Here is a 72089-nt window from a genome sequence, read left to right as displayed (position 1 = left end):
CTTACTGCTAATAGATTAATTCCATTCTATCGGATAGTATAGCTTACTGCTAATAGATTAATTCCATTCTATTGGATAGTATAGCTTACTGCTAATAGATTAATTACATTCTATCGGATAGTATAGCTTACTGCTAATAGATTGATTCCATTCTATCGGATAGTATAGCTTACTGCTAATAGATTAATTCCATTCTATCGGATAGTATAGCTTATTGCTAATAGATTAATTCCATTCTATCGGATAGTATAGCTTACTGCTAATAGATTAATTCCATTCTATCGGATAGTATAGCTTACTGCTAATAGATTAATTCCATTCTATCGGATAGTATAGCTTACTGCTAATAGATTGATTCCATTCTATCGGATAGTATATCTTACTGCTAATAGATTAATTCCATTCTATCGGATAGTATAGCTTATTGCTAATAGATTAATTCCATTCTATCGGATAGTATAGCTTACTGCTAATAGATTAATTCCATTCTATCGGATAGTATAGCTTACTGATAATAGATTAATTCCATTCTATCGGATAGTATAGCCTACTGCTAATAGATTAATTCCATTCTATCGGATAGTATAGCTTACTGCTAATAGATTAATTCCATTCTATAGGATAGCATAGCTCACTGCTAATAGATTAATTCCATTCTATCGGATAGTATAGCTTACTGCTAATAGATTAATTCCATTCTATCGGATAATATAGCTTACTGCTAATAGATTAATTCCATTCTATCGGATAGTATAGCTTACTGCTAATAGATTGATTCCATTCTATCGGATAGTATAGCTTACTGCTAATAGATTAATTCCATTCTATCGGATAGTATAGCTTATTGCTAATAGATTAATTCCATTCTATCGGATAGTATAGCTTACTGCTAATAGATTAATTCCATTCTATCGGATAGTATAGCTTACTGCTAATAGATTAATTCCATTCTATCGGATAGTATAGCCTACTGCTAATAGATTAATTCCATTCTATCGGATAGTATAGCTTACTGCTAATAGATTAATTCCATTCTATCGGATAGTATAGCTTACTGCTAATAGATTAATTCCATTCTATAGGATAGCATAGCTCACTGCTAATAGATTAATTCCATTCTATTGGATAGTATAGCTTACTGCTAATAGAGTAATTCCATTCTATCAGATAGTATAGCTTACTGCTAATAGATTAGTTTCCATTCTATCGGATAGTATAGCTTACTGCTAATAGATTAATTCCATTCTATTAGATAGTATAATTTACTGCTAATAGATTAATTCCATTCTATTGGATAGTATAGCTTACTGCTAATAGAGTAATTCCATTCTATCAGATAGTATAGCTTACTGCTAATAGATTAGTTTCCATTCTATCGGATAGTATAGCTTACTGCTAATAGATTAATTCCATTCTATTAGATAGTATAACTTACTACTAATAGATTAATTCCATTCTATTAGACAGTATAGCTTACTGCTAATAGATTAGTTCCCATTCTATCGGATGGTATAGCTTACTGCTAATAGATTAATGCCATTCTGTCGCATACGACTTGTTTACTACTTCCGTGTGACTGAGAATGTTCTAGAACCGTACTGTGTCTGGGTGGAATTTTTAGAAGTTGGTTGAATAGGTAATAGGACACTGTAGAAGGAAATAGAAGGTAATGGAACATTCTAGAAATTTGTAGTAAGTTCCAGACTCATTATGTATGCTGATGTAATGGTCTATTTATAGACAGTGTGGGTATATATAGGGGAGTTGTTCAGCACTGAGATCAGATCGGAGATCTCGTTGAATTGTATTGGAGTTTAAGTATCTAGTTATTGGAGTAGTGGAGTTTTACCGCGTTATTGTACTTGATGTTTGCAAAGTGTGATAATACCAGTACCAGTTGAAACCTCATCTGTTGGCTTCGTGTTCGTATTTTATCATCGCCGCCAGGGAAGTCTTTTTGTTACTGTTGTCATTTTGGTATTTGAACCATCACACCTGTACTATACCAATTACGGTAATATTATGTTGCGTGTGACATCTGGGGGCTCGTCCGGGAACAGTGAAGACATATAGAAGACAGCATGGCCAGCGAGATAAAAGATATGTCGAAACAAGAGTTGATGGAGTGGGCGGATGAACTGGGAATGACTGGAGAAGACAAAAGGAAATTTATTTTGGAGCAACTGAGTTCTCAGCGAGCTGAGAGACAAGCGGCGAGGGAAGAGAGAAAGGCAAAAATGGAAGCAGAACAGCGAGAAAAGGAAAGAGAATTTGAGTTGAGGAAATTAGAGCTGCAAGCAGCAATGCCGGGGCTCCAACAGGCTGATTTTGGCGGTCAACGAAATGTGGTCAGTGATGCACAGTCACCAAAGTTGCCTGCATTTGTTGATGGTAAGGACGAACTTGATAGTTATTTATTGCGGTTTGAGAGGTTTGCAACGAATGCGAGTTGGCATAGAAATGGGTGGGCCACAAAATTGAGTGCGCTGTTGACTGGTAGAGCACTGGAAGTATATTCCAGGATGTCCGACACTGATGCAGTTGACTATGATCGTGTGAAGGTGGCGCTGTTGACAAGATACGATTTCACAGAGGATGGGTACAGGAAGCGATTCCGTGAAATTAAACCTGAAAGTTCCGAGAGTCCTGACCAGTTAATTGTGCGGCTTAAGAATTATTTTGTTAAATGGGTTGAGTTGTCAGGCACTGCAGCAACATATGATGGTGTTACCGACTTGATGGTGAAGGAGCAGTTTATTGGTGCCTGTACAAAAGATCTTGCAGTTTATCTTAAGGAAAGAGCACCCAAAGATTTAGATGAGTTGGCAGTAATAGCAAAGCAGTACCTAGTGGCACATGGTCGACAGTTATCCACAATGGACCAGGTGAGGCGTAACGATAATAAGACGGCCATTAGAAATACTGATGTGGGACAGGGTAGTAGTATCCGGTGTTATGTATGTCAGGGTGTTGGTCATCGAGCAGTACAATGTCCGTCCCACGTTACTGATGTCAACCATGACAAAGGTGGACAGTGCCTTCAGTGTGGTGCTGTAGGACATGTGGCTAAGTTCTGCCGTAGTGGACAACACAGGGGTCAAGAAAGAAAGAGTGTCAAACCCAGCACTACTACTGGTGCAGCTGCAGTTGTTAAAGAGGAGTCTAATATCAGTGCTACTGTGCTGTTCAAATTACCAGTGATGTGCCTAAAATGATTGAGAAGGACCATTTGTTGTTAGCATCGGGGGAGCAGTTAAAGGTTGTGAATGGTGCATGTATGGAACGGAGTGGCGTTGTGGAGGACAGGACTTTGCCTGTGGGTCAAGGGAAGGTTGGTGACACAGTTGTGACCATGTTGAGAGACACTGGGTGTAATGGCATTATAGTCAAGAAGAGCTTGGTACCAGATGACCAGTATACAAAAAAGATGGGTCATATATTGATGGTTGATCGTACTGTAAGAAGGGTTCCAGTCGCCGTGGTGGAAATTGATACGCCATATTTGAGAGGCACGGTTGAAGCATTATGTGTGCAGGACCCAATCTTTGAGTTAATTGTTGGGAATGTGCCCGGAGCAAGACCACCAGATGACCCGGATCCAGTGTGGAATGTGAGTGGAGCAGTAACAACCAGAGCGCAAGTGAAGAAATCTGGTAAGGTGAAGCCGCTCAAAGTGTGTGATGTAAAGACTGGAGCACATGTAACAAAGGACAAATTAATCGAGATGCAGCAAGCAGACACATCGTTGAAGAAATATTATAATAAGAGAGAACCAGAAGTGAGAGGGCACCATACAACCGAGTTCCAGGTATATGGAGGCTTGCTGTATCGTGTGTATCGGGATCGTTCAGTTCCAGAAGGCAAGGCGGTACGTCAAGTGGTTGTGCCGAAACTGTTGAGGACTCGTGTTATGGAGATTGCCCATGATTCAATATTTGGTGGACACATGGAGATAAAGAAGACAGAAGACCGGATTGTGACTAGCTTTTACTGGCCTGGGCTACATCAAGATGTTACCATTTTTTGTAGATCGTGTGCCAGAAGACTGTTTCAAAGGGATCAGTTGTGAAGGCCCCATTAGGTAAGATGCCTTTAATTGATATGCCATTCAAGTGTGTGGCTATAGATTTGGTTGGACCAATTACACCAGCCAGTGACGGGGGTCATCGATACATCTTGACTATGGTGGACTATGCTACACGGTATCCAGAGGCCGTTCCACTTAAAAATATAGATACGGAGACTGTAACCGAGGCGTTGATTGACTTTTATAGCCGATTGGGGGTTCCAGAAGAAGTACTAAGTGACATGGGGACTCAGTTTGTGTCAGAATGCATGCAAGAAGTATCAAGATTGCTCAGCATTAAGAGACTGACGTCTACGCCATATCACCCCATCTGTAATGGACTGGTGGAAAAGTTTAATGGTACGTTGAAGAAGATGTTAAAGCGGTTGTGCCATGAACAACCAAGGCAATGGCATCGGTATATTAGTGCTTTACTCTTCGCATATAGAGAGGTACCACAGGAGTCAACTGGTTTTTCCCCCATTTGAACTGTTATATGGTCGAACAGTTAGAGGCCCAATGAAGATCCTTAAAGAGTTATGGACCGAAGTGAGCGATACTCCTGAGATAGTTAATAGTTACCAGTATGTGTTTGAGTTGAGGGATCGGTTAGAGCAGACTTTAGAGATTGCTCGAGAGGAATTACAAAAGGCACAGAACCGATACAAGTGTTACTATGATCGTAAAACGAAGAAACGAGTGCTTAAGGAAGGAGATAGGGTGTTAATTTTGCTGCCAACTGACAACAACAAGCTATTGATGCAGTGGAAGGGTCCTTATGTGGTGGAGCAGGTAATAGGCGAAAACGATTATCGAGTGAGGGTAGGTGACAAAGTGAAGACGTATCATGTAAATATGTTAAAGTTGTATGTTGAGCGGGAGATGTCACCTCAAGCAGATGGAAGTGAGACAAGTTACTCACCAAATACGGCCATAGGCTTGATGAATGCTGTGCGCGCAGCTACGGCAGGGTGCAACGAGTCAGATGAAGAGAATACTGTAGACGAAGATGATCTTCTAGAGTTAGGAACTTGTAAACCTAAGGAGTCAGGTAAAGATGTTCAAATTGGTACAGACCTGACAGAACACCAGAGGAAAGAACTGGTGGGTTTAGTCAATACCTATGATAAGGTGTTTACTGACTTGCCAGGAAAGACCAAGATAATCAGTCATAAGATTGACCTGACAAATGATACACCAATACGATCTAAGCCATACTCACTACCATATGCAATAAGGGAGAACCTTAGACAAAATATTGAAGATATGTTAAAAATGGGAGTAATCAGGAAGTCCACATCACCCTATGCGTCACCAGTGGTGATTGTAAAGAAGGAGGATGGATCAAATTGCATATGTGTAGATTATAGGAAATTAAATAAGGTCACTGTAACCGACCCTGAGCCAATGGTAACAACAGGGGACATATTTCAGAGGCTACATAATAGTAAGTTCCTGTCAAAAATTGATTTAAGGGAACGTGAGCTGGGATTAGACCGTTGTGAGACAGGTTAGTTTTACCCTACTGATGAGTAGCTGGGATTAGACCGTTGTGAGACAGGTTAGTTTTACCCTACTGATGAGTAGCTGGGATTAGACCGTCGTGAGACAGGTTAGTTTTACCCTACTGATGAGTAGCTGGGATTAGACCGTCGTGAGACAGGTTAGTTTTACCCTACTGATGAGTAGCTGGGATTAGACCGTCGTGAGACAGGTTAGTTTTACCCTACTGATGAGTAGCTGGGATTAGACCGTCGTGAGACAGGTTAGTTTTACCCTACTGATGAGTAGCTGGGATTAGACCGTCGTGAGACAGGTTAGTTTTACCCTACTGATGAGTAGCTGGGATTAGACCGTCGTGAGACAGGTTAGTTTTACCCTACTGATGAGTAGCTGGGATTAGACCGTCGTGAGACAGGTTAGTTTTACCCTACTGATGAGTAGCTGGGATTAGACCGTCGTGAGACAGGTTAGTTTTACCCTACTGATGAGTAGCTGGGATTAGACCGTCGTGAGACAGGTTAGTTTTACCCTACTGATGAGTAGCTGGGATTAGACCGTCGTGAGACAGGTTAGTTTTACCCTACTGATGAGTAGCTGGGATTAGACCGTCGTGAGACAGGTTAGTTTTACCCTACTGATGAGTAGCTGGGATTAGACCGTCGTGAGACAGGTTAGTTTTACCCTACTGATTCTATTAGATAGTATAACTTACTGCTAATAGATTAATTCCATTCTATTAGATAGTATAACTTACTGCTAATAGTTTAATTCCATTCTATTAGATAGTATAACTTACTGCTAATAGTTTAATTCCATTCTATTAGATAGTATAACTTACTGCTAATAGTTTAATTCCATTCTATTAGATAGTATAACTTACTGCTAATAGTTTAATTCCATTCTATTAGATAGTATAGCTTACTGCTAATAGTTTAATTCCATTCTATTAGATAGTATAACTTACTGCTAATAGTTTAATTCCATTCTATTAGATAGTATAACTTACTGCTAATAGTTTAATTCCATTCTATTAGATAGTATAGCTTACTGCTAATAGTTTAATTCCATTCTATTAGATAGTATAACTTACTGCTAATAGTTTAATTCCATTCTATTAGATAGTATAACTTACTGCTAATAGATTAATTCCATTCTATTAGATAGTATAGCTTACTGCTAATAGTTTAATTCCATTCTATTAGATAGTATAACTTACTGCTAATAGTTTAATTCCATTCTATTAGATAGTATAACTTACTGCTAATAGATTAATTCCATTCTATTAGATAGTATAACTTACTGCTAATAGTTTAATTCCATTCTATTAGATAGTATAGCTTACTGCTAATAGATTAATTCCATTCTATTCTATTAGATAGTATAATTTACTACTAATAGATTAATTCCATTCTATTAGACAGTATAGCTTACTGCTAATAGATTAGTTCGCATTCTATCGGATGGTATAGCTTACTGCTAATAGATTAATGCCATTCTGTCGCATACGACTTGTTTACTACTTCCGTGTGACTGAGAATGTTCTAGAACCGTACTGTGTCTGGGTGGAATTTTTAGAAGTTGGTTGAATAGGTAATAGGACACTGTAGAAGGAAATAAAAGGTAATGGAACATTCTAGAAATTTGTAGTAAGTTCCAGACTCATTATGTATGCTGATGTAATGGTCTATTTATAGACAGTGTGGGTATATATAGGGGAGTTGTTCAGCACTGAGATCAGATCGGAGATCTCGTTGAATTGTATTGGAGTTTAAGTATCTAGTTATTGGAGTAGTGGAGTTTTACCGCGTTATTGTACTTGATGTTTGCAAAGTATGATAATACCAGTACCAGTTGAAACCTCATCTGTTGGCTCCGTGTTCGTATTTTATCATCGCCGCCAGGGAAGTCTTTTTGTTACTGTTGCCATTTTGGTATTTGAACCATAACACCTGTACTATACCAATTACGGTAATATTACGTTGCGTGTGACACATTCTATTGAATAGTATAGCTTACTGCTAATAGATTAGTTCCCATTCTATCGGATGGTATAGCTTATTGCTAATAGATTAGTTTCCATTCTATTGGATAGTAGAGCTTACTGCTAATAGATTAATTCCATTCTATTAGATAGTATAACTTACTGCTAATAGATTAATTCCATTCTATTAGATAGTATAGCTTACTGCTAATAGATTAATGCCATTCTATTGGATAGTATAGCTTATTGCTAATAGATTAACTCCATTCTATCAGATAGTATAGCTTACTGCTAATAGAGTAATTCCATTCTATCAGATAGTATAGCTTACTGCTAATAGATTAATTCCATTCTATTAGATAGTATAACTTACTGCTAATAGATTAATTCCATTATATTAGATAGTATAGCTTCCTGCTAATAGATTAATGCCATTCTATTGGATAGTATAGCTTATTGCTAATAGATTAGTTTCCATTCTATCGGATAGTATAGCTTACTGCTAATAGATTTCATTCTATTGGATAGCATAGCTTACTGCTAATAGATTAATTCCATTCTATCGGATAGTATAGCTTACTGCTAATAGATTAATTTCATTCTATCAGACAGTATAGCTTACTGCTAATAGATTAATTCCATTCTATCAGATAGTATAGCTTATTGCTAATAGATTAATTCCATTCTATCAGATAGTATAGCTTACTACTAATAGATTAATTCCATTCTATTAGATAGTATAGCTTACTGCTAATAGATTAGTTCCCATTCTATCGGATGGTATAGCTTACTGCTAATAGATTTCATTCTATTGGATAGCATAGCTTACTGCTAATAGATTAATTCCATTCTATCGGATAGTATAGCTTACTGCTAATAGATTAATTTCATTCTATCAGACAGTATAGCTTACTGCTAATAGATTAATTCCATTCTATCAGATAGTATAGCTTACTACTAATAGATTAATTCCATTCTATTAGATAGTATAGCTTACTGCTAATAAATTAATTCCATTCTATTGGATAGTATAGCTTATTGCTAATAGATTAGTTTCCATTCTATCGGATAGTATAGCTTACTGCTAATAGATTTCATTCTATTGGATAGTATAGCTTACTGCTAATAGATTAATGCCATTCTATCGGATGGTATAGCTTACTGCTAATAGATTAATTCCATTCTATCAGATAGTATAGCTTACTGCTAATAGATTAATGCCATTCTATCGGATGGTATAGCTTACTGATAATAGATTTCATTCTATTGGATAGTATAGCTTACTGCTAATAGATTAATTCCATTCTATCGGACAGTATAGCTTACTGCTAATAGATTAATTCCATTCTATCAGATAGTATAGCTTACTGCTAATAGATTAGTTTCCATTCTATCGGATAGTATAGCTTACTGATAATAGATTTCATTCTATTGGATAGTATAGCTTACTGCTAATAGATTAATTCCATTCTATCGGACAGTATAGCTTACTGCTAATAGATTACTTCCATTCTATCAGATAGTATAGCTTACTGCTAATAGATTAATGCCATTCTATCGGATGGTATAGCTTACTGCTAATAGATTAGTTTCCATTCTATCGGATAGTATAGCTTACTGATAATAGATTTCATTCTATTGGATAGTATAGCTTACTGCTAATAGATTAATTCCATTCTATCGGACAGTATAGCTTACTGCTAATAGATTAATTCCATTCTATCAGATAGTATAGCTTACTGCTAATAGATTAGTTTCCATTCTATCGGATAGTATAGCTTACTGATAATAGATTTCATTCTATTGGATAGTATAGCTTACTGCTAATAGATTAATTCCATTCTATCGGACAGTATAGCTTACTGCTAATAGATTACTTCCATTCTATCAGATAGTATAGCTTACTGCTAATAGATTAATGTCATTCTATCGGATGGTATAGCTTACTGCTAATAGATTAATTCCATTCTATCAGATAGTATAGCTTACTGCTAATAGATTAGTTTCCATTATATCGGATAGTATAGCTTACTGCTAATAGACTTCATTCTATTGGATAGTACAGCTTACTGCTAATAGATTAATTCCATTCTATCGGATGGTATAGCTTACTGCTAATAGATTAATGCCATTCTATCGGATGGTATAGCTTACTGCCAATAGATTAGTTTCCATTCTATCGGATAGTATAGCTTACTGCTAATAGACTTCATTCTATTGGATAGTATACTAGTAGCTTACTGCTAATAGATTAATTCCATTCTATCGGATGGTATAGCTTACTGCTAATAGATTAATTCCATTCTATCGGATAGTATAGCTTACTGCTAATAGATTAATTCCATTCCATCGGATAGTATAGCTTACTGTTAATAGATTAATTCCATTCTATTAGATAGTATAGCTTACTGCTAATAGATTAATTCCATTCTATCGGATAATATAGCTAACTGCTAATAGATTAGCTTTCATTCTATCGGTTAGTATAGCTTACTGCTAATAAAATATTCGTATAATATAGGATATCATAGTCAACAACTAATTAGATTATATCCATTTCATCGGATGTAGTCCTGTGTGACCAGTCGAACTAAACAACTGCAAAGGCGGTGAAATAAAAAAAATTAAAGCCATTGAGTTGGAAACATAAATATGCAAATACAATCATCTGATTAATTATGTAAATTAGTATAAGCCACTGGGTGGGTCACTGGGCCACGTGCATACAGAAGCAATGATTATGAATCCAAGTCATTGACACGGAAGTGTTTTTAGAAAAGGCGTTTCAGGTTAAATAAATGACGAAGTCAAAATTGAGGAAGCGGCAGTGTGAGCCTCCGAATCCTGGACTATGTTCATAATCACTCGTCGCGATGTCACTCGTCACCCGAATTCAACAAAGCTATGCGATCACATGGTCGGCGTTGATAAGGTTATTGGAATTTGAGATTAAGGTTGAGGTGTGGAAACTTGACACGATACTTTAGTCAATAAAGTTTCTGTTTCTCGGAAATTAAATAAAATCGAAACAATTGTGACTCTTGCAAACAAGCAAAACAAGTTCTTCGAACTCGTTTTCATTGAAATGTACTCTAATAGCATTAAAGACCAACATGGAAGTCATCTAAAATGTTATCATTCAAAATATATTTGAGTTGCGTGTATACAGGTCAAAGTGACAACATGCAAATGAAAATATGACAACTTGTGAAATGATGGGGGATTTTTTTCAACCTTCAAATCACCACAATGCAAAATTCGCCCTCGAGAGATGCACGGTAGCAACAACTGTGACATGTTGTCAACGATTGTGTCCATTCACAGATTGGTGGGTAACTAGTATTAAATCTAGTCGAGGGGTTCTCTGAAAGGTGTATCCGAATCAACTTTTCATCATGATTGATCACTATTGGCAATTTGCTAATAGATTAATTCCATTCTATCGGATAGTATAGCTTACTGCTAATAGATTAATTCCATTCTATCGGATAATATAGCTTACTGCTAATAGATTATTTCCATTCTATCGGATAGTATAGCTTACTGCTAATAGATTAATTCCATTCTATCGGATAGTATAGCTTACTTCTAATAGATTAATTCCATTCTATCGGATAGTATAGCTTACTGCTAATAGATTAATTCCATTCTATTAGATAGTATAGCTTACTGCTAATAGATTAATCCCATTCTATTAGATAGTATAGCTTACTGCTAATAGATTAATCCCATTCTATTAGATAGTATAGCTTACTGCTAATAGATTAATCCCATTCTATTAGATAGTATAGCTTACTGCTAATAGATTAATTCCATTCTATCGGATAGTATAGCTTACTGCTAATAGATTAATTCCATTCCATCGGATAGTATAGCTTACAGCTAATAGATTAATTCCATTCTATTAGATAGTATAGCTTACTGCTAATAGATTAATTCCATTCTATTAGATAGTATAGCTTACTGCTAATAGATTAATTCCATTCTATCGGATAGTATAGCTTACTGCTAATAGATTAATTCCATTCTATCGGATAATATAGCTTACTGCTAATAGATTAGTTTTCATTCTATCGGATAGTATAGCTTACTGCTAATAAAATATTCGTATAATATAGGATATCATAGTCAACAACTAATTAGATTATATCCATTTCATCGGATGTAGTCCTGTGTGACCAGTCGAACTAAACAACTGCAAAGACGGTGAAGTGAAAAAAATAATTAAAGCCATTGAATTGGAAACGTAGATATGCAAATACAATCATCTGATTAATTATGTAAATTAGTATAAGCCACTGGGTGGGTCACTGGGCCACGTGCATACAGAAGCAATGATTATGAATCCAAGTCATTGACACGGAAGTGTTTTTAGAAAAGGCGTTTCAGGTTAAATAAATGACGAAGTCAAAATTGAGGAAGCGGCAGTGTGAGGCTCCGAATCCTGGACTATGTTCATAATCACTCGTCGCGATGTCACTCGTCACCCGATTTCAACAAAGCTATGCGATCACATGGTCGGCGTTGATAAGGTTATTGGAATTTGAGATTAAGGTTGAGGTGTGGAAACTTGACACGATACTTTAGTCAATAAAGTTTCTGTTTCTCGGAAATTAAATAAAATCGAAACAATTGTGACTCTTGTGTTAAGTAGATTTGCAAACAAGCAAAACAAGTTCTTCGAACTCGTTTTCATTGAAATGTACTCTAATAGCGTTAAAGACCAACATGGAAGTCATCTAAAATGTTATCATTCAAAATATATTTGAGTTGCGTGTATACAGGTCAAAGTGACAACATGCAAATGAAAATATGACAACTTGTGAAATGATGGGGGATTTTTTTCAACCTTCAAATCACCACAATGCAAAATTCGCCCTCGAGAGATGCACGGTAGCAACAACTGTGACATGTTGTCAACGATTGTGTCCATTCACAGATTGGTGGGTAACTAGTATTAAATCTAGTCGAGGGGTTCTCTGAAAGGTGTATCCGAATCAACTTTTCATCATGATTGATCACTATTGGCAATTTGAGTGAATTATGCAGTATGATGGAGCGGCCAATTAGTGATGGACAGAGAAAGAGACCGGCACACTTAATTAATAGTCTTTATTTAATTCACCTGTTGAATCTAGTGCGCAGGTCATGTAACAAACAAGGAGACGACTGTGCAATTCCTCAATGATATCAGGGACTATCACTTACAAGTGTCGTCGATATATGTCAAGAATAGCCAGACATCGATCAATCCGAATAGACTCTGATAGCTTGTAGGTCCCGTCCAGTGCAAATAAAGCTTCAAGAAGCCACGTCCGGTGTGAAGTGGGCTTTCAATCCTGCTCGGGGCAAAAAAAAAAACGGCTGCTCAGTAGAAGAGTAGTCTTCGGCAACACGTAGCGGGTAATTGAGGCAATATGGAAACAGTTGTTGTAACTCGCCGACGTGCATTCAGTGCTGAGAACGAAGAGCAATGCGGTCTTTAAAACGGCAGAATGAAACACGGGTTTCAGTAAACGAGACAGCGGTCTTTCTGCCGTCAGCATCAAAAACCGAAGCCAACCAAACTGACTGGTTGATTTATAACGTGCCTTGTATTACGGTAGCTTCCCATCCAAATCGCAACACTCGACTTCCACTCAGCTGCCATGTACGTCAGTATCACTCATCTCCAGTCTTAATGCATGAACTTAAAAAAAAACAGCCGTATAATGGTGTTGTGGAGTCAGCTTTATTTTCGATCAGGAAAACAATAGCGCATAGTTTCGCCGTAAACGATTACCGTGGTTTCCGGGCAATGTATATTGCAAAGAGAGACAGTGTCCGTTTACTACCAGTCTTACGTATGTACAAACACATTTTCCAGGGGCGAGGATGTGAATGGCTCTGATTTAGGAATAAATAATCACATACTCTTGACACGCATTATTTATTTGTAGCATTAACATAATATACATATGATATATATTTCAATTGATGTGAGCGGTTTAGCAAGTCACGTCTAGGAGGCGGGGGACTGCCGGCGATCCGTGTAATGTGCCAGCGCGATCAGCCAATCAAAACCGAGGTATCGCGAGAGAAAGTAAGACTCCTATCCAATATGGTAGGGTGTTATACGAGTTGTTGTAAGCCGTGGTTTTTGTTAGTGCATGGGCATTGTTACGAGCATCCACTCAAAATACATGATACTCCACGTTCCTACACTGATTCGAACATCGATATGCTGTTCTCCCTCCCGTGTTGGATACTGCTTCATTTGTTTTTAGTATCTGAATGGATACTCGTAGGCCGTGCCAATATTTTGTAAGTATTTAATATGTATTGGGTTTCGTTGGCGCTTTCAAGGCGCTAGTGAATGGTATTTGTTGAACGATCGATGGAAACCCTAGGTCGCCCGTACGTACCTTGAAAACGAGAGAAACTCACAACGATCCATGTACTCAAGCAGACACGCTTATTATTTTTATCCCCTCATCAGAAAAGGTTCGCTGCGTCGCTTGTTAGTCGCCGATGCCGATGCTTCATCTCATGTTGTTTTTCTTTTCCCTTTGCAGTGCGCTGTCTTCGGTGGTAGCGTTAGGTGCCAACATCATCTGCAACAAGATCCCCGGCTTGTCGCCACGCCAGAGATCTATATGTCAGACACGTCCCGATGCCATCATAGCTATTGGCGAGGGTGCTCAGAAGGGGCAGGAGGAATGTCGCTGGCAATTCAGGAATTCACGATGGAATTGCACGATGCCCGACAACACAAACACGGGAATGTTTGGTCACACGTTACCCGAAGGTAAGTCATTAGCGTTTCGATCGAAGTGCCGGTAAACTCTCAGACTAGATACGCAACGGTAGACACATTTGTAGGCTTAACCTGCACGTGTATCATACACGCTGGCATGGAGAGTTACATTCAAGATGAAAATATACGAAGCGTTAGATGGTATTTATTAAGGTCAGCCAGTTTATGGCTGGCTTTAGCTTACAATAGTGTCAACACACCACCATTGTTACAGGTATTATACGTTTAATTTTACATCTCCATAGTACGTATACCCACTTTCAACATCTTAAAAAATAATACCAATCCAAACAGTTCGGGCGCTGACTATTTGGTTATCCTCTTTTCTGATTGGCCGTTTTGGTTGACGGCCCACGCATTACAGGTAGAGTGGAATATCCGTTCCTTCAAAGATTATCGTTTACAACTGGGTACTATTTTAATTTGGACAAGTTTATTAAGAACATTTCTGTGCCATAATTAGTTCTGTTGGCGCCCCTTCAGGAGTGCCGTTGCAGATTAAGTTGTCAAACTAACTACTAATAGGCCTGGGAATTCAGAACATTGTACTTGCCCTGCTTAGGTTTTTCCGGACACAAACACGCGTTTAGTCTCTCAACATAGTATCCCATAATTCCACCAGATATATAAGAGACTTAAGTAATGCGAAACGCGGCTCGTCACAACACAGAGAGCTAGATGCAGAGGGTGGGGACAGGACCAGGAGGGGGATGTCTTTCATTTACAATTATGCTCCACGACGACGTAGCTGTTCACTTAGTCCAGCCTTCAATCACTCGTCACTCGGAATAGAAAAGGCGACTGAAAATAACTGACAAAGTGTGTAATAACAGATTCGATGCCGAGTTTTGTTGAAAGTTGGCTGCCTTTTGAGGTGAAGGCAAGTGCCATTAAGAATTGGGGTAGTTTACAAAGTAAACGTCTGTTTTTTGTCGCTCTGTTTTGTAGGTACCTATACCGGACCTAAAGGGACTATCCTCCTAACAATAGAGCGAATTTTACACACACAGTGTTTGTCCTACGGCCAACTAACTACACATTAACTGATAGAAAGTGGCTACTGGCGTGTTTCACTGTAGACACAGTCATATCAATCTGTTGGCGTGTACTATGTCCCTTTTTTACTTCTAGACACACACTCTTACAATGGGCTAAACATTTTGTACCACGGAGTGCCTCCGGCGCTGCTTAAATTAAGATATGCGTATGAATATATACGTATCTCGATCATAAACATTTACGGTATGCGAATGTATTACTCGTGTGCTTTTTTTCTCAGTCCCACTGTAAAATTTACGATTATTCAAACTTAGTCTCAATTACAGTCCGGCATTACGAAAGTAATCCCCACATGTTCTGCTCGGTATGTGTGCTTCGCTTTCAGTGAACATCGTATCCCTTATCTACATGGATACGTGCTAAAATCAGCCGAGAGTTGGTAATCATTGTTGTTTTTGTCAGTTTATTTTAGAAATTCCACCGATCCCACTACCTCTGTGGATTCATTCACACATCACAAAGATCCTATTTCATTTGCCAAAAAATAGAGACAGACGATCAAAAGCCCCGAAAAGTTGATGCGAAAACATCGTCTTTGGTGTTGTGGATGGGGGGCAAGGTGCTAACGTGTTCTTTCTTTCGTTGTTTGTCTGCAGGCAACAAGGAAGCCTCTTTCGTCTATGCTATAAACTCGGCTGGAGTAGCGCATGCAATTACACAGGCATGCAGCCAGGGCAATCTAACGAACTGCAGTTGCGATAAAACGAAAGAAAATGGATACACCGAAGACGGTTGGAAGTGGGGCGGGTGCAGCGCTGATGTGGACTACGGTATTCGGTTCTCACGCGTCTTCGTTGATGCCCAAGAGACGGAGAAAAATGCCCGTGTTCTGACAAATCTACACAACAATGAAGTCGGCCGTCTGGTAAGTATTGTTTTCCCACGGGTTATAGCATTGGGCGTGTTACCAAACGCCCACCTCTAGATCTAATTAGCAATATGTTAGTTTCTCCTACATTTTGACACTTCCAAATCCGATTAAGGAATCAAACAAAAACGAAACCTGACGTAAAATAGTAACATTAACATACTATTCAAATACGGGCTATACGCGCCTCATCGATGAGCTCATCAACCCGACCCATCAACAGGTGGTTCCGACACGGTCCCGACATCTCCCTACCCTCCGTTCATTATATAACTCTACCTAGCAAAAAGTCTATTGGAATACTTAACCTATCGTTCAGTCAAGTGTCGTCAAATGCGTCCCATTATATGGGTGGCGGAATGGTGTTAGCGTTGTCACATGCCAATGCAAAACGACGTGACTGGGACCAGGACAAGGGAAACCGGACTGTGAATGGAAATGAGAGAATCTCTCTCACTCTGCGAAAAGTCACACACACCTCGCTATGGGAAATCAATTCAATTATCCATTGATGACATCGAACAAATGTTGCTAACATGACTTGTTTGGACTTTTCGACTCAAATTAAAGCATTTATTTATGCGGGGTTATTCTAGCACATACAAGCAAACGCTTCCCCCTTTCAATCGGTGATTTACAATAGTCGTGTTATTAAATCGATCTTGTAATTGTGTAATTTTCTCAAAAGGTGCCGCTCTGTTGTTAGACAATCACAAGTGTTATCAGGAAGACCGAGGGACAGTTTATACGATGTATTGTCACCTTAATGCAATCAACATACTAATGACCAGCGGCGTCGTTTCCCCGCGACATTATTCCATCCCTCCCCAAAAACGTTCTTTTTTGAAAATCGACTTAGGGATTACTAATGTTTCGTATTTCCGAAAGTGTACACTGTCACCAGTTACACGTTTCTGAAGGAACGGTCGAGTTAGTAGCCGTTTAGGAATATCGACCGGGAAGAAGAGTTACACCTCATATAAATAAACCTGTGTTTGATGTTCTATTCAAACTCTGGCGACAAATTGTCGACAAAGTATGCTTTCCGCTCCTTGCACATTATAGCGCTCGTTACAAGTCGTACACGCTGTCCATTTTCTAATTTACGATGGCCACTACTTTTACTTAATTTCATTCCGCGCAAAATAAATCACCAACTGCTATTTAAAATCGCACGTAAAAAACGAATCGGAGTTAATTTGCGTTAATTATATGATTTTTTTTTGCAGCTTCTGTCAGAATGTATGGATCTGGAATGCAAATGCCATGGCGTGTCCGGTTCGTGTACAATGAAAACGTGCTGGACCACACTACCGGCGTTCAGAACAGTCGGCACCACACTTCTAGAAAAATACAACAAAGTCAGACAAGTCGAACCAGTCCGCGCCAGGCGCACGAGGAGACCGGCGTTTTTAAAATTGAAAAATTCGAAAGATTTTCGCAAACCGCCAAGAAAAAGCTTAGTTTACCTACACAAGTCGCCCAATTATTGCGAATACGACCCGAAAGGTGGATCATCCGGTACGGTTGGTAGAAGGTGCAATCGGACGTCGACGGAAATTGACGGGTGCGACTTAATGTGCTGCGGACGTGGCTACAACACACACCAGTACACAAAAACTTGGCAATGTAACTGTAAATTCCACTGGTGCTGCTTTGTGAACTGTATCCAGTGCAGCGAACGAACAGAGGAGTACACATGTAAATAATAGGTACATACTATGAATAATATAATACTACAATTCGACATAGTCCCGTGCTGGGCCGTGCAAACTACACTACAATGAAACCATTTACGATTACACTGCCACTTGTTTTTTTTAGCATTAACAATTATTCACTAAACATTAACATTTGTTATAGAGTGTAGTGTCTTGGTGCTCATTGCTAGCATATTATATTTAAAAAAAAAACTTCTCTATCGTAAAGAATTTCTGGGGGAAATGTTATATTTTGACGTGTTGCTGCAAATCTAATTAAAGTGTGACGCCACTCGACTGACTATCATGAATCGAATTCATGATTAAATGCGGCATAATATAGCAAGTTGCATTAATAAAAGATAAGGTGTTATTTGTGGCATGTACGTTTCGTTGTATGTCATGCCCGGTCCTGGCTTGTAGTTGTATAAATATGATGCTTATTCGAAAGAGATACTCGTAGTGAAGTTTGTTAGTTGGAATCGTTGGACTAAATGCAATTGTTAAAAATAAACGATGTGAAATCCGTGGCGCAACCGATGTATATACCAATCACCAGAGCAGAATTAAAATATGCATTGATACTTGAGATTATATTCACACCCTTGTCGTAAATCTTCGCCACTTTGCGGCAACTTCGTATGTTTATTGCGAGAATGGAATAAAAACGACTAGCCCGTGAAAAGATGGTTAAAACCAGAGGTGAAGCATTGTTGTTATTAATGGCTGTAAATAGTCTGTGTTCACACTTACATCGCATCAATTAACATGTAGTTCGTCTATACAAGGCTAAAGTTCTACAGTCGCCGCCATACGAGTCTCATTTGATGTAACCAACGCGTGTATAAAATGTGTACATTATTCGTTTACACAAAATTCTACAGCGCCCTGCTTGACGACTGTGTTGAGACGACCAACCTTTCACAATAGACTATGATAAGAATGCTTTCCATCGTACAGGTTTTATTTTTAAGGGTCGACAAATTGGGGTTGAAGGCGAGGTGTTTCAGTTCCCGCAATTTCATATCCAGATACATTTCTTTACCGTCCCGGTAAAAAATTGCTCTACCTCAAAAGAAGATTGTGACAGACTTGGTGGCGTACTTGGATATCAACACAAGTTGTTTATTATAAAACACATTGTACTATTCTATCATGAAGCATTCCTTTCCCTTCATTTTGTAATGTACACTTTTTGCTAACTGTATTTACATTTTCTTTTTTGCTATTTATGATAAAATCTTCAAATATATATTAAAAATGAGTCTTGACACATCTTTATTACACAAACCCTTTGTGATCGGTGCATATACAATTTGTAATACTCGAGACGTCCGTCCCCAGCTGGCGCCCGTTGTCAATACTGTTACACAAAGTAAAACATGTTAGGTTAATTAATTTTAGTCTGAACATGTAATATGACCTGAATATTCACATTTCAATGATTTCTATCAGACTGTCCCATCTTTTTCATATATTTGACCATTAAACATATCACATGATATTCTCGAACCGTCATTAAACCTAAACGTAACCTGCCAAGGAGCAACCTTAAAGGCATAACTAATTGGTATGCAAACAAGGTAATTACTATGCAACATTTTTGTCCAAAATATGATTCTTGATGATTATCTCGGTTCTGAATACCTGTGTATGCCTAATTAATATGCACATAATTTAATTAACATGCCCGGACACTTTTCTGTAAAATTAGGCTGGTAATACCAGTTCAACAAATATATTTAATTAATACGAAAACAAGGTTATCAATATGCTCAGAATCATCCCTGCATTTTGCAAATACATGTATATGATTAGTAATGTTTGTCTGGGTTCTCAAGATATCAACGCAGCAAATATGCTAAAATGATATGCAGATAAGTTACATAATATGCACAAAAAATACATACCTTTCATTTGTCCAAAGCACGATAATTGGTTCTGGAGATATCACATGTATGCCTAATTAATATGAAAAATATGTTAATTCATATAAAGTGATTTGTAGGGCAGGTCAGTTCCAGCCAAAAACAGTATTTATCATCATTCATTCAGCAAATCAAATCAGTCAACTCCCAACCCGAAATTGCTATTCAAAATTCATGCAAAAAGGACACTTGTAGATTCTGTGTCATTAAAGTGGGAACAACCCAGATATGCCAGGCATTAGGTTGAATGCGGGAGGAGTACAATAACGGTTCTTCGTGATAAGTAACCACCCACCAATTCATTAATTCATAGCAGGACTCTATTGTGTTTGGACATTCGACAGATTTGCTAGGGGCTAGCTAACATCTCAGAAGGTACTCAGACTATATAGGTCAAGGTGCCGTTTTACGGCTCTGCTCCAGTTGTAGGTCAAGGTGTCGTTTTACGGCTCTGCTCCAGTTGCTTCACTATCGTGCGTATTATCGACCTTCTGAGTGGGTGTAGGCGTGGGTGTGGGTGTGGGTGTCGGGGCGGGGCGGGGTTGTATCTATCTGTACTTTTCAATCGTTAGACATGTGCCGTGCAGATATTTTATTATACCTATATTATCTTCGTATTAAACTTGTTGATTTATTTTACTCATCTTAGTAATATGCGAGAATATTTTCTTGTTCATCCACACCGATGAAACACACACACACAAATGTGTAGATGTATAATCTGTGTGCGGCAACAATCATATAATTGTGAACAATTATCATACCATTTACTGTTTATAAAATAGATGTATATCCATCGTCGACTCTTGACACTTTACCCATCACGGACAAGATAAGAACTCTAATCTTATCTATTACATGGGCCTTCCTTTTGTTTAAAGTTGATTTGGGTAGATAGAAAAGGCAACAACAGTACCTATCAGGTAAATCAGTTGTTCATTTGTTGACCACGTATGTTATTTCACATGTATGCCCTTATCTTGTGAACATTACTAAAAGAAAGTTAAATTCAAATCTTTTTAAAAAGCTAATCATGGAGCCTTCAACATTTCAAAATAACTTCTTTATTGTGTTCATCTGTTAGATAGTTAAGTATTCCTCACTGTGGTGGAGTTGGTAAGAACAGGAAGTGGAAATAATATCCATTAAAGTAACATACTAGATTGTGTATTTCGTCGCAGTATTAGACTGTGTCAGTTTCAAAGCACACACACATTTTGTTGAATGATTCATGGTTAGACTGATTGGTTCAGCCTGCACCCATTCATATCAACACTCGTTCTCTTTGGTCACGCTTATGAGACCGAACATTGACAGAGCAGACAGTGCAGCAACACGTATGTCACCAGCACTTCCATCTCTGTCACTTTGATCGTACGATAGTCGTCAACACATTCAGAAAGCAGAATCATTCAATCCGCAATGGCTAATGAATCACCGAGATGTTGTGCAATTTGGGGTGGACAGGTGTGAAGGATAGCTGTATACATCACAATAATATAGAGAAACACTAAGAAGACAAGAATCACCCACCAATGCAAACCAATTTATCTGCAGTTATATCAATTAATGACAAGCTATTGAGAATATCACAGTCCCTCAATTGTTGTACTTAAATGACAAATGAACAGTCGGCACACATACATGTATGCTCATTTTAAGTACAATGGCATGTATTAGTTCTACACTCTGAACTAAATGTTTTGGATTCCAAAAAAAAAAACTTATCATGTATGAGTGTATAATGTTCATATTGGCAGTATGTTAATCAAAATGACTGCCAGATGACTATATTTGATCGAATCATGACATAGATCACGTCAACTTATGGTGATATGCTGGAACACAATTGTGTAATTAAGTTTGGACCTAAATAAACAGTGTAAATACGAGTGGAGAGGAATATTGTCAGTTTAATCAAGCAAATATCGCCACAATAATGAATATGCCTCATTAGTATCGATAACACCCCCTAAACATATAAATGTAGATTTTTATCCGATTTTCGTGCAATATATGAATATGGCCATGTGATATGTTTAATATATAAATATAGCCATGTAATATGTGCAATATATAAATATGGCCATGTGATATGTTTAATATATAAATATAGCCATGTAATATGTGTAATATATAAATATGGCCATGTAATATGCGTAATATATAAATATGGCCATGTAATGTGTAATATATAAATATGGCCATGTAATATAAATATGGCCATGTGATATATGTAATATATAAATATGGCCATGTAAGATGTATAATATATAAATATTGCCAAGTGATATGTGTAATATATAAATATGGCCTTGTAATATGTGTAATATATAAATATGGCCATGTGATATGTGTAATATATAAATATGGCCATGTAATATGTGTAATGTATAAATATGGCCATGTGATATGTGTAATATATAAATATGGCCATGTGATATGTGTAATATATAAATATGGCCATGTAATATGTGTAATAGATAAATATGGCCATGTGATATGTGTAATATATAAATATGGCCATGTAATATGTGTAATATATAAATATGGCCATGTAAAATATTTAACATATAAATATGGCCATGTGATATGTGTAATATATAAATATGGCCATGTAAAATATTTAATATAAAAATATGGCCATGTAATATGTGTAATATATAAATATGGCCATGTGATATGTGTAATATATAAATATGGCCTTGCAATATGTGTAATATATAAATATGGCCATGTAATATATGTAATATATAAATATGGCCATGTGAAATGTGTAATATATAAATATGGTCATGTGATATGTGTAATATATAAATATGGCCATGTGATATGTGTAATATATAAATATGACCATGTAATATGTGTAATATATAAATATGGTCACGTGATATGTGTAATATATAAATATGGCCATGTGATATGTGTAATATATAAATATGGCAATGTAATATGTGTAATATATAAATATGGCCATGTAATATGTGTAATATATAAATATGGCCATGTGATATGTGTAATATATAAATATGGCCATGTAATATATAAATATGGCCATGTAATATGTGTAATATATAAATATAGCCATGTGATATGTGTAATATATAAATATGGCCATGTAATATATGTAATATATAAATATGGCCATGTAATATGTGTAATATATAAATATGGCCATGTAATATGTGTAATATATAAATATCCATAGTTGGTGGCGATCAGTAAGATGGGATAGGAAACAATACTGTTACACTTCATGTTAACACCCTCCACTGATCAGATCAACACAGTCACTCCATAGTTGGTGGCAATCAGAAAGGTGGGATAGGACACAATACTGTTACACTTCATGTCAACACCCAACACTGATCAGATCAAAACGAACACTACATAGTTGGTGGCGACCAGTAAGGTAGGATAGGACACAATACTGTTACACTTCATGTCAACAACCTCCACTGATCAGATCAACACAGTCACCCCATAGTTTGTGGCAATCAGTAAGGTGGGATAGGACACAATACTGTTACACTTCATGTCAACAACCTCCACTGATCAGATCAACACAGTCACCCCATAGTTAGTGGAGATCAGTAAGGTGGGATAGGACACAATACTGTTACACTTCATGTCAACACCCAACACTGATCAGATCAACACGAACACTACATAGTTGGTGGCGATCAGTAAGGTAGGACAGGACACAATACTGTTACACTTCATGTCAAAACCCTCCACTGATCAGATCAACACAGTCACCCCATAATTGGTGGCAATCAGTAAGGTGGGATAGGACACAATACTGTTACACTTCATGTCAACACAACCCACTGATCTAATCAACACAGTCACCCCATAGTTGGTGACGATCAGTAAAGCCCCTTTCACAATTGGTGCCAAACAGACTACGGCTTGCGACTCGAAATTTTTCCCATTGTACAACTCGTTGTAGCCATTGTACCACTTATTGTACGATCCAGATGCGACAAAATGGTCGCATCTCGGTCCGGAAAAAAAAACGTGCTGCTCCGATATTTTGAGCGACTGACACGATGAAAAATAATTGCACGACAGGCAATACGAGTGTTGTGCGACTTTGCATGCACTCGTAAGACCCCGAACGAGTGTTGCATGAGTATTTTCATGTCGTACGATGATGCGTCCTGTCGTACGAGTCCGTTGTACCACCCTAAGACTATTGGAAGACCTGTCTTGCCCCCTTTGCAACGTTGTACGATTTTGTTTCACCCACAATATAAGCTCGAGAACTCCTGAGCTTTCATCCCAAATGTCTGGACCATCCATACTGTAAACATGGCTGCTGCTCGACCAATAGCTCCTGGGAGGCTCTTGCATTTGCTAAGTCTGAGAAGGCAAATCCAAAACGTTCAAGACAGACATGTCATATTGATGGCCTTACTCATCCGTAGACGTCAAAGACATGCAAGGCAAAGAAGAAGGTGGTGGGTCAAACCCTGGATTGAGAGACGTGTGCTGTTTGGACAGTATGATAATCTGATGACGGAGTTGCAGAGAGAATGTCAGGGTGACTTCCTGAACTACATGAGGATGCCACCAGAAACGTTCCGTGAACTGTTGCAGCGCATCACTCCGAGGATAGAGAAGTCCTATCGTTACCGGCAGCCACTGGATCCTGGGCTCAAACTGGCCATCACCTTGAGATATCTTGCGACTGGCAACAGCTACAAAACCCTGCAGTATGCCTTCCGTGTTGCCCATAATACCATCTCTCTGTTTATACCAGAGGTGTGCCAGGCCATCATCAGTGAATACCAAGATGAAGTATTTTCCTGTCCAATTACCCCAGATGAATGGAGAGAAGTGGCCCGGACTTACGCTGACAGATGGAACTTTCATCATGTCTGCGGAGCCTTGGACGGGAAACACGTGGCCATCAGAAATCCACCAGGCTCTGGTATGATCTACTACAACTACAAGGGTTTCTACAGCCTCATCCTCTTGGCCCTAGTTGATGGCAATTACAAGTTCCTCTGGGCTGACGTTGGTAATCCCGGTTCATCATCGGATGCCCAGGTCTTCAACCACAGCCCGCTGAGACGTGGACTGGAGAATGGTACTCTTGGCCTGCCAGATCCAGAGCCCCTGCCAGATCATGACCGAGACACCCCTTACTTCTTAATTGGGGACGACGCCTTCCCTCTCAGGACATGGATGCAGAAGCCGTACTCCAACCGTGAGCAGACCGACGAGGAGAGAATCTTCAACTACCGTCTCTCAAGGGCTCGCCGTGTGGCGGAGAACAGCTTTGGCATCCTTGCCCATCGCTGGAGATGCTTGTTGAGTACCCTACAGCTTGATCCAGAAAAAGCCAGGACAGTCATTATGGCCTGCATGTGCCTCCACAACCTAATGAGAGATCGTTTTCCTGGGCTTCAGAACATTGACGTTGACCATGAAGATGAGTTGGGCAACCACATCCCTGGGACATGGAGAAACGCAGCAGTTCTGCAGGATGTTGAACGAGTTGGCGGAGGCTACCAGGCAAACAAAGAGGGCAAGAAGCTGAGAACTTACCTGAAGCACTACTACAACAGTCCAGTTGGAAGCCTGCCCTGGCAACAACACATGATATAGACTGCTACTTGGCCACTACTTGGGATACAGCACAGACTCTGCCATAAAAATGGCATGTAAACTTCGATCATGATTTTGTGGAATGAATCATTTCAAAGAATAAATGAATGATCATGTCAACATTTATTTTAAACAAAAAATTCTTTGACAATGAAATGTTTGAAATAATAAAAGTTGATTCTCCTTTAATAGCATGTATTTGAAATAAAAAAAAGAACATTTTTGAAAAAACGTGATTTATGAGAATAAAAAAGATGTACAGATATAACAAATTTTATATTGTCATTAATCATGTTGTTTTAAAAATTATATATTTTTTCCAAGACTATTCACCGAGTAAATGTTTAAAAAAGTTTGAAATAAATGTTCCGAAATAGTCAAATTATAATTATAAGCTGATGCTTGTATTTTGGTTGTGTCTTGTTCACTGTAGCAGTGTCTCGTCAGGCATCAGCGGTTGTAATGAAGAAAGTCGCATCGCGTGTCGTATTTATAGGCCAACACCTCACGCGACAGGTGGTACGGTGTGTCGCACAATGGGTCGTAGCCTTGTACGATCGGTTGTAGTAGTCGTACGACGGGTCGCTGGGTCGCTAGGTCGCGCGACATATGGCACTACAAAACGCATATGTTGTGCGACTTGGTCGCATCATCGTTCAACCGTTGCAGCCGTTGTACGACTGTTGCACCCGGAAACATGAAAATAATCGCACGATTACGTCTCACGACTGTTGTATCCTGGTGCAGTGGTCGTTCACCTCTCGTACGATTTTATATATTGCTTGCGACTCAAAGACAACACTTCTACAACAGGACGGAAAAAATATTTTCGAAAAAAAAATTATCACACGAGTGAGGCGCCAATTGTGAAAGGGGCTTAAGGTGGGATAGAACACAATACTATTACACTTCATGTCAACACCCTTCACCGATCAGATCAACACAGTCACCCCATAGTTGGTGGCAATCAGTAAGGTGGGATAGGACACAATACTGTTACACTTCATGTCAACACCCTCTACTGATCAGATCAACACAGTCACCCCATAGTTCGTGGTGATCAGTAAGGTGGGATAGGACACGATACTGTTACACTTCATGTCAACAACCTCCACTGATCAGATCAACACAGTCACCCCATAGTTGGTGGAGATCAGTAAGGTGGGATACGACACAATACTGTTACACTTCATGTCAACTCCCTCCACTGATCAGATCAACACAGTCACCCCATAGTTCGTGGTGATCAGTAAGGTGGGATAGGACACGATACTGTTACACTTCATGTCAACAACCTCCACTGATCAGATCTACACAGTCACCCCATAGTTCGTGGTGATCAGTAAGGTGGGATAGGACACAATACTGCTACACTTCATGTCAACACACTCCACTGATCAGATCAACACAGTCACCCCATAGTTAGTGGAGATCAGTAAGGTGGGATAGGACACAATACTGTTACACTTCATGTCAACACCCTCCACTGATCAGATAAACACAGTCACCCCATAGTTAGTGCGATCAGTAAGATGGGATAGAACACAATACTGTTACACTTCATGTCAACACCCAACACTGATCAGATCAACACAGTCACCCCATAGTTGGTGGCGATCAGTATGGTGGGATAGGACACAATACAGCTACTTTTCATGTCAACACCCTCCACTGATCAGATATACACAATCACCCCATAGTTGGTGGCGTTCAGAAAGGTGGGATAGGACACAATACAGTTACACTTCATGTCAACACCCAACACTGATCAGATCAACACAATCACTCCATAGTTGGTGGCGATCAGTAAGATGGGATAGGACACAATACTGTTACACTTCATGTCAACACCCTTCACTGATCAGATCAACATAGTCACCCCATAGTTCGTGGCGATCAGTAAGGTGGGATAGGACACAATACTGTTACACTTCATGTCAACATAACCCACTGATCAGATCAACACAATCACTCCATAGTTTGTGGCAATCAGTAAGGGGGGATAGGACACAATACTGTTACACTTCATGTGAACACACTCCACTGATCAGATCAACACAATCACTCCATAGTTGGTGGCGTTCAGAAAGTTGGGACAGGACACAATACTGTTACACTTCATGTCAACAACCAACACTGATCAGATCAACACAGTCACCGCATAGTTGGTGGCGATCAGTAAGGTGGGATAAGACACGATACTGTTACACTTTATGTCAACACCCTTCACTGATCAGATCAACATAGTCACCCCATAGTTACAGGTGATTAGGAAGGTGGGAGGGAACACAATACTGTTACACATCATGTCAACAACCAACACTGATCAGAACACAGTCATTGCATAGTTGGTGGCGATCAGTAAGGTGGGATAAGACACAATACTGTTACACTTTATGTCAACACCCTTCACTGATCAGATCAACATAGTCACCCCATAGTTCGTGGCAATCAGTAAGGTGGGATAGGACACAATACTGTTACACTTCATGTCAACACCCCCACTGATCAGATGAGCACAGTCACCCAATAGTTGGTGGTGATCAGTAAGGTGGGATAGGACACAATACTGCTATATTTCATGTCAACACCCTCCACTGATCAGATCAACACAGTCACTCCATAGTTAATGGAGATCAGTAAGGTGGGATAGGACACAATACTGTTACACTTCATGTCAACAACCAACACTGATCAGATCAACATAGTCACCCCATAGTTACAGGTGATTAGGAAGGTGGGAGGGAACACAATACTGTTACACATCATGTCAACAACCAACACTGATCAGATCAACACAGTCATCGCATAGTTGGTGGCGATCAGTAAGGTGGGATAAGACACGATACTGTTACACTTTATGTCAACACCCTTCACTGATCAGATCAACATAGTCACCCCATAGTTCGTGGCAATCAGTAAGGTGGGATAGGACACAATACTGTTACACTTCATGTCAACACCCCCACTGATCAGATGAGCACAGTCACCCAATAGTTGGTGGTGATCAGTAAGGTGGGATAGGACACAATACTGCTATATTTCATGTCAACACCCTCCACTGATCAGATCAACACAGTCACTCCATAGTTAATGGAGATCAGTAAGGTGGGATAGGACACAATACTGTTACACTTCATGTCAACAACCAACACTGGTCAGATCAACACAGTCACCGCATAGTTGGTGGTGATAAGTAAGGTGGGATAGGACACAATACAACGACTTTTCATGTCAACACACTCCACTGATCAAATCAACACAGTCACCCCATAGTTGGTGGCGATCAGTAAGGTGGGATAGGACACATTACTGTTACACTTCATGTAAACACAACCCACTGATTAGATCAACACAGTCACCCCATAGTTGGTGGCGATCAGTAAGGTGGGAGGGAACACATATAATGTTACACTTCATGTCAACACACTCCACTAATCAGATCAACACAGTCACCCCATAGTTGGTGGCGATCAGTAAGGTGGGATAGGACACAATACTGTTACACTTCATGTCAACAACCAACACTGATTAGATCAACACAGTCATCGCATAGTTGGTGGCGATCAGTAAGGTGGGATAGGACACAATACTGTTACACTCCATGTCAACACCCTTCACTGATCAGATCAACATAGTAACCCAATAGTCACAGGTGATTAGGAAGGTGGGAGGAACATAATACTGTTACACATCATGTCAACACCCGACAATAGTCAGCTCAACATAGTAACCCCATAGTTACTGGTGATTAGGAAGGTGGGAGGGAACACAATACTGTTACACATCATGTCAACAACCAACACTGATCAGATCAACACAGTCACCGCATAGTTGGTGGCGATCAGTAAGGTGGGATAAGACACGATACTGTTACACTTTATGTCAAAACCCTTCACTGATCAGATCAACATAGTCACCCCATAGTTCGTGGCAATCAGTAAGGTGGGATAGGACACAATACTGTTACACTTCATCTCAACACCCCCACTGATCAGATGAGCACAGTCACCCAATAGTTGGTGGTGATCAGTAAGGTGGGATAGGACACAATACTGCTATATTTCATGTCAACACCCTCCACTGATCAGATCAACACAGTCACTCCATAGTTAATGGAGATCAGTAAGGTGGGATAGAACACAATACTATTACACTTCATGTCAACACCCTCCACTGATCAGATGAACACAATCACCCCATAGTTGGTGGCGATCAGTAAGATGGGATAAGACACAATACTGCTATATTTCATGTCAACACCCGCCACTGATCAGATCAACACAGTCACCCCATAGTTGGTGGGGATCAGTAAGGTGGGATAGGACACAATACAGCGACTTTTCATGTCAACACACTCCACTGATCAAATCAACACAGTCACCCCATAGTTGGTGGCGATCAGTAAGGTGGGATAGGACACATTACTGTTACACTTCATGTAAACACAACCCACTGATCAGATCAACACAGTCACCCCATAGTTGGTGGCGATCAGTAAGGTGGGAGGGAACACATATAATGTTACACTTCATGTCAACACACTCCACTAATCAGATCAACACAGTCACCCCATAGTTGGTGGCGATCAGTAAGGTGGGATAGGACACAATACTGTTACACTTCATGTCAACAACCAACACTGATTAGATCAACACAGTCATCACATAGTTGGTGGCGATCAGTAAGGTGGGATAGGACACAATACAGCGACTTTTCATGTCAACACACTCCACTGATCAAATCAACACAGTCACCCCATAGTTGGTGGTGATCAGTAAGATGGGATAAGACACAATACTGCTATATTTCATGTCAACACCCGCCACTGATCAGATCAACACAGTCACCCCACAGTTGGTGGTGATCAGTAAGATGGGATAAGACACATTACTGTTACACTTCATGTAAACACAACCCACTGATCAGATCAACACAGTCACCCCATAGTTGGTGGCGATCAGTAAGGTGGGAGGGAACACATATAATGTTACACTTCATGTCAACACACTCCACTAATCAGATCAACACAGTCACCCCATAGTTGGTGGCGATCGGTAAGGTGGGATAGGACACAATACTGTTACACTTCATGTCAACAACCAACACTGATTAGATCAACACAGTCATCACATAGTTGGTGGCGATCAGTAAGGTGGGATAGGACACAATACTGTTACACTTCATCTCAACACCCCACTGATCAGATGAGCACAGTCACCCAATAGTTGGTGGTGATCAGTAAGGTGGGATAGGACACAATACTGCTATATTTCATGTCAACACCCTCCACTGATCAGATCAACACAGTCACTCCATAGTTAATGGAGATCAGTAAGGTGGGATAGAACACAATACTATTACACTTCATGTCAACACCCTCCACTGATCAGATGAACACAATCACCCCATAGTTGGTGGCGATCAGTAAGATGGGATAAGACACAATACTGCTATATTTCATGTCAACACCCGCCACTGATCAGATCAACACAGTCACCCCATAGTTGGTGGGGATCAGTAAGGTGGGATAGGACACAATACTGTTACACATCATGTAAACACAACCCACTGATCAGATCAACACAGTCACCCCATAGTTGGTGGCGATCAGTAAGGTGGGAGGGAACACATATAATGTTACACTTCATGTCAACACACTCCACTAATCAGATCAACACAGTCACCCCATAGTTGGTGGCGATCAGTAAGGTGGGATAGGACACAATACTGTTACACTTCATGTCAACAACCAACACTGATTAGATCAACACAGTCATCACATAGTTGGTGGCGATCAGTAAGGTGGGATAGGACACAATACAGCGACTTTTCATGTCAACACACTCCACTGATCAAATCAACACAGTCACCCCATAGTTGGTGGCGATCAGTAAGGTGGGATAGGACACATTACTGTTACACTTCATGTAAACACAACCCACTGATCAGATCAACACAGTCACCCCATAGTTGGTGGCGATCAGTAAGGTGGGAGGGAACACATATAATGTTACACTTCATGTCAACACACTCCACTAATCAGATCAACACAGTCACCCCATAGTTGGTGGCGATCAGTAAGGTGGGATAGGACACAATACTGTTACACTTCATGTCAACAACCAACACTGATTAGATCAACACAGTCATCACATAGTTGGTGGCGATCAGTAAGGTGGGATAGGACACAATACAGCGACTTTTCATGTCAACACACTCCACTGATCAAATCAACACAGTCACCCCATAGTTGGTGGTGATCAGTAAGATGGGATAAGACACAATACTGCTATATTTCATGTCAACACCCGCCACTGATCAGATCAACACAGTCACCCCACAGTTGGTGGTGATCAGTAAGATGGGATAAGACACATTACTGTTACACTTCATGTAAACACAACCCACTGATCAGATCAACACAGTCACCCCATAGTTGGTGGCGATCAGTAAGGTGGGAGGGAACACATATAATGTTACACTTCATGTCAACACACTCCACTAATCAGATCAACACAGTCACCCCATAGTTGGTGGTGATCAGTAAGATGGGATAAGACACAATACTGCTATATTTCATGTCAACACCCGCCACTGATCAGATCAACACAGTCACCCCACAGTTGGTGGTGATCAGTAAGATGGGATAAGACACATTACTGTTACACTTCATGTAAACACAACCCACTGATCAGATCAACACAGTCACCCCATAGTTGGTGGCGATCAGTAAGGTGGGAGGGAACACATATAATGTTACACTTCATGTCAACACACTCCACTAATCAGATCAACACAGTCACCCCATAGTTGGTGGCGATCAGTAAGGTGGGATAGGACACAATACTGTTACACTTCATGTCAACAACCAACACTGATTAGATCAACACAGTCATCACATAGTTGGTGGCGATCAGTAAGGTGGGATAGGACACAATACAGCGACTTTTCATGTCAACACACTCCACTGATCAAATCAACACAGTCACCCCATAGTTGGTGGTGATCAGTAAGATGGGATAAGACACAATACTGCTATATTTCATGTCAACACCCGCCACTGATCAGATCAACACAGTCACCCCACAGTTGGTGGTGATCAGTAAGATGGGATAAGACACATTACTGTTACACTTCATGTAAACACAACCCACTGATCAGATCAACACAGTCACCCCATAGTTGGTGGCGATCAGTAAGGTGGGAGGGAACACATATAATGTTACACTTCATGTCAACACACTCCACTAATCAGATCAACACAGTCATCGCATAGTTGGTGGGGATCAGTAAGGTGGGATAGGACACAATACAGCGACTTTTCATGTCAACACACTCCACTGATCAAATCAACACAGTCAACCCATAGTTGGTGGTGATCAGTAAGATGGGATAAGACACATTACTGTTACACTTCATGTAAACACAACCCACTGATCAGATCAACACAGTCACCCCATAGTTGGTGGTGATCAGTAAGATGGGATAAGACACAATACTGCTATATTTCATGTCAACACCCGCCACTGATCAGATCAACACAGTCACCCCATAGTTACTGGTGATTAGGAAGGTGGGAGGGAACATAATACTGTTACACATCATGTCAACACCTGACAATAGTCAGCTCAACATAGTAACCCCATAGTTACTGGTGATTAGGAAGGTGGGAGGAAACACAATACTGTTACACATCATGTCAACACCTGACACGAGACAGCTCAACATAGTAACCCCATAGTTACAGGTGATTAGGAAGGTGGGAGGGAACATAATACTGTTACACATCATGTCAACACCTGACAATAGTCAGCTCAACATAGTAACCCCATAGTTACTGGTGATTAGGAAGGTGGGAGGAAACACAATACTGTTACACATCATGTCAACACCTGACACTAGACAGCTCAACATAGTAACCCCATAGTTACTGGTGATTAGGAAGGTGGGAGGGAACATAATACTGTTACACATCATGTCAACACCTGACAATAGTCAGCTCAACATAGTAACCCCATAGTTACTGGTGATTAGGAAGGTGGGAGGAAACACAATACTGTTACACATCATGTCAACACCTGACACGAGACAGCTCAACATAGTAACCCCATAGTTACAGGTGATTAGGAAGGTGGGAGGGAACATAATACTGTTACACTTCATGTCAACACCCAACACTGATCAGATCAACACAGTCACCCCATAGTTACTGGTGATTAGGAAGGTGGGAGGGAACATAATACTGTTACACATCATGTCAACACCTGACAATAGTCAGCTCAACATAGTAACCCCATAGTTACTGGTGATTAGGAAGGTGGGAGGAAACACAATACTGTTACACATCATGTCAACACCTGACACTAGACAGCTCAACATAGTAACCCCATAGTTACTGGTGATTAGGAAGGTGGGAGGGAACATAATACTGTTACACATCATGTCAACACCTGACAATAGTCAGCTCAACATAGTAACCCCATAGTTACTGGTGATTAGGAAGGTGGGAGGAAACACAATACTGTTACACATCATGTCAACACCTGACACGAGACAGCTCAACATAGTAACCCCATAGTTACAGGTGATTAGGAAGGTGGGAGGGAACATAATACTGTTACACTTCATGTCAACACCCAACACTGATCAGATCAACACAGTCACCGCATAGTTGGTGGCGATCAGTAAGGTGGGATAAGACACGATACTGTTACACTTTATGTCAACACCCTTCACTGATCAGATCAACATAGTCACCCCATAGTTCGTGGCAATCAGTAAGGTGGGATAGGACACAATACTGTTACACATCATGTCAACAACTGACACTAGACAGCTCAACATAGTAACCCCATAGTTATGGGTGATTAGGAAGGGGGGGAAACACAATACTGTTACACATCATGTCAACACCTGACACTAGACAGCTCAACATAGTAACCCCATAGTTACTGGTGATTAGGAAGGTGGGAGGAAACACAATACTGTTACACATGTCAACAACTGACACTAGACAGCTCAACATAGTAACCCCATAGTTATGGGTGATTAGGAAGGTGGGAGGGAACACAATACTGTTACACATCATGTCAACAACTGACAATAGTCAGCTCAACATAGTAAACCCATAGTTACTGGTGATTAGGAAGGTGGGAGGGAACACAATACTGTTACACATCACGTCAACGCCCGACAATAATCAGCTCAACATAGTGACCCCATAGTCACAGGTGATTAGGAAGGTGTGAGGGAACATAATACTGTTACACAACATGTCAACACCCGACAAGAGTCAGCTCAACATAGTAATCCCATAGTTACTGGTGATTAGGAAGGTGGGAGGGAAAACAATACTGTTACACATCATGTCAACACCTGACACTAGACAGCTCAACATAGTAACCCCATAGTTATGGGTGATTAGGAAGGTGGGAGGAAAACAATACTGTTACACATCATGTCAACAACTGACAATAGTCAGCTCAACATAGTAAACCCATAGTTACTGGTGATTAGGAAGGTGGGAGGGAACACAATACTGTTACACATCACGTCAACGCCCGACAATAATCAGCTCAACATAGTGACCCCATAGTCACAGGTGATTAGGAAGGTGTGAGGGAACATAATACTGTTACACAACATGTCAACACCCGACAAGAGTCAGCTCAACATAGTAATCCCATAGTTACTGGTGATTAGGAAGGTGGGAGGGAAAACAATACTGTTACACATCATGTCAACACCTGACACTAGACAGCTCAACATAGTAACCCCATAGTTACAGGTGATTAGGAAGGTGGGAGGGAACATAATACTGTTACACATCATGTCAACACCTGACAATAGTCAGCTCAACATAGTAACCCCATAGTTACTGGTGATTAGGAAGGTGGGAGGAAACACAATACTGTTACACATCATGTCAACACCTGACACGAGACAGCTCAACATAGTAACCCCATAGTTACAGGTGATTAGGAAGGTGGGAGGGAACATAATACTGTTACACTTCATGTCAACACCCAACACTGATCAGATCAACACACTCACCGCATAGTTGGTGGCGATCAGTAAGGTGGGATAAGACACGATACTGTTACACTTTATGTCAACACCCTTCACTGATCAGATCAACATAGTCACCCCATAGTTCGTGGCAATCAGTAAGGTGGGATAGGACACAATACTGTTACACATCATGTCAACAACTGACACTAGACAGCTCAACATAGTAACCCCATAGTTATGGGTGATTAGGAAGGGGGGGGGGAACACAATACTGTTACACATCATGTCAACACCTGACACTAGACAGCTCAACATAGTAACCCCATAGTTACTGGTGATTAGGAAGGTGGGAGGAAACACAATACTGTTACACATCATGTCAACAACTGACACTAGACAGCTCAACATAGTAACCCCATAGTTATGGGTGATTAGGAAGGTGGGAGGGAACACAATACTGTTACACATCATGTCAACACCTGACACTAGACAGCTCAACATAGTAACCCCATAGTTACAGGTGATTAGGAAGGTGGGAGGGAACATAATACTGTTACACATCATGTCAACACCTGACAATAGTCAGCTCAACATAGTAACCCCATAGTTACTGGTGATTAGGAAGGTGGGAGGAAACACAATACTGTTACACATCATGTCAACACCTGACACGAGACAGCTCAACATAGTAACCCCATAGTTACAGGTGATTAGGAAGGTGGGAGGGAACATAATACTGTTACACTTCATGTCAACACCCAACACTGATCAGATCAACACAGTCATCGCATAGTTGGTGGCGATCAGTAAGGTGGGATAAGACACGATACTGTTACACTTTATGTCAACACCCTTCACTGATCAGATCAACATAGTCACCCCATAGTTCGTGGCAATCAGTAAGGTGGGATAGGACACAATACTGTTACACATCATGTCAACAACTGACACTAGACAGCTCAACATAGTAACCCCATAGTTATGGGTGATTAGGAAGGGGGGGAAACACAATACTGTTACACATCATGTCAACACCTGACACTAGACAGCTCAACATAGTAACCCCATAGTTACTGGTGATTAGGAAGGTGGGAGGAAACACAATACTGTTACACATCATGTCAACACCTGACAATAGTCAGCTCAACATAGTAACCCCATAGTTACTGGTGATTAGGAAGATGGGAGGAAACACAATACTGTTACACATCATGTCAACACCTGACACGAGACAGCTCAACATAGTAACCCCATAGTTACAGGTGATTAGGAAGGTGGGAGGGAACATAATACTGTTATACTTCATGTCAACACCCAACACTGATCAGATCAACATAGTGACCCCATAGTCACAGGTGATTAGGAAGGTGTGAGGGAACATAATACTGTTACACAACATGTCAACACCCGACAAGAGTCAGCTCAACATAGTAATCCCATAGTTACTGGTGATTAGGAAGGTGGGAGGGAAAACAATACTGTTACACATCATGTCAACACCTGACACTAGACAGCTCAACAGAGTAACCCCATAGTTACACGTGATTAGGAAGGTGCGAGGGAACACAATACTGTTACACATGTCAACACCTGACACTCGAGAGCTCAAAAATAGTAACCCCATAGTTACAGGTGATTAGGAAGGTGGGAGGGAGCACAATACTGTTACACATCATGTCAACACCTGACACTAGTCAGCTCAACATAGTAACCCCATAGTTACTGGTGATTAGGATTGTGGGAGGAAACACAATACTGTTACACATCATGTCAACACCTGACACTAGACAGCTCAACATAGTAACCCCATAGTTACAGGTGATTAGGAAGGTGGGAGGGAACATAATACTGTTACACATCATGTCAACACCTGACAATAGTCAGCTCAACATAGTAACCCCATAGTTACTGGTGATTAGGAAGGTGGGAGGAAACACAATACTGTTACACATCATGTCAACACCTGACACGAGACAGCTCAACATAGTAACCCCATAGTTACAGGTGATTAGGAAGGTGGGAGGGAACATAATACTGTTACACTTCATGTCAACACCCAACACTGATCAGATCAACACAGTCACCGCATAGTTGGTGGCGATCAGTAAGGTGGGATAAGACACGATACTGTTACACTTTATGTCAACACCCTTCACTGATCAGATCAACATAGTCACCCCATAGTTCGTGGCAATCAGTAAGGTGGGATAGGACACAATACTGTTACACATCATGTCAACAACTGACACTAGACAGCTCAACATAGTAACCCCATAGTTATGGGTGATTAGGAAGGGGGGGAAACACAATACTGTTACACATCATGTCAACACCTGACACTAGACAGCTCAACATAGTAACCCCATAGTTACTGGTGATTAGGAAGGTGGGAGGAAACACAATACTGTTACACATCATGTCAACAACTGACACTAGACAGCTCAACATAGTAACCCCATAGTTATGGGTGATTAGGAAGGTGGGAGGGAACACAATACTGTTACACATCATGTCAACAACTGACAATAGTCAGCTCAACATAGTAAACCCATAGTTACTGGTGATTAGGAAGGTGGGAGGGAACACAATACTGTTACACGTCACGTCAACGCCCGACAATAATCAGCTCAACATAGTGACCCCATAGTCACAGGTGATTAGGAAGGTGTGAGGGAACATAATACTGTTACACAACATGTCAACACCCGACAAGAGTCAGCTCAACATAGTAATCCCATAGTTACTGGTGATTAGGAAGGTGGGAGGGAAAACAATACTGTTACACATCATGTCAACACCTGACACTAGACAGCTCAACAGAGTAACCCCATAGTTACACGTGATTAGGAAGGTGCGAGGGAACACAATACTGTTACACATGTCAACACCTGACACTCGAGAGCTCAAAAATAGTAACCCCATAGTTACAGGTGATTAGGAAGGTGGGAGGGAGCACAATACTGTTACACATCATGTCAACACCTGACACTAGTCAGCTCAACATAGTAACCCCATAGTTACTGGTGATTAGGATTGTGGGAGGAAACACAATACTGTTACACATCATGTCAACACCTGACACTAGACAGCTCAACATAGTAACCCCATAGTTACAGGTGATTAGGAAGGTGGGAGGGAACATAATACTGTTACACATCATGTCAACACCTGACAATAGTCAGCTCAACATAGTAACCCCATAGTTACTGGTGATTAGGAAGGTGGGAGGAAACACAATACTGTTACACATCATGTCAACACCTGACACGAGACAGCTCAACATAGTAACCCCATAGTTACAGGTGATTAGGAAGGTGGGAGGGAACATAATACTGTTACACTTCATGTCAACACCCAACACTGATCAGATCAACACAGTCACCGCATAGTTGGTGGCGATCAGTAAGGTGGGATAAGACACGATACTGTTACACTTTATGTCAACACCCTTCACTGATCAGATCAACATAGTCACCCCATAGTTCGTGGCAATCAGTAAGGTGGGATAGGACACAATACTGTTACACATCATGTCAACAACTGACACTAGACAGCTCAACATAGTAACCCCATAGTTATGGGTGATTAGGAAGGGGGGGAAACACAATACTGTTACACATCATGTCAACACCTGACACTAGACAGCTCAACATAGTAACCCCATAGTTACTGGTGATTAGGAAGGTGGGAGGAAACACAATACTGTTACACATCATGTCAACAACTGACACTAGACAGCTCAACATAGTAACCCCATAGTTATGGGTGATTAGGAAGGTGGGAGGGAACACAATACTGTTACACATCATGTCAACAACTGACAATAGTCAGCTCAACATAGTAAACCCATAGTTACTGGTGATTAGGAAGGTGGGAGGGAACACAATACTGTTACACGTCACGTCAACGCCCGACAATAATCAGCTCAACATAGTGACCCCATAGTCACAGGTGATTAGGAAGGTGTGAGGGAACATAATACTGTTACACAACATGTCAACACCCGACAAGAGTCAGCTCAACATAGTAATCCCATAGTTACTGGTGATTAGGAAGGTGGGAGGGAAAACAATACTGTTACACATCATGTCAACACCTGACACTAGACAGCTCAACAGAGTAACCCCATAATTACACGTGATTAGGAAGGTGCGAGGGAACACAATACTGTTACACATGTCAACACCTGACACTCGAGAGCTCAAAAATAGTAACCCCATAGTTACAGGTGATTAGGAAGGTGGGAGGGAGCACAATACTGTTACACATCATGTCAACACCTGACACTAGTCAGCTCAACATAGTAACCCCACAGTTACTGGTGATTAGGAAGGTGGGAGGGAACATAATACTGTTACACATCATGACAACACCTGACACTAGAAAGCTCAACATAGTAACCCCATAGTTACAGGCGATTAGGAAGGTGGGAGGGAACACAATACTGTTACACATCATGTCAACACCTGACACTAGACAGCTCAACATAGTAACCCCATAGTTACAGGTAATTAGGGAGGTGGGAGGAAACACAATACTGTTACACATCATGTCAACACCTGACAATAGTCAGCTCAACATAGTAACCCCATAGTTACTGGTGATTAGGAAGGTGGGAGGGAACACAATACTGTTACACTTGTCAACACCTGACACTAGACAGCTCAACATAGTAACCCCATAGTTACAGGTGATTAGGAAGGTGGGAGGGAACACAATACTGTTACACATGTCAACACCTGACACTAGACTGCTCAACATAGTAACCCCATAGTTACAGGTGATTGGGAAGGTGGGAGGGAACAATACTGTTACACATGTCAACACCTGACACTAGACAGCTCAACATAGTAACCCCATAGTTACAGATGATTAGGAAGGTGGGAGGGAACACAATACTGTTACACATGTCAACACCTGACACTAGACAGCTCAACATAGTAACCCCATAGTTACAGGTGATTAGGAAGGTGGGAGGGAACACAATACTGTTACACCTGACACTAGACAGTTCAACATAGTAACCCCATAGTTACAGGTGATTAGGAAGGTGGGAGGGAACATAATACTGTTACACATGTCAGCACCTGACACTAGACAGCTCAACATAGTAACCCCATAGTTACAGGTGATTAGGAAGGTGGGAGGGAACACAATACTGTTACACATCATATCAACACCTGACACTAGACAGTTCAACATAGTAACCCCATAGTTACAGGTGATTAGGAAGGTGGGAGGGAACACAATACTGTTACACATGTCAACACCTGACACTAGACTGCTCAACATAGTAACCCCATAGTTACAGGTGATTGGGAAGGTGGGAGGGAACAATACTGTTACACATGTCAACACCTGACACTAGACAGCTCAACATAGTAACCCCATAGTTACAGATGATTAGGAAGGTGGGAGGGAACACAATACTGTTACACATGTCAACACCTGACACTAGACAGCTCAACATAGTAACCCCATAGTTACAGGTGATTAGGAAGGTGGGAGGGAACACAATACTGTTACACCTGACACTAGACAGTTCAACATAGTAACCCCATAGTTACAGGTGATTAGGAAGGTGGGAGGGAACATAATACTGTTACACATCATATCAACACCTGACACTAGACAGTTCAACATAGTAACCCCATAGTTATGGGTGATTGGGAAGGTGGGAGGGAACATAATACTGTTACACATCATGTCAACACCTGACACTAGACAGCTCAACATAGTCACCCCATAGTTGGTAGTGATTAGGAAAGTGGGAGGGGACACAATACTGTTACACTCCATTTCTTTTAAGTGCTCCTTTGACTGTTCAAAGTGAAGGTTCCACTTGAATGACTTTCTCCTCCCAGATGGAATAACTAACTTTCAGGGGGAACTCAGTGTGTATCAAGCTCACATGGCTGAATCAATTAACATGTGCTGTAATTTCACTAATCTGGCACTAATTTAATTGCCGAGGTTGACAGGCTGATCAACCCAAATCACTGGTAGCATACAAACAACACTGACCTGGACACAACGCATAGAGCAGCAAGCTCATAAAATGAAGAGAAATGAGATAATAAATAATCTGCTTCAGAAGAAATGACAATTTGATGGTTGTGGACATGCACCATCTGCTTGTTATCTCAGACAGTGGTCCATTTCGACGGCGGTGGTCATGGTGGTTATTATCAATCTTTAAGCGCAAAATGTAGGATGTCCAGTAGAATGAAAAACGGGAAATAATAAAAAGACAAAAAGACATTTATGGTACTGAGTAATTTATGTGCGATAGTAAAACATCTAAGAGGCTTTTGTCTTTTTTGTTGTTTTTACATAAATTTTGCCATCTCTTTCTTGAACATCCACGCCAAGTTCTTTAAGTTGTTTACAATCAGCGACACCTTGGTTCTGCATACTGGCGATGACGTCCTGGTTGTCAGCATTTTGTTCACATATGTTGTGAATTGCAAAGATAGCCCACTGGCTTATAACTGGCATATAAAATGTTAAGGAGATTTTCTAGCTCAGGTGAATATACAAAACATGTAAAAGGTGTGAAACTCTGAAATGTGTAAAGCAATAAGCTTTCAAATGCATGTATGTGTATGTGTATATATGTGTGTATGTGCGTTAGCGTTGAGACGACTTCCATTCAACTTTACACTTATCAAGTGACGACAAACCTGCCAAGTGACGACCCTCACTATTTTTCATAATTTATATTAATATTTATTAGAATTTAAGTCAAGTTTGAATTTATATTAATATTAATATAACTGTACCATACCTTCCCCATTTACTAACCCTAAGCTTCACAAATAGTTCTATGTTAAGTCATAGGATGTATGATGTCATTTTTATTTAATTAAACTTGAATTAAAATGCAATTTTATATTGAATTGCAATGTAATTGAGTTTAATTAAACTCTAATTAAATTGCAACCTTATAGAGAGTCGTGCTTTAATCAAACTATGTTAAAAGTTAATTCAACTATATTAAAAGTTAATTCAACTATATTAAAAGTTAATCCAACTATATTAAAAGTTAATTCAACTATATTAAAAGTTAATCCAATGAGTGCCGTCACAACGATGTTAAGAGATGAATGCATGCATGCACGTGTGTGTGTGTGTGTGTGTGTGTGTGTGTGCATGTATGCATTTGAGAGAGTGTATGAGTGAGTCAGTGTATGAGTAAGTGAGTGAATAAATGAATGAATGAATGAATGAATGAATAACAAATAAATAAATAAAAGTTTTGCAGTGTAAGGATACATGGATTGTGTTCATCTATGTTACAATGTTCCAATATTAGTGGAATACCCTCCGATATCCGCACCTGTAAAAAAACAAAACAAAAAAACATTACTGCGAGGCAAATGCGTAGAAAATCTTACAATACCTACTGGAGAGTATAAAATAACACTACGAAAAGGAAAGCAATCTTCACAAGTATGCACAAAGTGATGCTGCGAATCTCTGTGAAATGAAATATCTTTTCAATGAGTATTATCCAAAAATAAACAAACAGATTGACAACTATACAGCACATGACCTATGTACTTGATGGCGTGACTATTGTTAGTACTAAACAATATATCCATAGAATGCTTCGGAGGACAATTATAAAATTCAAAAGATGAGAAATGCTGAGAAATGTATCAGTAAGTGCAACAAGAGTTGACGCTGATCACCCTGACTATGAGTATGAAACATGTATGAATACTCCTCACATTGAAAATGATGGTGCTAAATAGTTTAAGCTACATCACTAGAGATAAAATGCCCACGGAAATACTGGCCATCCTGCGATGTATGTACAGAGAAAGAAAGGCTAGCAATTTTTATCAGCCCTCAAGGAAATCTATTACGTACTGAAGAAATCACGCTAATTTGTCATCAATAGACCACACACAAACAAACAACCCTCCAGAACGTGAATAGATATCTATGGAGCTGGCAATTCCTACTTAATCTTAACCTTGGGCAACAAAAGATAGTTGGACACATTCGAAAAAAAAAAAGAAAAAAAAGAAGTTAAAGTTTGCAATGTTTTAATAAAGTCAGCCGAGCAAAAAGATAACTAGTAAGTGTAATTTGGTGAAGTTTTTGTCCTCTTTCAATTAACTGTTTCTATTTCTTAAAGTGTTATTGTTAGTGACAACAAGAACACCATTCACCCCCTACTTAGGGTTCAGTGCACACAAATAAAACTGGCCACTGTGACCACCATTGACTATTCATCGAACACAAAATGATAATATTTCCGCATTTTGAGTGGAAGTAATCCAACTATTTGTACCAATTTATATTCAGACTGGGCAGCGCAGCATGCATAAAACATTTCAATAAATACCATGGATTGATTCTTTTCAGTACAGACTGTCGCAGCTAAGTAGGCAGCTGGTGGGCACCCCTTTTCTCAACAACAGGGGATTAAATTTTGTTATTCATTCAATTTGTTGTAGAGATTCTTTGTAATAAGCGATCAACCGGGTAAACTCCATGACGAATTACAAAAACACAGAAGGCGTTCACCCAACGGCTGCTTGAGGTTTAGCTGAGCATGGTTACCTTGTAAAGTGTACAGAGTATCTTCTCAGCTACACTGATGTATTTCACCGGGTACTGTTGCTATAATAAGTACTTCAAAAGCAATGAATGAGAATTAGAAGCATTTTTAGGTGATCGTGGAACTCAATGCTGGAAAAGTATTATATCATGATCTAACTCTTTAAACTTACATTTGCGAAACTGTGAAAATGATCACATTGACCGAAATGTATTACCAACTAAAGACAAAAAAAAAAAATCTAAATATAACCATAGCATTCCAAAAAGCATTTCTACAACACTAAGTATATAATAGCAACATTCCTAGACAAAATAATCTGATGAAGGTGGGATAATAAAATGAGAGAGCAAAAAACCCACTAAATTGAACCCTAGAAAGCAGCATGGTTTTCGCGTGAATAAGAATGTAACAATCTTAAAATGAACACATTCTCTGGTTACACGTAATTATCAGCGCAATTGTTGTGACGGCCATTCACCAATCAGTGTTTGCTCTAGGCATTAAGTCCACCATAATCCGTACCATAGTTTAATACCTCGACCAGTCACTCTTTTCAATTTCTACAGTATACTTTAATTGTACTGGACAAATAAAAAGAGAAGGGAGGGAGGAAGATTGGGCATGTAGGTGGAAACATTGATTTTTCAAAAGACTCTCTTTAATTAGCCCAAAAAAACGCGATATAATGTTACAGTGGGTAGGGTGGGACTGTCGGATTCCTTCAATTACTTGTCTATTTCATGTATCATGTGTTCTTCGGGCTACGGATGTTAAAAGAATGAGGTCTTTCGATGTTTATTGAAGCTCCTGTCTTTATTATAAAGTTGAAACTCAAGCCCACTACAAAGGGAAAAAAAACAAACTTTGAAGGTAGGGGTTTCTTTTTATGTATAGACATCCGACCAAAACTCTGAAACTCCAACTGTAGAGGGCGCACTGACCATAGAAATCACTGGCATCTGAACAATAAATGCAGTCTTTTGTCTGTACTTGGAAATGTTGGTGGACTTATTGATTAGTATTTCAATGATGGTCACGCTAAAACACATAGCATTTTACACAACACTGTTATAAAGACTACTTTATTAATTTCAAATGAAGGTATTTTTTTAAGAATGCACAAAAGGTCTTGGCAGCATGGATCTAACTGCCATGAAGTACTGGTATATAAATAGAACTAAATTACACGACCCACTTTCACCTCATTATCCAATGAGTAGGTTAAAGTAATCACCGCAGTTCAACACCAAGATTATGCGAGATGTACGCACCAAGAATAAACATAGAAACAAACCTTTTTGTCACACACAGATTAGTTACAAATCCTTGATCAATAAGTCCAGTGTGTGTTAGTTAGTAAAGGGATTGCACTTTTAATATCACTACTATTTATAGGAGAAGAAAGAACCAGACATGAACTGAAAGTGTACTCTTGATTGACAATTTCTTGAAATAAAATAAACACATTTTTTTTACTTAAAGGCTGAATGAAAAATTCACAGAAATGAATTTAACAAGTCACTGTCAATGACATAGTCCCTGTTCAGTTTTCAGTTATTGTGTCAATTAAAAACAATGACGGATTTGATTTAGGACTAAAATGGCCACCAGCTTGTTTGAAGTTAAAATGAAAAACACAGATACATGTATACTATTGCAGAACCTTAATCCAAGGATAAAATTTATAAAATGGCTTTAGCATATAGAAACAGTGCATCAAGAAAATTGCTTTTGATACCCCTGTAAGTTTAAGTCCTATTATGTCATCTTTGTACCCATTTTTTTTTCACAAGCATGTTGTAGGAACAAATGAACCAATTATTTGTAATCCTGATTGCAGTACAACATGCAAGAAACTCATAAGGGGCATACGCAAACTTAGATGCTGGATGTTTCACTTTGTTGGCACTGTTCCTTCCGAATTGAAATTGAGCAATGAAATAGAGCAATGACTAATCATGTTAAATTTACATGTAGTTGCCGCCAGTTAGTAATAATGGTGCATTGTGGCACTTTGCTTTAAAAATTGTTTTATGAATTTTAAGAAAGATAAGTTTCATTGGACTATAATTATGATCATAAAATTGTAGTAGTTATCTACAAAAAACTGCTGCTGACAAGTTTGAGAATCAAAAGAAGCAAATTTGATGTCCAAAATGGCCACCATTTTTGGTCTGATCTTCAAATAAAAAAAAATGGCATCTGCGAAACATGATGTAGTGTCTGTTTGTAAAGTTTGAATGAGATCGACCAATGACTGTCTGAGATACAACTTTGGACGAACAGACCCCAAATTAATAGTCCTCGTTTTTGGACTGTGTTTGAATAGCGACTAACAAAAGATTTAATCAATAAATTAAATCCATAACATAAGATATAGAGCTTGCAATGTGACATTATTTGTTAACATTTTTATCAACCAGCATGAAAATATATGATGATCAATGTGATTTGATCTGACAACATCGCTCACAAGTTGTTTGATTACCAGGAACATATATTAAAAAAAAAAGCAGTGAATAACACAATTTACTTCATCTTCGGTGCAAATGAATGGTGCATGCCAATCAGTCATAGAACACATGTACATTCGCAGACATGCAAAACATAAACAAGCGAGACCTCCAATACAAGGTATACAGTACAATCTCGTCATTGTAAACCGCTAAATTGTAACAAATAAAACCCTATATTCTTACAAGCAATTAAATATCTGGGAGGGGAGAGAATTGTTCAACCAGTTTAGAAAATATGAGATAATTACCCATCCACGTAGTCATAGAGATAGAAATGAAGCATTTTGCTATCCTTATAGTGAAGTGTACTCAATAATTTATTATGTTTCAATTTTATTCTACACTTCACAAACTGCAACAGAAATTGTAATTTTCTTACATTTTTGTGAGACAATTTGTCTTAGAGCAAAAAACCTGAGACAAAAAATTAAACCATCGAGGCAAATGTCTGATGTCTGATGACAAAACTGAATGACACTCATGTGTATCAACTTGGACAACGTGATATGTTCATGCCACATCCATATCACAAAGTTGTTTTGTTTGTTTTTCACATTGCATAAGAGCCAAAAAGACACATTATGGCAAAATAGTGAGAGTTAAATGAAAGTCATCCTAATGTTGACACCACAAATGTACACATACACACACAAGTAACTTACATAAATTCATACACACAGATACACTAACCTCAAAGACGCTGTTTGTCGCACAAAGGAGTTAAAATTCCTAATTTTTTCCTGGAGGAAACGGTGTTTTGACTATACACAGTAAAGGTACCCAGCTGCTTCTGTTCGTTTTCTCTGCTTCGCTGTTGAAAAATAGACTCCAAGATATTTGCTATACGATCTGTGGCACTCCAAAATTAGACATGATTAATCACATTTTATTCGCACAAATTTCCAAAAGTAAACAAAATCTCAATCGGCTTCCATTACCAAACAAGTCTACACAAATCAAGTTCTTGATCTTGAATAATTCTCTCTACTATAATCTGTTTAAATATACCACACAATGAGCAGAAAATTTAACATTGGAAGGGCTGTAAGTTTGTTGTCATTTTAAATGTCTATTTTGAAAAATCAATGTTTTACTGTTTGTTGCCAAGCTTAGATGTTGTCACCATTGTAAACTCAAGTGAAAAAATAATTAAGAAAAATTTAGACTTTATTCATAAAAAAATAAAAAAATCATTTGAGAACAAATGGATCTTAGACATGCATAATGATAATAGAAAACAAACCTTGGCTAAAAACAAACTAAGAACATACAGACTTTTCAAACAAGACTTAAAAATTGAAAAATTACCTAATTAATATGCAGAACCATGGTCTTAGAAGGTTAATTGCAAAATTCAAGACAAGCAACCATGACCTTAAAATTGAGAAAGGCAGACATAATAATGTGCCGCTGGATAAAAGAACATGTGATATGTGCAGCCAAAATATAGTTGAGGATGAGCAACATTTTGTAATGAAATGTCCAGCTTACAGTCACCATAGGGACAAATTATTCCTGACTGCACAAAATAAAGTTCCAAATTTTGATAAAGAAAATAGTCAGAATAAATTCATTTTGATTATGGCAAACCATACTCTAGCACCAGCCTTAGCTGTCTTCTTAAAAAACAGCTATGGAACAAAACAACAACAACTATCAGTGTATTAGGCTACATTTTGTGTTCATTCCATATTCTGTATTCACCATTGGCTGCAAATTGTCTTTATTGTTTTTGATTTTTTTGATTTTTTTTAGAAAAGTTTTTATTTTTTGTTTTACTTTTTAGATTGTAGTTTTTTTTTTAAATTTCTTTCTGTAAGACCCTTTTTATCCTTTCCTAAGGATTTTTTGCGTCTAATAAAAAAATAAAATAAATATTATCATGATTGTTTTGGTTCAGTTTGAATACATTAATGCAGGATTTTAGGGGTTGACCAGATACACAAAGTTGCATAACCATATACAACAGGAGATATACTGATATTCTTTTTAAGAGTCCATTCCAACAACAGTGTAAATTTGTCAGGAGTCGCCATTTCAAAGTGTGCATTTCTGCTGCGATTGCATCAAACTTATAATGCAACATTTTATCAGTTTTCTTTGATGCAATCTCAAACAAAGAACTGTATACCAAATCCATGTTCGTTTAGGTATGAGAAAACATTCGGTGACCGATGAAAGTGCCAGTGAAAAATATTTTGCTCAAACAATGAAATGACTTAAAAATTATTTTATCTATTTTACCACCAACACAACAATCTACAATTAATTGTACATTTATTATTTACTATGATTTTGAAAATGTAACATCAAAAGCGAACAGAAATACAACATCAACTAACCTGCATGATTTTGTGGCAATGATCACCCACAGATATGAGCATGTAATATATTAATTATTCAAGTATGTGACTATTAGTACTAATATCACATCTTACATGATTGGATGTTTTTTCAAAGGCTAGAGGTCGAGATATGCAAATTTATAGTGGGTGGAGAAGGAATCATATAGCAATTATTTTGGAGTCTATTTTTCAGTAGCAAAGCAGAGAAAACAGACAGAGGCATCTAGGGTAACATTGTATGGTGAATATTAATTAAATTCAAATAAAATAATTCTCTGCACTCACCATGTCTTGATTGTCTTTATTTTTATAACACATATTACCAATAAGTCGTATTAAATCTCGTTTAAATCCAAATACTGGATTATCAGTGTGAGAACAGGCAGCACTGGTTAAAGTCTGGCTGACGGTGAACCTGTTATCGCCACTTTGGCCAATGGCATGGGCTTTCTGTAACATTTCTGAATCATAAACAGATTGATTAGCATCAATATATTATTTTCATTACACACAGCATTAGTGAAGTGCTGTATGATGAGTGGAACATCACATAGATTCTAGGTGTTAGTGAGTTCATGTATAATGCGTGAAGGGTGACATGGATTCTAGGTGTTAGTGAGTCAGTGTTTAATGAGTTGAATGTACCGAGTAGTACCGGATTCTGCCGTTACACGGCAATTTGTGTTTTAAAAAAATAAAATGGGACCAAGAAATCCCCCAGGGCGATTTTTCGGCAGTTTTTAAGGTGCTATTTTAATCTTTTCTGATACCTAAAAGTTTCACCGTAGTCATTGATGCCTATACATGAGTATGGTGTTTATTGCGACGAGCATGAATGGGTAAGCTTTGTTTCGACAATGAGCTGGTATCACTGTAAATAATGTAAAATTATTCTTCAAATGATCAGTTTATCTTGAAAACAACTAATTTTTTTATTTAAAAACCAATCATGCCACTTTCCCATCAAAATTCAAGCCAAAAGATTGTACAACAACATCGGCAAATCTCTTCCGTGCAGCGTTCAATAATCATTAACATATTTAAATGAGCTATGGTAATTTGAACACGTTGGCATCATCCATCATTTTCATTGGTTAATTAGCAATTTGACCTGTCAGGTCAAAGAACACCGTCCCAGGTTAAAACATGGCAGATATTCATTTCTATAGCATTGAGCGTTTAAAGTGCGAACAGAATCATTCGCTTACGATTAAATAAGTTGAAATTTATTTGCATTTCATAACAATTCAACAAATATATTTTTTGCACGTTATTATAATCATTCCTCGGTAAAAATCAACAACTGTGAAACACAGCATAAATGGATTGCACTACAGCGATCATTAGCTAATAAGCAATGAAGTTGTGTTCGTTTGTATTTGAAACTTCTTTTCGAATATACTTTCGATACTAATAAAATGAAAAAAATAATTGTATTTGGTGCACAAGGTTCGTTAATGTGATTTTTTGGAGAAAGATGCACTGGGTGACATTGTAATGAAATTTTAGGCGGTCTAATTTTCAATCCAGCAAGATAAAAATGTATTAAATTTTAGATTAGCTTCTGCAATAGTTTCTTTCATTTTGAGTGGTTCAACTGCCGGCGTTGAAAGTCGGCGTAGGTGGATTGTTCAATGAAAATATAAGTCCCCAAAAAATATTTGATGATAATTTTTTGAAATTTTGAACCCCAAATAAGGGCCCACTAGCCATGAAATCGCCCAGGGCGATTTTTCGAATGGGCGAATTTACAGCAGAATCCAGACTCTAGACGTTAGTGAGTTGGTGTATAACAAGTGGAATGTGGCAATAGATTCTAGGCATAAGTGGGTTGGTGTTTAACAAGTGGAACATAGCATAGATTTAGATGTTATAATGTTGTATAATGACTGGAAATTACTGATATTTCAGTAATAGACAAATTTCGACCATTACCAGCAACTTGCGTGCTCTGGTGTAAAAACAATTCAATTTCATCTGTGTACGGGGATGATTTCACTGCGTAAAAGTTTGATAGATTATAAGAACATTGGGGACCAGGAAACAAACAAACAAATTGTGCAACCAAAAATCACCACATCCCCCCCAAGTCTCTCACACAGAAAACAACCGATGGTGCTATATCTTGAAACTTGTCTATTCACTAATTCATTTTAACAAAAACATTATATCAACCTAAAATAACATATTTACACAGGTATGTGACGCACCCAAAGTAATATGTAGTAATGATGTTCTTTTCTGTAGTACTTTATATTTGCCCAGATCAGAAGTTGCAAGGCATAATATTTGTAAGAGTTGAACAACTACAAGAGTTTCTGTTTCCTGAAATATAAAGAGGAGTCACATGGTGTTTGAGTTTACAGTTCGATTCATATTTGGATTGTACTGAATTAATTCCATAAATAACTGGAAGGGAAGGTAATTATTTCAATTATCAATCATAAAAAAAAACAGTTCTTTATATTCATAGATGTTACACTAAATAGCGCCCTCTAGTGATGGCATGCTTTCCCGGAAGTCGAAGATACAGCGTTTCGCATGCGCGCACATGTCGTTTTGGGGTGTAACGTAAACTTGCACGCGTGATATTGTGTTTCTGGGTGTACCAATCGACGTAACAAAAATTAAATTCTATCAACTATCAGCAAACTGACGTACTTGTTTGTATTTTTTGCACCCCAGTTTTGCTATTTGCGGAAAAGTGATCTATGGTTTAAATGTATCTCTGACCACAAATCTACTGATGGATGACAGTTTAGACATTGTCATTCCAATGCTGGTTTCCCAGCTCTTTTACTCGCTTCATTGAGAGCATACTAGTGCATCATGGTCACTACTTGACTGGTAGACTACTAGTTTCTTCCTTTTGTACATCATATTTGTTCAAAAATGTTCTACACTGCAGTTCGTATTACTACTATCGCTTACACGTCTCATTGGTGAATCGGTTAGAGCAACTAGTAAATTAACTATCATGACCAACTGTCCAATTGATGAGCATTTCATACTTACAATAGTGTTCTCATCTATTTTATCACTCTTGGGTAATAATACATTACATGCCTGCATTTCAAACTGTTGGGCTAAGAAAGCAAAAACGAATCCTGGTATACTATCGTGTGTGTCTCCATCCATATTTACTTGCGATGACAGCTCTGAATCGAACGAGGGATCATCCAACATAGCAGACACAATGTCAAGAAGAATTAATTTACATTCTTCACTAACTTCCTCGTACTGCGTTAAGAAGAACTCTACATTCAGTACCAAGTCTTGAATAATGTGAAGTCTTAGGAAATGAAATGAAAAAGAAAAAATAAAGTTATGGAATTATTATTAGGTATTATTCATATAAATATTTTGTTTATTACTTAAGATTCAAATTCAATCACAAATGCGTGTATTTAGCCCCCCCCCTCTTACAAATACAAATTGTAAAATTAATTTTCACTATAATTTTGAACACGTGGAGAGATTCTAAGTTCACAAATTTTCCAGTGAAACAATGGGTTCACATCATATGGATTTAATTTAGCAGATTTCTCTTATCAGCAAAAACAAAATCTAGTCGATAATTCTACAGTAACCAGAAATGGTAGTTAGCTATGCTTGTGTGTATATTTTCCTCATCAATTTGTCTAACAAACAATGACAATTTTATTATTAAATTCAAAATGATTTGTATCATGTATCAATACATTGTAGATAAGTTCTTTAAATGCTATACAATCAATGAAAATCAACATACTGTATTAAAACTCACTTTAATTTTGCACAAAATTTTGTAAATTTCACATGAAAAATACTGCACCAGTGCAGATTTTACTGGTGTTCTAATACAGGATGCCTGGGACTTGCATGAAATTTTTACTCATATTTCTAGTGGAGAAAATTTCATTTTTGTAATATGACACATTGAGAGTGTCATCACAATAAAAATAATAATCCACCAATATTTCCCCTTAGGTTACAGATTGAGACAAAACCCTGGCAGTGATCACTCATGCCTGCTGACGTCAACATATGGAAAAATATCATAGCCTTATATAGCCTTATATATTCATCACATGCATGATCCCACAGTCTGGACATTTGAATTGGCAGGGTGTGTAATGAAGTATTGCTGAAATTACATCAAATATGAATATATCATTACAAATTTGTTCAACCATTTTTTACCCCCCCCCCCCAAAAAAAATTGTTTTTATCATACCCTTCAGTAATCTGTACTCGATCATCAAGACAGTATAAAAACCTGGAAGGTTGGACAACCAAAACATGTACAATGAAACAAAGTACTGATGTCAAACTATGTGATATGCATTTTTTATCTGTCTTGTATTAAGTACCAATGTTATGCATGGAATAATATGAAAATACACAGACTTGAAGTGAACATGAACTTACGCCCACTCCTGTTCCGTTTCAGATTTACACAATTGTAGGATGCTTTCCACTAACGTTTGTCCACCAGGTTGCTTAATTAGCTGTTGTTTGTGATGATCATTTAGACAATTATGAATGACCATGCAGGAATAAATAGATGCCTTTGTATCATTCAAATTAAAAATATTACTGGAATAAAATAGAAAAAAAAATAAAATAGATTTTGACGCTTGTATATTACGTTATTAATACAAGTGCAAGTGTTCATTTTTAAAGTCACATATTCATGTGTGGGTCAAATTGACATAGAAGATAAGCCTGGGTTAACCCTTCAACCAAATTTAATCATTGAGTTTGCTAAAATAAATGATGTTTCGTTTGCCACCAGCTACAGAAATAAATTTCAATTTGTTGTATAAATCTGAAAAAAATATTGTGATCACTCATAATGTCATTTTGAGTAACATGTAACAGCTAAGGCAAACAAGGTAGGCCATTATATAAGCTTATTTACCAGACACCCAGCATGAATCTTGGATGAGCTTTCGGAATTGAAAGATTTGTAGAACACTAATGTTCCACTAAATCAGTATTTTTTTTAAAGCTAGGCACAGTCCCTCTATCACCAGTCTGGAAACGCCTATTGTTTTACTTGTGAATCAGCAGGATTAGTGGGCTAACACTTGTAACGGCTCTCTGCGAAGCCCGGTACAATACTGTTGATAGCTTTGAGATACATCGCGTTCAGTGCTGTGATCTATTTTTTAACGTTTCCAGAACATATTCGATACCGTATACAAACATTTTTTACCATAGTTGATTCGTAACGTCTTTGTTTTTAAGGAGAGTAAGTTTCGTTGTATACAATATGTTCATGCTCAACGTTTTCTTGTGTGAAATTATGTCTTTTTCACCTTTTGTAATAGAGGGACTGTGCCGTGACTTGTTAACTGACTCGTTTTTTCTGTTCCTCTCATTAACGGTACATTCTCGACAACATGACAACATTTGTGTTTTGGGTAGATTTGAAATATGTTTAGCACAATGGTCATGTTGAATATACGATTTTGATGATTGTTCGTTCAAAAAATGACACTTATTTTTAAGAAGTAAACGGCGTCATTAAAAACAAAATAGCCGGTCCCAGCTACGATGTTGTAAACATTTTACTTCAGTAAATTTTTTTTCTGCTTATTTTGTTTTTCAGGCATATTAATTGCAACAACTATATATATTGGCAACACAATCAATTGAAATAATGTTTAATGTCACAAGATGTATGATTTTTGGGTCTTGGTTTTGCACGTCATTGTATTCACGACGGCGCCATTTTGGATCACATCATTCTCTCAGTCGTTTAATTGTAACGCTAGTTTCTGTTCCGATTACAGGGGAATGGGGTGATTCTCCAATTCCATTTTTATTTGGTGATTAAAGAAGCTACTTCTGAAACTAATGGAGTGGTTTAATTCTGTTTGGGATGTAATAAAGAGTTTAATTTCATAGACAAATTTTGTTTACGTTCAGACAGCAGTTGTGGAGTTTTGACAGGCGTGTGGGCGTGGCAATCATGCCTCGTAAAAGGTTTCTCCAGTATGTTTTCGGCACTGGTTGAACTACATGGTTTATCTTTATGCACTTCATGGATTTCTTCCTCAATGACGTCTTTTAAAACAAAATCCCAATCAATGTTGTCATCGTCGAATTCGACAAAATCGCCGTAAGCCTTCCACATGGTAATGTTGTGATCCGTGTGCTGGTAATGACGCATGCGCAATGACCCAAATCGCTAAGTGTCATGGTAACTTCCAGTGGATTAATGATATGCACGACTACATCAATGGGAGTTTATTTTCGGGATAACTTGGCGTAAGGTGTCAACGATTTATTTGCCCGCTACGAGGGTTAGTACAATAGAATACTAAGCGTTTCCAGACCGGTGATAAAGGGACTGTGAGCTAGGCAATAGTTGTTTTAGCATTAAAGGTCACTGTTGTTTCACCTGATTTTTTTATGAGCAAATTACAAATAAAAGTGCTTGGGGTACATTTTGCCACAGAAGCCATATTCCATGTTCACTACTACAAGGCATTATAACAATTTAATGCACTATGATAGTATCTACCAGGCCCAGTTGAGCATCAAGATTACAACAAAGTCATATCCATTAGTGAATGTATTATGATCTTAGCCAGTGGCTTTGGCTTCCTGACTGAGTCTGTGGCACACTTGACCAGAATATAAATCAACCCAATTATTGGTGGTCAATACCCAAAATGGATTTGATTTCTATCAATTGAGTCTGATACAACAACCACTTAACTAACTATGATCCAGTAATAGTTACTATACCTGAATATTTCTGGAAACATTATTTGCCAAACCCGCTTTTGTAAATTAGTGTTTCCAGCCACCAGATTACCAAGAAACTGAACGGCACATCGTATTGCTATAACATCCTCACTGTCTTGTAAATGTTTTGAAGTGTAAAAAAGAAGGATTTGCTTCACGACTAGAAGAATATCACAATCCCTGCCAAAGAAAACATCAAATAGAGATGAATGAATATTGTAGTGCTTGTCTTTTAATAACACATCAATCCAATATATTTCCCTCTTGATTCACCTTCATTAATTTTCATATGGACTGAACATATACAGTATAGTTGTATTGCAGAATTTAACCTAAATAGGGCAACCAACAGAAAGCATGCTGTTTGTGAGTTATGCCTGTATGTAGTAATACTTAAGAAATAACTGCCAAAACACAATGCATTGCATCCATTGACAGGATTCTAACTTCATCATGCGCTATAGTGCTTATGTGACCAATGTAAACAAAGGAAAGAGTGGTTAAATATCTGACAACAAAAAAATACATTAAAAACCTGACAACATGTTCAATGTTGGTGACAAAATTTATGGGAGAATTTAAACATTTTTACAAATGCAGAGACAACTTTTTATGAATAGGTAAATTCTATTGTTTTTGGCGCTATTATTATTATTATTACTCTTTCTTTCAAACTGAATGCATATGTACAAAAAATGACAACAGCAAACCACGGAAAAAATGTAAATAAATAAATCATTTTCTCTATTGTTGCCATAAATTAGATGTCCAAACAAGCCTAGGTCACGAATACAGTTACACAGAGATGCTGCTGAAGTGTTCACAGACATTCAGTAAACTTATAAATAATTAATTTGAGCAGACGCAGTACTAACGTCATTAAAAACTGCCGAATAATTTTTAAAAGGAATTTTTATAGCACACAGTTTATTCACAACCTTCCATAACTACATTACATGCATAGCAACAGATACAAACACTGTCATGATACATACCTTATTAAATCCTGATTTTTTGGGCACTGTACACAGCTGTTTCGTAGAATCCGAAAACATTCTGTGCACCACTGAGTTCTTGATTCATAGTACAACTTTCCTGTTTCTTGTGAGTTATCAGAGTTTACAGTTATTCTCTCAAAACAATGCCCAAGTATCACTTTTATATCATGGAATGCATCAGCTGACATTTCTTTCCTGGCAGAATATACGTTAGTCATTTTATTTTTGAAAGAGTAAAGAGTAAAGACAAACTGCAAACATTTGTAGCAGCAAACACCTCAGTGAGATCTTTGAGTGACAGTTATGTCAGCATGGTTTGTTTCTCTCAAAGAATCAATGCACAAAAATTACACTTTAGGGTGTCTTCATATTTCCCAGCAAAATTTTGATGCACCAATTTGCCTATTTTTTAGTATTTTTCTATATTTGCTTCAATCATTTTAGACCAAATAGACAAAATTTTGGATAAATCTATGAACATTTGTTTTTGCAAATTGGGACGAGAGTTGATTTTGGTGATCAAAGGGTTAAGCATTTTATATTAATTCATTCAGTGCTGCACTCAAGGTTTGAAATTATATGTGTAGTCATGGCAATTTAATACTCAGTATTTTAATATTGGAAGTCAGGTCAAAGGTACTGAATAAGTTTGTTAGCAAAATGATTTGCAACTTTGTAAAACACTTTTGTCTTTGCCCAATCTAGACTTGATTGACATGCGCATGGTTTGGGATTACTGTTTCATAGTTGCAAGTATTATCTAGCTTGCGTATACAGCAACCATTTATTTTTTATATTTATAATGTAATTATTTTTAGTAATTTTGGGTGTTGGGCAAATTGAGTGTTGCTTAAATTTGTCAAACAATGTCAACCCCTCGCCCATTTTAGTCAGTTGTACCTGTTACAAAAATGGACTAGACATAATAACGGTAGTCATACCCTCATCATATTCAAACTGCAGTTGAAAAAAGGATTTGCTCAAGGAAGGCACTTTTGATTTGACAAAGTCCATCAAATTGTTATAATCAAGTTTTCTGTCCGTGTATTCCTGATGTACTCTCCCACCTAGGTATATAATCTGAATTTGATACATAATGCACCAGTATTGTAAAAACAACTTTTAGTTTGGCTCAAAACTGTCGCAAAACTGCATCGCGTCCAATGCTAAGAAACTTTACTTTGAGCCTTCCCGCCAACGACAAGTTCATTAATAACCTGGGGTTACTCAACATTCGGGAGTTGTTTTGTAAATTGTCAGGTCGACTCTGATGGCTATAAGAATTTAAAGTACCACTTTGAATGCATATAAAACATATAACTAGTTAATGTATGGTAACCAACACATGTCGTTTTGAAAACAGCGTTTTACCCGCATCTAGCAAGATAATAGAATGATCCCAAATGTGGGCGTGCGCCATCAAGTCTAGATTGGAAAAGACCCAAGTGTTTTTCAAAGTTCCAAGATATATTGCTAACTGACTGTCCGAATAATTCTCAGAATGGCTGTAATAGGAATTGATGAAAATTAACTACATGCCAATGACTTCTTAATATTTAGGTTTTAACTCTGAGTACGTGGCTGTTGTTGGGGGTGATATATATACAGAATTGTGACTTTATACAACACTGCCACGTGAGTGGTCATTACAATTTTCAAAATCATACGATGTGTTGGCAACCAACACCTGATGTGATATATATCATCACGTATATTGGGCAGTATCTTAACCAAATAATCTGTTTATTTTGTTTTGTTTTTAATTTTACGGTAAAAAATAAGAAAAGACAAAATGTAATAACAGCACGGGTCTGATTATTTGTATGTTACAAGTTGCTAATATATAATGTAAAACTTCTTGAAATAGCTACGTTTCAGCGGATTTGATGCATGCTAGCTAGAGTGCCAATAATATATCCTCTATTTTAAATCAGTAGCAAAATTACAGATTAGCTAAAATAATATGCTTTACTGTAATAATAATAATAATAATAATAACTTTATTGCATCCTTAGAATTACAAATGTTCTATTGGTTTACAGCAATAACACAGTCACTTGGGGGCTGAAAATCAATAAATACTAATTTTTTTTTTTAAAATCATTCGCTATACGTATATAAATAAACAAGTTGTGAAACGCGGCACCTAGTAAATCGACACCCTGTCGGTTTCAAATGTCGATTTCTTACCTTAAAATACGAACAAAAAGTGCAGAGGGGGTCAGGTGTTATGTTAATAACCATTGTTCATAATCGCTAACTTGGTTTTATTCAAAACTGCACAAATCGCGAGTTTTCTGGTGATATCCGACAATTTCATGATCGAAAATGGCCAGCAGCCAGAATCAAGGGGGATTCGCACAGAGTTCTGGGTAAATCAAGTGCGCATACTCATTTTCAGCCAATCAGGCGTGCCGTAACAGCGAGTATTTCCTTGATTTACCCAGAACTCTATGCGAATCCCCCTTGATTCTGGCTGCTGGCCATTTTCGTTCATGAAATCGTCGGATATCATCAGAAAACGCGGGATTTGTGCAGTTTTGAATAAAACCAAGTTAGCGATTATGAACAATGGTTATTAACGTAACACCTGACCCCCTCTGCACTTTTTGTTTCGCATTTTAAGGTAAGAAATCGACATTTGAAACCGACAGGGTGTCGATTTACTAGGTGCCGTGTTTCACAACTTGTTTATTTATATACGTATAGCGGATGATTTTTTTTTTTAAAAATAGTATTTATTGATTTTCAGCCCCCAAGTGACTGTGAGCAATAAATATATAAGTGATTAAAAATATCAAAGTATGATAACGTAAAAAATAGAAAAAAAGAGTCAAGGTATTATATCCAAAAAAGCTCATTTCTTAAAATGAATGATTTATGTAAAAATTCCCCTAAAAGTTTTATTATATTTCTGTCATTACTTTTCATTAAATATGTGTATGTTTCGGATGAATGCTCTTGGTTTTGCTTTCAACTGCACTCACCTACATTGTTCAATTTTAAGGTGCTCCGTTATTATCTTCAAAACATCTAAATAGTATTTGCCACTGGAATCGCTATTTTCTTCAACATAGTGCAATTTCGTTAAGGTTTCTCTAAATTCGGCGACAGAAACATTTGCGCAGTCCGCCATTTTGTTATGGTATAAGACGTGGAAAGTGATTGGCAAAGCATTTTGTAAACTGCGTTGTTATTGGACGCAGTTTTTGAGGTCAATCGGTGTGACCATAGGTTTTGACTAGTGCCCTCAACGTTGAAAATGTCGGTCTGGGATTCTAATTTGTCGTTTTGCATGGTTTAACCCCCAAAGAAACTATCGTCTTTGTTTTAACATATTAATTCCGTGTATGGTCGTTGGTTTATTTAAAAAAAAACAATATGTATTAATTATTTCCAATCACAGTTGACAGTTGCGGGACAGCGAGTCGCAAACAGTTCCAGTACGCAGTACAGCACGAAAGCCCCCCCCCCCCCAAAAAAAACACTCATTGGCAGGGTAGGATACTCTCTGCAAAACAAACCCATTCCCTTTATCTTTATGAATATTATAAATTTAACAATTCAAACTGAAACAAGAAGTTTCTATAGGCAAGTGGAATATTTTTCAGCGCAACAAAGGTATTCCCTTCATCTTTATATAATTATCTAAAAAATTCACAATTTAAACTGAAACGAGAGAAATTTCATATTGGAGCACATCGAATGACGTCTCTGGGCACTCGTGCTCGTTGATTGACTAGCTGGATTCAACTCCCATCGAAATTTAAATATTTATAAAGATGAAGGGTTATAAAGATGAATTGGTTTGTTGTACCGAGAGTAAATGTGAAACAGTAAATGTGTAAATTTGTTTGGCAATTAATACGTTTTTATGACAACGCCCACTTTGTATTCGACCACGCCTACTTGGATCCAAACGCCTGGCGAGCCGCTTGCTACGAGAGACTTGGAAAAACTTCGCCTGTGTATATCAATCATTCCGAGGGGTGGAAAAAATAATATATGTAATCCAAAATACACGATTATAATATTTTATTAATTGCTTTTTAATAAAGATGTCCACATGAAATTTCCTCAACTCTCCGTATATTCCCATTATTTGTTCCTACTCCTAGTATGATTTGTATGACGTCATGACCCCATGCATTGCAGCCATATACTAATATTGGACGAGTTAATTTTTCAAAAAGTGAAATCATTGTATTCATGCTTAGGTTTGATTGTTGACCTATTTTTTCTTTTAAGGAAAAAGAGCTGTTTGTCGATTTTTGTTTAAGCTTTCCAGTGCTTCTTCCATTCGCGCTTACACTATTACTAAGTAGTTGAAATATTTTACATTATCAAGTTCTTTTTTGTCGTAAACAATATTTCGTAATATTCTGTTATTTTCATTATGATGTCACGAATTTTGTTTTGTCTGTGTTAACAAATATTTTCCATTTTAGATTGTTTTTAGTCCCATTTTTCTCTCAGAAATAAGTATAATGTCATCTGCATATATTATACAGTATACTTCCCTGTAAGACAGGGTAACTGGGTCAAATGTGTTTGGTAAAGCATTAAAGTATGAATTTAAGAGAATGGTAACATTTTCTTCCTAAAAGTAGTCTTGTTTATTTTTTATTAGCAAGTTGGTCCACAAGGTTATCTTAACATAATTCAATACAAAACGGTCGCTCAATACAAAACGGATGTAAAAAGATATCCAATGTGGTCTGTGGTCGCCAAACATCTATGTTTATTAGAAGTTGTACTGTAGTTAAAAACAAAATTAGCCAAGTATAATCCCGCCAGTGAATGTGATTGCATCCAATGCTCAGGTTCAAAGCAACCCTTATGTCATCGGGACAGTCTGGCTGCGGTTACGCGCACACCCTTTCTTTAACCCGATGTTTATAACTACATCAGCAGTCATGTCGAATATCCTTTTTCACCAAGATACCAAATTCTGTTATTTTCCAGACCGGATTATGGGCTGGCATAACCTACAGCTGCCATGTTGTTTTTCCGTGGCAGTCTGTGCCCCTGTAACTATACATTAAACATATCGTTGAGAGCGGTATAATAAACAGAAACGCCAACGAGACAGGAAATAGAGTTTATGTCAATCTTGAAGTGCGGTGGTCGTCGCGCTGCGCATGTGTGACAATTGTGTTGATAAACATTGATTTTCCCACAATCCAATGCGCTCTTCAAATGAAATTCACAAGTATGAGGTTTGACCTGGACGCGACTTGCACTGATTACCGCCGGTGATTCCTTCGATACGTCTCAGTTCGTACTCGTTGATCTGTACAACAGGCGCATTATATCTCGCGCATGCGTGGCGCGACGACCACCGCCCTTTAACTTATTGTAATATGATGAAATAGGAATTACAAACACTTTCAAAAATGTTACAAAAAATTCAACAGATGGTGAACTAAGAATAATGTACTACACTAAGAAGAAGAAATTCAAAAAATATGTAAAGAAACTACAGAAAGAGAAACAACAAAAATTATTATCTAACATTGAACAAGCAGATGAGAACGATAAAGTACACACTTTTTGGTAGAAGATAAACTTATTAATAAAGACAAAAGAAAGTAATTCAATAAAAGTCAAAGAACAATACACGTACCTAGGAGTAATTTTTAAATCAAATAGTAATATTGTAACTACAGCTGATAGACTAGCAGACAAGGCATACAAAGCACAATGTATACAATCACGACTATATTTACATAATACAAATAATATTAATATTAAATTAAAGCTGTTAAATATGACCCAATTACCAATCTCAACATATGCAGGAAAAATTTGGGGTGTCCTTCTCAAACCTGCTACATGGGATACGACAGAAACTGAAACATTCGTTTCTGCAGACAAATTTTAAATTTAAATAATAAGATAAACAATAGGATGGAAATGGGACGGGAACCCCTTATCTCCAAAATATACTGCCAATCAGTTAAGTATTATAAACACCTAATAACTCTTGACTACAACAACTTGGCATACTATGCACTGAAAGAAATGAAGACAAATAATTACCCGGGGTCATGGTTGAAGTCATTAGAAGACAACTTAGAAATATACACTAAATGTAATATAGATAATATAATACAAGAACTGATAATTTCAATCAGAGAATATTACACTAACACATGGAACAATGACAATAAAAGAGACGACACAAAAATGCGCACTTACAGTACATACACAACCACCCTAGACATGACACATTACATAAAAACACATAGATAACAGACATTACATCAAAATACTAGCACAATTTAGAACAAGTAGTCACAAACTAGCTATAGAAACAGGAAGGTACACAAAACCAAAAACACTGGTAAAAGACAGATTATGCACCTGCTGTAAAGAAATAGAGGATTAATTACATCATTTACTAGAATGTAAACTGTACACAGAACACAGAGATGACATATATAGTATTCTTAAAGAAATTAACAGTGAATACCAAAACTTAAACAACAAAAAAACAATTTAAACTCGTACTACAGTCACCAAATACAAACCATCTTATCACTCTCTGCAAATATTTAGTTAAATGTAAACAAGACTAATGTTCTTTTATATTTTATACATAATCTGTGCTGCAAACAGATATACTCACATATCACAGTATTTTAATATTTCTTCTATTATTATTATTAATAATAGTCTGTAGTATTTTTGTCGTTCACCAATTTTGAGTTCTTTTTTAAATCAATTTTTACATTTCTTGTAATAAAGCAATATTCTATTCTATTCTATTGCACTTGTGTTATATGGTGTTCCTATGGAGATACTATTACAAACATATTTTACCGTGACGACAATGCCATATTATACTACTAGTATCAGAGCTAATGTACCTCTGCTAGTATTTATAATATATATTTTGTCTGGAATTATTTGAATCGTGATTTGCGGTTCGTCGATTCATGATCACTTAAAACACGCTCTCGGCCAATCAGAACGACGTATTCTGATAAGTTTTGTAATAAATTTGTATTTTTGGTATCAATGTGGGCGCATTTATTAATTATGCAGGTGTTCGACCCAGCTTGACATGGCCCCATTTTAGACTCCGTTTAGGCTATATAATCTACTCGTTTTCTGTGCTTGTAGGCCTAGGAAAACGTATAGATTCTACGCTTACGACGAGGAGGCAGAAAACCTGAGCGACAAACGCTACTGCTTCTGGAAAACAAACGTGAGGCTCCAAACTCGACAGTCCATCTTGCATAATTTTTGTAAATGATTTAATCGAATGCCGCAATGCGAAAGCATTTCAAGCGAGGGTTCACGCTTGAAAAGCCCCAAACATTAACGCATACAACCACGTCTGAACCACAGTCACTTGGGGGCTGAAAATCAATAAATACTATTTTTTTTTTAAAAAAATCATCCGCTATACGTATATAAATATTTATATACGTATAGCGGATGATTTTTATTGAAAATTAGTATTTATTGATTTTCAGCCCCCAAGTGACTGTGGTCTGAACTCCTGATCGACTCCATGGTATTTAGGGCGCTGTGATTGGATAAAACAGCTACGTACGTGACCGTTGACCCTGGTTGACCGGGTAGCTGGTGACCTATTGTAGTGAACTGCACGATTCCAACATGGCTTCGAACGTCAGGGCAGTGAAGGTAAAATATTTGTTTATTATTGTCAGATAATTTACTAACGGAAATTGAACATTTCGACACCAAACGACCGTGTATAAAAAAATGTTACAAATCACTAGTCATTGTTAAAGACGGATTTACATGACTGAATTACAAATTATGTGACCGGCATTAGTACGGTACCCGCATTAGCAATGCATGGAGAATATTTCAAAACTGGTGTGTGCAGAGTTGAAACCTACATGTTTCAGTTCTATACGGGTAGAGTTTTAGTACTAAAACTTCTATTAGCTTATCATACCTAGGCCTGAATTGAAGATACCGGTATGTAAATTAGCATGGCTGCAGAAAAAAAAAAGTTCCTATACCGGTACAACTAGATAACTAGTATGGTAAACCCAGAGTTATTTATAAATTTGAGCTCAACACATGATTCCTATAACCTCGCCACTCACCAACAATTTACATGAGGTGAAATAGCAACGAACATTTGCACACTGGCTCAATGAACCCAATTCACATTTTTGAACTGGCTGCTTTTTATTTTTATTAATAAACCAACTTGAGCTGATTACTTTTTCCCCACTGTGTGTCTGAAACAGAAATGTAGTCTTACTGAGCTAGACTAAATAGGTTGGAGATAAAGGGTATTATAAGGGATATAAATAACTCAGCAGTCCAAGCTAATACATTTCAAACACTTCAGTAAATAAATCTATCATGGTAGTGTTAAAGGGCTGTAGTCGTTGCTTACAAAAGAAAGAGTCTAGGGGGTTTGGATTATAACACGATCTAAATCCAACATTAAGCCTATAAATGTTTTAATGCCAAACCCCTCTGTTAAGATAGAGATGCAGGTTCATGGGCACTTGGGAGTGAAATTTTTTTTTTTTGCTTTTTATTATTCAAACAGTCTTTGCTATAGACTGTTAAAATTTTGTAGACTTGTGAATAGTGGAACATACTCAAAAAACGATTTTAAAATATAGATAACAGGTGCAAACATTCTCTTTTTTTGAATGCATAGCAAGATTTAGCAAGGCTGCACATAAATAATAAAAAAGAAACATGGTGAAAGAAAGAAATGACGTGATCTCCATATTATGCACTATATTTAACTTTTAACAAAACGATAATACATTTAAATTTGGAACTGTTACAGCCATTTTAATTATGAGCATTAGCAAACTTCTTACTGAGTGAATTGTTATGCAAATTAGCAATTATCTCAGCTTCTTTTTAGCGCACATCCCAGAACTTTTACCGTATTTGCTTGTCAGTTTTTATTTTCCTGTGTGTATTTTTATTCTAACTTTAATTGTATGTTTGTCTTTATTTACATCTGTATTATATTTTAGTCAAAATCCTAATAGGGACACAATAAAGATAATTATTACAACTGAATTTTGGGGTGGTGCAGAGTTGGGATTGTTGGGGGAGGGGGGTTCAAAAGGAACTCTTTTCTGTAGTCCCTAATTTTAATTGGTCTACTGGTCCACTCGTCCCCTGTCCTGAGTCCTTTCAGCAGTTCTAGGTCCGACTCAAGTCGGTATCCTCAGAGATTCACAGTCCTAGGAGTTCATGTGTGGGATTCCTAGTAGTGCTTCTAATACACAAGTAATGGTATTTTAAATGTATCAGTTCGATCTTGGATCACTCCCCGTATCTTATGGGTGTGCACCTTCAGTAGTCCATTCAGTGGCTAGTGTTCTACATATGTAGTTGTCCACAGGTGAGTTAGTGAGCACACCATGGTCACTCTTGGTATGCTGTAGTCAGGATTTATAATAGTATAAGTACATGGCTTTTACAAATGAGCTATAAAAACATTAGTGCAATGGTATCAGTGTTAAAAGCAATTCCTTTTTCTTTTGAATAAGCATTTTTCATCTGGTATTTTACGCTTATCACGTCTGGTTCACATTTTTTACGCCAAGCAGAATAAATATGCTGTTTGCACATCAAAATAATAAGATTCAAAAGTAGACAATCCTTTATATCATAAATCCAAACTTATATAGATCTCTATCTGATAATAGTACATGTTTGTTTGTCTAGCTTTTCCATAATTGCAAACATTTACCCCAGAATTCTCTTGATTTTTGATACGTGATGAAAAAAATTGTTTCTGTATCTGCATTGCAAAAAGTACATAAAGAACAGTCTACTACTTGCCATAAACATAAAGTGTTGTTGGTATAAATGATTCTGTGCAAATACCTAAACTGAAAAGCACGTGTTCTCGTAACTGAATAGTATACTACATGTAGTAGTGTATTTATTGACACAACACTGACTTAGGAAAGTACAGCAGTAAGGTCACTAAAACTACAGAACAGAGAGAAAAAAAAATAAAGAGTGCAACTAAATAAAAAAAAAGCACAACAATATAAAAACTAACTAAAAAAAACTAACTAGGAATTGTATGAAAAACAAAATCTCTAGTGCAATTGTGTGCGTGACTACCGGGGTAATTACAAAATAGTGATAATGAGGATAATATGAATCAAAATACACACTTAAAATAGAAATCACATAAAATATTAAGAAAAAAATAATTCTATTGGAATAATCACCACCAAAATCCAGCCCGTGATTAATTCGCATATTAACCTTTTCACCACCAGTTCCTTCTATTCATCACAAATTCACAAAATATTTAAATAGTCCCATTTATTCTTTCCTTCAAAAAGATTGAGACAAAAATAGCAAAAATAAAAATAAATTGTTGGAGTAAAAGCTGAAAATCAACTCAAATTTTGTCTGTTGGCTCCAAAATTAGGGTTCATTTCTATAAATATTGAAAAATACAAGAAAATAGTGCAGAAACATTTAGGCGAGAAAGTCTGGTGGTAAAAAGGTTAAGATAATTTAGGTCAACTGGAAATAGTTTACCACAACCTATTGTCCATAAACAGCCATGGACATCTATTTTACACCAAACCATGTCATTTCCTATTACAGTGCTCTAGGGTAGTATCAATTAACACTGCATCAACAACAAAAACATTTTTTCCATTTGTGTAACATTGTTTAAATAACCCAGTTGGCTATTTTGACCTAGCTGTGTCAAAGTAGTACTCTATCAGCTGTTTTGTTAAGAGTTCTCCATCCCCCTCAAATATTGGGGTGGGGGTGGGGGGGATTGTTTTGATTGCCAGGACATACCAAATAATTTTGAGTGATCTAGAAGGGTAAACACGATGAATTGGGGGGGGGGGCTTTTTAAGGAATTCTTCACAGTCTTATGTGAAGACATACTTTATAATAATATGTCTTTATTATAGAATTTGGTCAGTCTGGTTACTGGAGGTGCCTCTGGTCTCGGACGAGGAACTGTAGAACGGTTCATAAAGCAAGGTGCAAAGGTCGTTATAGTGGACTTGCCATCATCTGATGGTGCTAATGTGGCAAAGTCACTGGGTGAAAACTGTAAATTTGCACCAGCAGATGTAAGTAAGATGTAAAAATTATTTTGTACAGAGTGAAAAGACATTATTGTAAACCGTTTATTTTGAATGCTAGAATATTTTGCGACTGCAGGATTTTGTGGCATTTATGAAGACAAAAATTTCTTGGAAGTCCATACAGGTTGTGTTATTTAGGACCCCAGTGAAATTTTCAATGCTAACAAAAACAATTTGAGATTCTCACTAATGATTGTCTTATGAAATTAAAGCAAATTAATATACAATACATGTATTATCAAAAGTGTTTCCCACTGAAAAATGAGATGTTCCCATTGCAAAAACATCCTTGAATCAGGTCTATTTGAATAAAAATTTCATGATGAAATAAAAAGGAACGTTTCTCAGAGTGCATAATTTCACTGAGAAATCTGGGCACTCGCTGAGAAATCTGGGCACTCGCTGAGAAATCTGGGCACTCGCTGAGAAATCTGGGCACTCGCTGAGAAATCTGGGCACTCACTGAGAAATCTGGGCACTCACCGAGAAATCTGGGCACTCACCGAGAAATCTGGGCACTCACCGAGAAATCTGGGCACTCACCGGGAAATCTGGGCACTCACCGAGAAATCTGGGCACTCACCGAGAAATCTGGGCACTCACTGGGAAATCTGGGCATTCACTGAGAAATCTGGGCACTCACTGGGAAATCTGTGCACTCACTGGGAAATCTGTGCACTCACTGGGAAAATTGTGAAAATCAATATATCTGCAGTTTAGGTAGGTGGATGGTGCTGCAGCAACAACTGTTTTCACTTTCAACAGGCACAACAGGACTGAGGACTAGATAGAACTAGAATCGAGCTATGTTAGGATTTCTCTTATCACACCAACAAGACTAACATGGCTTATGACCTAATCCCACGTGTTCATTACACTTTGCGTTTATATTTGTGATAAGATTAAATCGTTGTTCCTCCCATATTTACCCAGTAAACAAGCCACACCATTTTACCGAGTGGTTTCCGAATCTTTGTTGCATTTTCTCCAAAATATCCTTCCCAGTATGATTATTTTTGTCGATTGGGATGTCAAAGATATGAATATTATCCAAGCGAATTACCAAATAGGTTTCCAGACAAGTAGGAAAAGGAGAAATTACTTTTATGCAAATTTGTCATTTTCGAGCCTTTCATTTTAGCACTTCATGCAATACTTTTAATAGACGTCTGACAGTTCAATTTTTTCACAGAAAATTCTCATCTAGCATACATATGAATTGCATTATTCAATGAACATATTAAAATGACAGACATCTTGGTACAAATGATAAATTACTGTAGAATACTTTATTTTCGCTTGGAATTTATTTTCGCTATTTTCGCTGAAATCTAGTGAATATACCTGTTTTCCTATATTTAACGTTAAGCTCATCAAAAATCAGTGAAAATAAATTCCATACAAAACGCCAAAAAAGCCTTTTCAGCGAAAATTAATTCCAGCGAAAATAAAGTATTCCACAGTATTCATAAATTGAGTAGTATTCCCTTTTGACTCCCATGTCAAAAAAACAGAGGCTCCCACCGAATACGGTCTGACTCCAAGTTTGCTGATCAGTTTATAACAATAGGAAAGATGTCTACAACTTCAGTATGCCATTTTCAGAGTGAAATACAGGTTTGAATACAAGTGCCAACAACCTTGGAATTAAAGCTTTAATTTTAAGGATGAGACCAAGCAGAGGGCGCTGTTCACAAAAGCCACATTTCATGTGTAATATTTTTTATTTAGCCTTAGCAGTGTGGTCATAGGATTGTCTAGGTAAACCAAAATAGTGTTATTACTCTACCTATACCCTGGAAATCAGTACACATGGCCAGTTTGTTTTACGTAATTTTGCCAGACTATATGCTATAATAGAAATTAGTGGAAAATATGCTTTAAATTGTACTTGAATGGGGCAGCATACCTGAGGAATTAAGTGTGATCTTGCGGATGCTGGATGGACACGCTAACATCAAGTATTGTTAAGATTGACTTTTGTTTCTGTTTTTCAGGTGACATCAGAATCTGACATACAGAATGCCATTTCACTAGCAACTTCATCATTCGGCCGCCTGGATGTGGCAGTTAACTGTGCTGGAATTGGAGTAGCTTTCAAGACTTACAATTTTAACAAAGACAAGCCACATTCGTTGGAAGATTTCAAGAAAGTCATAATTGTAAATAAAAATTTACACCTATTTTAAATTCTTATAATTCAAACAGGCATATGATAACCACAAATAGAATTGTTCTGTGTAAAGACTTTTTCTGGCAATATACCTTATATATTTGAAAATCAGAATACTGTAAAATGACTAATTTTCACTGGGTTTAAATTTCAGGCATATTCAGTGGGTTTTAAATTCAGTTTTATCATTTAGATAATGTGTTCTATGCTAAATTTTACATATTCACTGGGTTTTAATTAAGCACATTTTCCAGTCAGCGAAATAAGCAAAATAGGTGATTTTTCGTACAATTGCGAGATCTCGCGAGATGCATGAAAGACGCGCGTCGAACGTCTGCCACAAAAAAACGAACGATTTGATTTTGAACTCGAATTTCTTTATTTCGTAGCTCACATAGACCGGCCGATCTTCGACAGAGAAATATTGCTTCCGAATACCCTCACTTAATCAAAATTGCCTATCATCAAATGTGGACAGCACATTATTAAGCATGGAAATGTCCCCCAAAATACTTTCGCGTTTGTCGAATCCCATGCGATGTTTGATGCCACTACGACCTTTGTTTGTCCTGTTTTTACGTTCGATTTCACGCATAACGCGTGATTCTCACAGTGAACGGAAAATGGTCTATTAAAACCCAGTGAATAATTAATACTTTTACAGTAGATACAAAAACTGACAAAATACATAGTAGGAAACTGTCATGTTTTTTAATCCTAGTTGGATATAATCTGAAACAAGGTCACATGTGTTCTGTCTATGTAACCTGTTAGTATATACCCCAGTGCACTCACCTGCAATCTACATCTCTCGTGTGGTTTTTGTATAGGTAAATACATGCGGTAGCTTCAATGTTATCAGACTGGCTGCTGGAGCTATGGGCAAGAATGAGCCAGATGTTGATGGGCAGCGTGGAGTTATCATAAATACTGCCAGTATCGCTGCATTTGAGGGACAGATGGGTCAAGCAGCCTACTCTGCCTCCAAGGGTGGCATAGTGGGTATGACGTTACCAATCGCCAGGGATTTGGCTTCACAAGGAATCAGAGTTAATACTATTGCACCAGGTGAGTGATGGTGTACCAGATGAAATTTGCATACCGGTATTTGGTATTTCACACTGGATTGCTTTACTTTATTCGAATAATCTCCATATTACAACTTATCAGCTGATACTGCGCGGCAAATGGCTCCCATTTAAGTATGCTAAAGTGAAATCAGCAAAGCTATATTTAATGGGGGCAACTTGTTATATTTTAAATGAGAGCCTGAACTGCTTTTGAGGGACAGATGGGTCAGGCAGCGTACTCTGCCTCCAATATATCACTGAATGAATGAATCAGTGAAAATAATTTTTTTTATTTATATTTTACATTCAATGAAAATAAACTCAGCAAAAATAAAGTATTGTCAGTGATTAATATGATGTCTCAAAAGTGTACATTAATCAGACTTTTAAATTCAGTGTGAAGTTTATTATTCATATGTTCTAACACCTAGGTCTGTATAACACTCCACTGCTTGCCAGCTTACCTGAAAAAGTTATCAACTTCCTGGGACGCCAAGTCCCCTTTCCTCAACGCCTTGGTCATCCAGATGAGTACGCACATCTGGTTCAGTTTATCGTGGAAAATCCTATGATGAATGCTGAAGTTGTTCGATTGGATGGAGGTATCAGAATGCAACCTTGAGTGTGAAAGTCCCCATCCAGCATTTATGAATTAAAACAATAATGGTGATCCCGTTCCAATAACCAGGAGTTGAAATTAGTGTGGTTTTCCCATCTTTGGTATCATAATAAAAAATAATTTAGTAATTGTGAATAAAACATATTTAATGTTCTTTCCAGAAAAAAACACTATTAACCTTTTCACCACCAGAATTTCTTGCCCAAATTTTTCTGCACTTTTTTCTTATATTCTTCAATACTGTGGAATACTTTATTTTCGCTGGAATTAATTTTCGCTGAAAAGGCTTTTTGGGCGTTTTGTATGGAATTTATTTTCACTGATTTTTGATGAGTTTAATGTGAAATATAGGAGAAAAAGTATATTCCCTGGATTTTATTTTCACGGAATAATCCCTTCAGCGAAAATGGCGAAAATAA

At 37.9% G+C, this 72089-nt stretch overlaps 3 protein-coding genes across 3 annotated transcripts; 2 read left to right on the top strand and 1 right to left on the bottom strand.

Annotated features, from left to right (window-relative positions):
• The first annotated feature begins 13717 nt into the window (after window positions 1-13717).
• Wnt7 (wingless-type MMTV integration site family, member 7) lies at window positions 13718-19234 on the top strand. Its single transcript, NM_001168205.1, is given in 4 exon segments — window positions 13718-13853; window positions 14105-14337; window positions 16002-16270; window positions 17503-19234. Coding segments are annotated over 4 exon segments (1065 nt in total). The 5' UTR covers window positions 13718-13770; the 3' UTR covers window positions 17983-19234.
• Window positions 19235-41792: 22558 nt separating this feature from the next.
• LOC102808384 (ataxin-10-like) lies at window positions 41793-59862 on the bottom strand. The gene is made up of 9 exons (XM_006817013.2): window positions 59694-59862; window positions 56704-56901; window positions 55709-55888; window positions 53378-53545; window positions 51983-52259; window positions 51178-51292; window positions 49253-49428; window positions 42807-42870; window positions 41793-42022 (listed from the first exon to the last, which is right to left on the bottom strand). Exons 1-9 carry the CDS (start codon window positions 59840-59842, stop codon window positions 41832-41834), a joined length of 1518 nt encoding a protein of 505 aa, XP_006817076.1. The 5' UTR covers window positions 59843-59862; the 3' UTR covers window positions 41793-41831.
• Window positions 59863-64222: 4360 nt separating this feature from the next.
• Window positions 64223-71810, top strand: LOC100374978 (3-hydroxyacyl-CoA dehydrogenase type-2-like). Its single transcript, XM_002735199.4, has 5 exons — window positions 64223-64362; window positions 67629-67793; window positions 69806-69970; window positions 70812-71049; window positions 71483-71810. The coding sequence occupies exons 1-5, from the start codon at window positions 64336-64338 to the stop codon at window positions 71671-71673; spliced, it is 786 nt and encodes a 261-aa protein (XP_002735245.1). The 5' UTR covers window positions 64223-64335; the 3' UTR covers window positions 71674-71810.
• The last annotated feature ends 279 nt before the right edge of the window (window positions 71811-72089 follow it).

Source organism: Saccoglossus kowalevskii, chromosome 3 (genome assembly GCF_978046115.1).
Source record: "Saccoglossus kowalevskii chromosome 3, keSacKowa6.1, whole genome shotgun sequence".
Classification (NCBI taxonomy): domain Eukaryota; kingdom Metazoa; phylum Hemichordata; class Enteropneusta; family Harrimaniidae; genus Saccoglossus; species Saccoglossus kowalevskii.
Note: the sequence above shows the minus strand (reverse complement) of the source record. Positions and strands in the feature narration are given on the sequence as shown.

Coding starts and splice junctions, on each gene's coding strand:
- LOC100374978 (XM_002735199.4), top strand. CDS start 64,336: ATGGCTTCGAACGTCAGGGCAGTGAAG. Junction 64,363..67,628: donor CGAACGTCAGGGCAGTGAAG/GTAAAATATTTG, acceptor TCTTTATTATAG/AATTTGGTCAGTCTGGTTAC. Junction 71,050..71,482: donor AGTTAATACTATTGCACCAG/GTGAGTGATGGT, acceptor TCTAACACCTAG/GTCTGTATAACACTCCACTG.
- LOC102808384 (XM_006817013.2), bottom strand. CDS start 59,842: ATGGCGGACTGCGCAAATGTTTCTGTCGCCGAATTTAGAGAAACCTTA. Junction 51,293..51,982: donor AAATAGATGAGAACACTATT/GTAAGTATGAAA, acceptor TTTATATTTCAG/GAAACAGAAACTCTTGTAGT. Junction 49,429..51,177: donor ATTACTACATATTACTTTGG/GTGCGTCACATA, acceptor TTTATGATTCAG/AAATGTTACAGAAAGCCCAT.